Source organism: Salminus brasiliensis, chromosome 14, assembly GCF_030463535.1.
Source record: "Salminus brasiliensis chromosome 14, fSalBra1.hap2, whole genome shotgun sequence".
In the NCBI taxonomy this organism is placed as follows: domain Eukaryota; kingdom Metazoa; phylum Chordata; class Actinopteri; order Characiformes; family Bryconidae; genus Salminus; species Salminus brasiliensis.
In genome coordinates, this window is record NC_132891.1 from 8234044 (window position 1) to 8294991 (window position 60948).

General features: G+C 39.3%; 3 protein-coding genes and 1 long non-coding RNA gene across 4 annotated transcripts; 2 read left to right on the plus strand and 2 right to left on the minus strand.

Annotated features, from left to right (window-relative positions):
* Window positions 1–2575: 2575 nt before the first annotated feature.
* On the plus strand, window positions 2576–4190 carry sst6.1 (somatostatin family member 6.1). The gene is made up of 2 exons (XM_072696948.1): window positions 2576–2866; window positions 3576–4190. The coding sequence occupies exons 1-2, from the start codon at window positions 2765–2767 to the stop codon at window positions 3801–3803; spliced, it is 330 nt and encodes a 109-aa protein (XP_072553049.1). The 5' UTR covers window positions 2576–2764; the 3' UTR covers window positions 3804–4190.
* Window positions 4191–30847: 26657 nt separating this feature from the next.
* On the plus strand, window positions 30848–48260 carry masp2 (MBL associated serine protease 2). Its single transcript, XM_072696788.1, has 11 exons — window positions 30848–30903; window positions 32210–32426; window positions 33479–33656; window positions 35020–35151; window positions 39356–39552; window positions 45177–45324; window positions 45708–45826; window positions 45924–46002; window positions 46791–46913; window positions 47018–47092; window positions 47482–48260. The coding sequence occupies exons 1-11, from the start codon at window positions 30848–30850 to the stop codon at window positions 48258–48260; spliced, it is 2103 nt and encodes a 700-aa protein (XP_072552889.1).
* LOC140577024 (uncharacterized) lies at window positions 47079–48666 on the minus strand. The gene is made up of 2 exons (XR_011981774.1): window positions 48580–48666; window positions 47079–48225 (listed from the first exon to the last, which is right to left on the minus strand). It is a non-coding gene; the product is annotated as an uncharacterized lncRNA (long non-coding RNA).
* A 3096-nt stretch (window positions 48667–51762) lies between these two features.
* On the minus strand, window positions 51763–58528 carry dffa (DNA fragmentation factor, alpha polypeptide). The gene is made up of 6 exons (XM_072656425.1): window positions 58305–58528; window positions 57517–57675; window positions 57287–57435; window positions 55322–55511; window positions 54858–54985; window positions 51763–53219 (listed from the first exon to the last, which is right to left on the minus strand). Exons 1-6 carry the CDS (start codon window positions 58393–58395, stop codon window positions 53031–53033), a joined length of 906 nt encoding a protein of 301 aa, XP_072512526.1. The 5' UTR covers window positions 58396–58528; the 3' UTR covers window positions 51763–53030.
* Window positions 58529–60948: the final 2420 nt, after the last annotated feature.

Genomic DNA, 60948 nt, shown 5'->3' on the forward strand with positions numbered 1-60948 from the left:
ATGATAATAATTATTATATAAATATTAATGATGACAGATTTTGATTAAAAGGTAATGGTGCACATATTTGTCGCTGTACAGCAAAATGTGTCCTCCGCATTTAACCCATCTGTGGTAGTGAACACACACACGGGCAGCCAACTCCAGCACCTGGGGAGCAGAGAGGGTAAAGGGCCTTACTCAAGGGCTCAACAGTGGCAGCTTGCCAAGCCCGGGCATCGAACCCACAACCCTGTTATCGATAACCCAGCGCTCTAACTGCTGAGCCACCACTGCCCCAACAAAGTTAACAAAGTTGTGTTAAAATAAAAAAAAACTGACCTGTTATTAGTGTTGTAATTCTCGATCCGCCCGAAGACCAGGAAAAAGGTGAGGTAAAAGAACTTTAAAATCAAGCCACAAATAATCTACTGTGACTTTCTTTGGTGTCAGTATGACTAATTTACCGTAGTAATGGCAGAATACTAACTAGAGCAGTGGCCGGAGTTGTTGAGTGCTGGCAATTGCTCCTTTTCATGATGACTTACCTGTTTTTTGGTTTGAGGGCAAATTAAAATGTTATGTTTTCACATGTAACAAAGGTTAATGGTTGTGACACGAACCAGAAGCTATGAAAAGTTATGAAAATGAGTTATGAAAATTATTTGAATTATGAGAATTATGAAAAAGCAGCGGAAAAAGGTAGTGCAAGCGGTCAGAAAATGCAGAAACAGGATAACGAGGATCCTGGACATGAACATTAGAAAAAAAAAAAAAACAGGAAAGAGTCGAGAACCATAAAGAACTAACAGAACCAGGCTAATGAAATCAAAGAGAGATCCAACAGAGCAAATCAAGGGTCAACAGCAGAGAACCACTCAGCACGCAACAGCCAGAACTGACAATACCTTGCAGCGAGAGTCCCGCTGATCCTGATAGTTTTGATGTTTAGGCACTGAATTCAAATGATGCTGAATGTAGTTTCCTTTATTGATTATTTTGACTGACAAATACATTAAAATATAAAATATAAAAGTGAGGGAGAGAGAAGGAAATGTGCAGTGCTATTACTGTATCATCTGTGTTTCTTTTAGTTAGTTTTTTTTACCTTTGCAAAACCATCAAAATATCTTCCCAATGACCAATTTTAGGTGCCAGACAGTTCGATCAATCTGTGAGCTCAGCAGAGATTACAAATGGAGGGGTGAACAGCGTTGAAATGATAGTGTTTGCAGGATGTTGTGTGCCTGTGTTTGTCTTTAAACTGAGTAGAATTTCACTAGTACTGAATATAGTGTACATGCATTCAGCCGTCTCCTTACCCGCTTCTTCCTGGTCAGAATAGCGGTGCCCACATAAGATCATCGGAGTGGCTGGAGCGAGGATTGAACCCACAACCCTAGACCACTGGAGAGGTGTGTGACACATGCACTATCTGCGGTGCCACCGTGCCGTACTGTGTGTATCCAATCTTGCCATGTTTCACATTTTTGACATAGTTCAAATGTGACTAATGTTCTTTACACTGACTTCTATTAAAAGTTAAGAAGGGTTTCCTTCTCCTGTAAAGTTATAAACCACTTCAGAGACAGAAGGTGTAATAAAACATTATAAACTACCTTATAGTTCTCTGCTGTAACACCTACTAACACCTGCTGTAACATCACCAATGCTTAATGATGTTAAATCAGGTGAGCTGGTGAAGGAATTGAACACATCCATGGGGGCTTCCAAGAGAAATCTGGAACCGAACTTTGCTCTTCAAATTAGCACACAAGATAATATGAGAAGCCCATTCATTTTTACTGTATTTATCTTTATCTGTATCTGTTTTAATGTGATCTGGAGTTGTTGGAAATATGCTTGGAGGAGGATAGCAGGCCCCCAGCCAGGTCCCCAGCTCTGCCACACCGACTAACAGATGCCTGTGCAGGCAAACATTGCTTATGAGTGAGGAGGGGAGAAAGTGCCATCCACCTACCTGGAGAAAGCACGGCAAATTGTGCTTTCTTGGACTCCGGTCATTAATGGCAAAGTGGCATGGTTCAGGATTTGAACTCATGACCCCAAAGACCATTAGATTGCTGAGCCATTTAACATTGCTTTAAATTTCATGATTAATGAGTCGATAAAAACGTCTAAAACCACTTAAAATAAAACACTTCCATTGACTTCCATTAACAGTTAAGAAGGGTTTAACATTCCCTTGTAAAGTTAACCTTTTAGAGATCCAAGGTTTTGTCCTGGCTGTGACGGATGTGACATACAGTTCAATAAGGCATTTCCGGACCTGAGCATACCTTTAGCACTTTAATATTTTTTGGCGTCACATACTTTTGTCGTTGCTCCTACGGCTGATGTCAGGACCATTTTTAGCCGTCTGACGTGAGCATGGTGGTGCGTGGTCCTCAGCACCAGGGAAATGGCTGGTTTGTTTGGAGGTTAACTACTCAGTGCTTTTGTTAGTCCTTAAGCCTCCTACTCTCCCCTGCTGCCCCCTCCCTCCCATCATCCACCAACCCCTGCGTCAACGGGAGACGGCCAGCCCAGGGTATATAAGAGGCGGCCACCTCAATCCCAAAGCCCAAGACACTTGAGCTGAGAACAGAAGCAGCTTCAGCACCTCCGAACTCTCACTCTGCACACACTCTCAACACCAGCACTACGTGTTTGCTGCTTTGTCACGCTCAGCTTTGTCTTGGCAAACTCTCTCTCTCTCTCTCTCTCTTTCTCTCTCTCTCTCTCTCTTTTTCATCCTCTCTTTTCCTTCACTTGTGTAGCCAGGATGCAGCTTTTGGCCAGCTTAGTGTCTCTGCTGCTGGTGCTGTACAGTGTGAGGGCAGCGGCCGTGCTTCCAGTTGAGGAGAGGAGCCCAACGCACACCAGGGTGAGTCCACTCCACCTGCTGTCCTTTCAGCACTCAACAATAGTGGTGTGTTGAGCTGACTGAGCTGGTTTGACTGTGTTCAGTATTTGCATATGGATGAAATATTTCATGTCAACACTGTTACTGTAAGAAGTAAGTAAACTAAGAAAGACAACTGTGCTGGTACATTTGAATTATGGGGTAATTATATATCATTTTCAGTCAAATCAGTTCTGGAATAACACATTTTGGGAATGTGCTTCATTGGTACGGGATTAGAATGATCACTTCTACTGATTTTAATTAAGTATTTTTCTCTAAATGGATTTTAATAGGGGTTAAATTTCCAATGTCAATACATCTTGTAAATACACACTTTAAAGTGCACATTAAGGTGTTTTATTGTACACATTTAGATGCAGATTTAAAACCAAAGTGTGAGAATTATTCCACAGCATGCTGTGTAATCCAGTCACTAATTAAGCACATTTGCTGTTTGTCTTATTAATTCACTGCAGTTAAAAAGGAAGGTGCTAAAATGGGTTCTTTTAGGGTTCTTTGTAGTTGGAGGGAAATGCCATCACCACGCATTTCTGTAACGCCGATTCTGTAGCCAACAACATCTGCAGAAGGTTCTACACCATCTTCTTAGAGCTGTGCATCCAAGCCAGGAGGCATCTGCAAACCTGCTTCTTGTGTTTGAGAGTGTAACTGCCTTTGCCTTCCTCAGGAGCTGAGCAAAGAACGCAAGGAGCTGATCCTGAAGCTCGTGTCTGGTCTTCTGGACGGAGTGGACAACAGCGTGCTGGCCGGGGATCTGGTCCCCATGGAGGTGGAGGAGCCGCTGGAGTCACGCCTGGAGGAGAGAGCTGTCTACAACCGGTTATCACAGCTGCCCCAGAGAGACCGCAAAGCCCCCTGTAAAAACTTCTTCTGGAAAACCTTCACGTCCTGCTAACAGTGCCGGCCTCCGGACGGGTTCCTCCATCTAAACACCCACCTCCAAAACGACCCCCCAAATGAACTGTGCACACTTTCACTGTAGATACCATCATCACCACCGCCGTGGAAAGAAGGGTCACCGTGGACTTTACTGATGCAGCCAGTTTGTTAAAGATACTGATGATTATATTTATCTATTTATTACCCGACTAATTTAGTAATGTTTATTTATTTATTTGTTTGTTTGTTTGTTTCTGAACATCTCAGACCAATAAAGCATGGTTAAGCAATTTGCTTTTTGATAGGGGATGTCTCATTCTCTGTGGTCAACCCTCGGGACAGAAAAAAAATGCATTCAACTGTTTTATCCCAATGGAGAAATAAACGTATATCCGATCAAAGAGTCAGAGCTGTTGTCTCCTTCCTGTGGTGAGATTGAAGGAATGCCTATTCTGGATTTTACATTTTATAAAACAACCCTAGATTTAGTTTCCTATTACCAGATGATTTGATTCCATATAGTAATTATATATATATATTTTCTCTCGTCCTTATGAACATTACATATAGGCCTAATGTGTTATATTACTATTATATTCTTATATATAAGTGGAATATTCTGAAATATATTTTTCAGTACAATTTTAGTAGCTTCATTCCAGACCCTTTCAAATGGCTGTGCACAAGCTATCTGATGTGGATTGCGCTCAGAGAGAACTCTTGATCCTGGTAGAAAGGGCTGGTCTGGTCCTTTTCTTGCTTATGGTACCTGTTCATCAGATACACTCAGGGGAGTAGAGACAGAAATGTGCCTCTCAATGGCATGAACTAAAAATGTGTTCTCCTTTGTGTAATAACAGCATTTTCACACCTGCAGCTTTTATTCCATCAGTGTATCCAAGGCTCAGTCATTCACAGGCTTCGTTACAGCAACACTGGGCTGATAAGTGGGTTCTCAGCTGTGCTGAAACTTGCCATCATTGAGAATAAACACTGTAATCTACTGCCATTGTTAAACGTGTTCAGGGTGTTATATAAGAAGCAGCAGCTGAGACGAGAAATCCCTTCCAGAAAACACAGACCACACTCTGCTGGGCCGAGCAGCTAGCAGTGGGTGCAGTGGAATCGCCTCTCAGAGTAAACACATAAAAGAGTGGGGTCTGTAAAGTCTGCACCCCTAACGCTGTCTCACATGCTTACGTCTTTTCTTATGCAATGGCATGAAATATAATAGGTGTAGCGACGAGCTGAGCCGAGGCATGGCATTCCTTTGTGGAGCCCAAACCACAGCGAGCCTTCAGACAAATGACTCATCAGTGTGAATTCTAATGTTTTCAGGAACTTCAGTTTGAGAGCAGGTCTGTAATCATGTGTTCAGAAGAGAAATCTCTCACTATTGTGTCTGCAAAGCCCATTAACTAAAATTGAAGGGGCCAAAAAAGGGCTTTTTTGAGTGAAGCTACAGAAGATACAAAGTTGATTCCCTAAAGATTCTTTTAATAGATGGTTCTTTAAATAATCCGGTTTGTAGATGAGATGAGATGAGATGAGAAATGTGAATAACTGTTTAAAGCATAAGAACCTCATATTATAAAGGTTCTACCTGGCTTTCCTAGAACCAAACTTGCAAATAAGTGAACAATTTAAAGCTGTAACATAGAAGAATCACTTTTTGTTCCTTAATGAATCTTTATATGAATCTTGATAGTTCTTTAAATAATCAGGTTTGTAGACAAGATAGTAATGGGAATAACCTTTGAAAGTGTAAGAACATCTACATAATATAAAAACATGCTATTTGAAGTGTACAGTGCAGAAGAATGTCTTTTTTGTTCCCTTACAATGAATCTTGAAATGAATTGTTCTTCAAATAACCTGCTTATATATATATATATATATATATATATATATATATATATATATATATATCAATTTACAATTTGCTGGAACTGTACACCTAAGCCAAGAACCACTTTTGGTTCCTCAAAGCACCTTCCAATGGATGGTTCTTTAGAGATAAGAACCTTTTAAACATTTTAAGAACATCCACAAGTCTCAAACCCCTTAGCTTTGTTAAATGGTTATTATACAGCTTCATATACAGCTCAAGCTAAATCTCTTGTAGATATATATATATAAGCTATATATTATATATATATATATAAGCTATATGTATAGCTTCACTATGGTTAAATAACCAGCACTATGTTTAAGAAACAGAAGTACTTGATTTTCTTTTAAATTCATTTATTTATTTCGTTTTTTTACTGCTGGGGGAACATTCAATTAAAGCTTACAGTTACATTGTCCGTCTTTTAAAAAGACATAAAAGACATGAATGAGTCATATTCTTAAAAACTTCAGGTGTCAAAAATGTCTCTTTAGAGTGATGACATAAAAGAAGCATTTTGGATCCCTGAAGACCCTCATTCTACTGGTTTCTGAGTTTTTCAGAGTAATCATTAAAATAATCATTAAAAGGAGAGGGAAAGGTGGATCTTCTACACTGTCACTGTAAAGAAGTATTCATTCTCTGTATCTGTCTATGTGTGTATGAGTAAATATGTTTGTTTGGAAAGGGACAATAAGCCCCAGATTTTCCCTCCCATCCCATCATCACTTCTTTTTCTTCTGATGGTCGACTGAAACTAAATTCTGTGGCATAGGCCTCTCAAACTTAGAAGCTTCACTCTGTGGAGACAACGCTCTGTGAATTAATGACCACAAACCAGCTGCTCACCTGAAGCTAATAAACCGTCCTGTCTGCGACCCTTTCCACCTGCTGCTCGCTTTTACCTCGCAAGACCATCCTGTCGCCCCCTGCATTCACTCTGGAATCGAGAAAGCGAGCTGCGTTCCTTTTTCTCTGGCTCTCGTGCTTTTATGACTTGGTCATTGACTTTGAATGACTGCCATTATATTATTGCCACTCTCAGATTACTATTATTGACATAAAAAACAGCACAGTGAAATAATAGTATAACACCAAATCAAATAATGACCAACTGTATTAAAAAAGGTAGTAAACTAACACACACACACACACACACACACACAGCTCTGTATAATCTCCATGCAAAGCATTGTCAATCCAATACCATGCTAAAAATTATTGGGACATCTGCTCATTCAGTGTTTCTTCTGAAATCAAGGGCATTAAAAAGAGATCACCCTGCTTTTGTTGGAGTAACTGTCTATACTATACATGAAACAAGGCTTTCAACTAGACTCTGGAGCACTGCTGTGAGGATTTGATTGCATTCAGTAACACGAGCATTAGTGAGGTCAGGGTACTGAATGATTACCACCTCACCACATCCCCAACTCCCCAACTCATCCCAAAAGTATTGGATGGAGCACCATCCGTCATTCCAGAGAACACAGATTCACTGCTTAATGGCTCAATATCACAATGTCCACAAACATTTGGACCTAAGCCAAGCATCAGAACTGCATGCTCTGGAGTGATGAAGCTATAGTCAACACCTAGTTGGGGCTAGCTGAGTTGGAGTCGCGTTTGAGATCCAGAACCAATCATCCAAACACTGTATCACTCCGCTGAACGTCCTTAAACCATTAAGCAGTGTAGGTTGGTTGCTTTGTTGGTTTAATTTGTTGGTCTAAGTAAGGAGCTGCAGGCTGTGCAGTGAGTGAGTGAGGGGAGTTTCTGTGACGCAGGGAAATGCCAACGTTAAAACATATTAAATGAAATGTTCACGGCTTATTTCCCGATAACACACGGCCTTGAGTGTTCTGTTGCTTTTATACAACAGTTCGATAAATAAATAAATGAAGGAATAAATGAACTGAGCTTTAATGTTAGTGTTTCCTTCTGCCAAATTATAGTTCCTCAACAGCAGCGTGTATCTACGTCACAGAAACCCCTCACCCACTCACTGCACAGCCTGCAGATCCTTCCCCAGCTCCTTACATAGACCAGCTTATTAAACTCTTGTTTGTTTGTTGTTTATTTTTGTCTTTTTACTTTTAGTTTTCTTTTTTCGTGGAGCATTTACGAAACTTCTTGGTTCAATGGTGTTCAGCGGAGTGATACAGTGTAAATAATCAAAGAAAATAAAAGAAAATATTTTTATTACCTTCTGACATAATTTCAGTATGGTATAACATTTCATGATAAATGGACCAATAGACACACTCCAAAATTATTTGGTCTTTTTACATTGTTTTCCATTGTTGTTTTGGAGATTTTGAGCAATGCTACACTTTCTCTACCAACACTACCAGACCAACCAGATCTTAACACTTAGATACTTTAGGTAAACTGCGTCAACTGATTGTGTGTTTGGTTAGAAGAACACAGTTGGAAGGACACAGGGTTGGTTGTTATCTTCTCTGTGAACATCAGCCACTGTAAGGATTTGTTTAGTTCTACCAGCAGCTCACCTGATTGGATGGAAATTGAAAATACAAGCCTTCCTCCAGGAGAGCTTCAGAAATGGTTAAACTAACACACTCACAGACCAATCACACAATTTCTCAGCAATAAGAACAGATGCAGGTCAATGTAAATACTGTAAAAATAGAACAAAATAATTTCTCATGTTAAAGAAAGTAGTTGAGATCTAGTGAGCTAGACCAACAAAGCTTGGTTCCAGATTTGTCCTGCCAGCCAGCGTAGCATGGTTGTATTCAATTCCATCACCAGCCCACCTGATTTACCATCATTAAGCACTGATTTACCAAACCAGGTGTAGGATGAAGACTTTAATAATACTAGACTCCCATGAGGAGAGCTTTGGAGATGTTTTATGAACACAGTGATGTAGAACCATGGCTTTTTGTATGAGTGTTATTAGTATTTATTCTAATATTAATGATTTACTGAGTAAATAAAAACTTACTGACCAGTTAAGCTTTTTATTATTTCATTTTCACAGGCACCTAAAATGTTTGCACAGTAATAGATATTTTACATACACTGAATATATGTGTGTATGTTGTCTTCAGTATGTAGGATCTCTGAGACCTTTTTTCTCATAAGTAATGAGGAATTAATGATTATTATTTAATAAACATTCATATGATAGTAGTGAATGTTCAGGAGCAGTCCTGTTTATACCAAAGCAGTACTGTAGATGAGATGTCCTTCAGGCTTTCATACAGCTGTGTGTTTGCTGTAATCATGGCCCTAATTAAGGCATGTATCCTGGTGGTGATGAAAAGATGTGCCATGTGGGAATTTGTCCTCCCACCTGGAATCCACACCGATTAATCTCGTTAATCTGCTATTGTTAGATGATTTCTGAAGGCACGTGTTAAATTGGACCTCTGTCGTCACAAGGACTGTCCACTCTGAGGAGACAGGCAGCAGTCACATAAAGCAATTAATCCTAATCCTAATCAAGGAACAGTCATTAGAAGCATGTTAGAAATATTGTGGTAGTGCATTAAAAACTCATGTGTCCAGAATGACAAGTCAGTGCATGCTAGCGGAGGTGGTCAGTCAGGGTGCGTATAGTATGACACAGACAATATTACCCACCCGTATGGTCTGACGTGATTCTGTCACAAAGATTTCAATGAACACCTTCTTTTTTCTGTCTGTAATCTGGAAGTGCTGTGTGTGGTGAAGAAAATGCTGTCCACTACACAAGTGCCCTGAGCTACAATGAGTGCATACTAAAAGCACATCAAAGCTGCTGCCTGCAACCAAAGCGTTCTGATTGGCTTTCCTTTGATGTGGAGCCGTGCTGCTACCTTAACGTGAATTTGAAATTCATATGTAATGTCTGCCTTATTTAGTTTCGGGAAGTACAGAGTAATGGCTTCCCTCCTGATACAAAGAAAGCTCTGGAATTTCTCTGCCTGGTATTAGAAGCTTATCCGGAACAGTTTTGTGCAAAGTAAATATTCCTAAACCTCTGATTCAGTTGTTTGCATGCATAACGTGATATGAAAGTTGGTGACCTACAAACTTTATTAAGACCTAAAATCAATTCCTCCTAGATCGGTTTTGCTTTAAGTGAGTGAACATCGTTTTCCTCTCTGATGATCTATGAACGACTCTCATTTGCCCGTAATGTATAAATTAGCGAGCACACCAGTCAGTTGTAGCAGAGCGCAAAACAATCATCAAGGGCAAAGGACGCAATTTAACTGAAGGGTGCATGATAACAGGTGAAGGGTGGTAGCATCTGGGAAACCGCTAACTTATCACACATTGAGTGCCCCCCAGCAGCATAACAATGGTGTCCCACTGGCCATTGGTGCCAGAGGGGAACGACAATTCCAGCAAATGACACAAGAGCCAATAATGCTCCACAGTGGAGAAGTTAACCTCTATAATAAACACCTTCCAACACCTAATACAACCCATGCCACACCATCATAATAGAGAACATTAGCGCCACCTGACTAATATTGAGTAGGTCTCCATTGTGCTTCCACAAAAGATCTGTCTCAGTCAATGGGTGGAACCCCACAAGACCTCTGAAGGTATCCTGTGGTATCTGGCACCAAGATGTTAGCAGCAGATCCTTAAAGTCCTGTACGTTGATATGTGGGGCGTCTATAGATTGCATCAGTGAACCTTAGGTGCCGCTTCACAGGTTAATCCTTTTTGGATCACTTTTGGAAGGTACTGACCACTGCATACCAGGAATGCCTACAAGACCTGCCTGATGTTTTGGAGATCCATAAACCACCTTTGTACTTTTACAAAGTATATATAACAAATATATCTTTATTCTCATAAGTTCATAAAGTTACCTATTTATTTGCAGGATACATCAGTAAGGTATGCATTTTTGTGTGTATATAAGCACATTAGATTACATATATAGGCTGTGTGGCACAAATAAACATACAGGTGTACATTTACAATGAAGCTAAACCATGAAAATGTAGTTAGTTCCATTGGTTCTGTTACAGGAAGCTCCGCAAGCAGGCTGTTCAGTCTGCTCCTGCTTAAAGGGAGAGAGTTTCCAACCCTCTTTAAAAGGCTGTCAGAAATAATAAGCATTGTTTAAACAGATCCTCAGGTGTCAAACATTACTTCTGTCTTTTCCTATTTAGATCACATACACACACACACACAGACACACACAGTATGTTCTTCTAGATGAGTAAATGCCAAGCACTCTCTTATTGTGGCCTTGGGTAAGTTTTGAGGCAGTGAAATTCGCACCTCATTTTTGAAACCTTTTCCTTCAAGGAAACGTGTGAAAAGGCAGGGCATGACCAGAGGCGGCTCATTTATTATGATGCTTGTGTTCTCCCCAACTGCAATATCACTGAGTAAGTGAGAGGAAATTACCTCATAGGTGACAAATGGAAGGTGATGGGAAAGGACGTCAAAAGGACACACAGTACATTTTTCAAAGATTGGCCTTCGTTTGGGTCTGATTCGTTGTCAGATGTAATGCGCTTTGAGACAGTGGGGCTGAGGTGTGAATCGAAAGACATGGCCCCCCAGCTTTTGATAGACTTTTTCGATTCATCTTTAGGCAAGAGTGGACTACTGTTTTAGCCCTGAATAAACAACCCATAAACCCACCATGTAGGCAGTGCATCTTAGGGTAACCTAACTGCACGTGGTGAGCACTGACAGTGTAAGTATGGCTCCTACTACCCAGGGGGGCTTTATCCATCATAGTCAGTCTTGCCTTTCTCAGAGCAAACCATGCAAGCCAGAAACCATGTAGGAAGCTTTATTTTCAAGTATATGATTTGGAGCAGTGCCACTTTCTCATCTAAACTTGATCTACACTATATGTCCAAATGTTTGTTTTGTTTGTCTAAAAAATGCATAAATTGCTGACATGGATGAGCAAATGTACAAACATAGCTTTTCTAGTCCCTGTAGAGAATTACTGCCAATCTGGAGCAGATAAACATGAACATATTGGCACCACGCTCAATGGCAGGTGTTGGCCAGAGAGGAAATGGGTAGAAACTGTGGAACTGTGTTCTCTGAAATGATATCGCTCCATCCAATACTTTTGGGATAAGGTGGTGTGGTAATCATGTATCCATACTTCACTAATGCTCTTGTTACTGAATGAAATCAAATCCTCACAGCAATGCTCCAAAATCTAATAGAAAGCCTTCCCAACAAACGCAGAAACTGTTTTTAGTGCCCTTGATTTCAGAAGAAACAATGAATAATCAGGTGTCCCAATACTTTTGTCCATTCAACGTACAATGAGCTTGTACTTATTTGGAATCTAACTTAGATTTAGAGCTGTACAGCCAAGCCAATAACCATTAAGGAACCCTCCCAGAGGCAAGGCACCGTACAAGAACCACACAGATGTGAGTGTAAGAAAGCCTTCGAAAGGTTTTAAGAACCTCAAAATAATGTAAATATTCTGTGAGGAAACCATAAATTGGTGGAGAACCTTTTTGTCAAAGTTAAAAACAAACTTTTTAAAGGTTCTTCATACTCACAAGGGTTCAAGGATATGAAGAACCATGGCAACTTTTATTTCAAAGGGTTCAACTGAGTCTACTGTAACTAAATCTAGCATATGTTGGGCTACTTGGTTAGAAATGGAATATAAACCTCAACCAAATTCTGTCTAATTATCATAACAGCTTTTAGACCCCACAGTAGATCCATGGCACATAGGCTGTGCATCTGAGGTTACTTTCACTGCACTCTGTGAGCACTGACAGTGTAAGTATACTCCTGCCCAGGGGGGCTTTATCTATCATAGTCAGTCTTGCCTGATTTGTTTCAGTGGTGACATTTGGAGATGGGTGGAGTTGGATGCACCACACACACATTTAAGGGGTGAGTAGCTGAGACTTTGGTAAACAACCAGAAATGAAGGAAGGAAGGGGGAGGACAAATGAAATGTCATTAAAGAGGAGGGAACGGGAAAGCTATAAGTGACAAAGAATCCATATTTGGTATATTTGATAAATCTGAGTCACTGGGCAAAAACAGCACGTCCTTACAATCTACAATCCTTACAATTTTAGGAAGCCTTGGCTCACATGCAAGCGTGAGGTGGGCTAACACAGGCCGCTCGTCTTCTCTCAGAGTGATAAGTGGGTACCAAGTGAGTGGGAAGCTGATGGCATGTCAGAGTGACATTAGGAGTCAAAGTAACTCGAGCATGCCGTTCTTTTTGTTATTGCTATTTATGAATTATACATGAATATGATGCACACTATCTGAAGCTGCGGCATGAAAACCTACTGTGAACTACATGATACACAATGTGAGACTGAATGAGAGTCACTATGGACTGTTTCCACTTAAGTGTTCTCTCTGGGTCATAATATTCTCATCTGAAAGTAAAGACACAGTGCTCAGTCTCAAATCGACTTCCACAGAACCTTAAAAGTAAGACGGTTCCTGGATGTGATCTGGCTTCAACATATGATGTAAGGGAAATCTTTAAGTGGTATAAAGCAGGGGTTCTCAATCTTTCAGCAACATCAGCTGAAGCAGCTCAGAGCTGACTACACACTTATATTACAGAACTACGGAGTGCTCCTATATGGAAAATGAGCATAGAAATAAGCGGGTGGTATTAATGTTTTGGCTGTAATGTATTGTATTTTTTTATTCACAGAAATCATTCGGTCCTAGAGGTTCCCCAAAGAAGCAGGAAAGAATGGTTGAGCGAGTTAGCTACCATCTTGAGTCTACTTTTAACTGTTACATGGGGGGATTGAAAGTGTGCCTGGTTCAGACAGGTGTTCTTGGGAGCACTGATTTGGCAAGTGCGACTCGTGAGGACGAGAGGATGTTGTACAGTGATTTGCAATTGGAACAGCAGCGTGGTACGTAATGCATTCTGGGATAATTGGCTGTGCCAAGTCCACACAAGTCGCGCCCTGATGCATCCTCGATAACACAGGCGGAACAAGAACACAGCCGGGGATTCGGACTGTGCTTGGCCAGATGTAGATGGTTTTGAATAAAGCAGTAGTTGGGCTGCAACTGATGACGTTTCACAAGAACACAGGAACACAAGTACAGACAAGAATGCAGATTGTTGTTTAACAAGTATTATATTTTATTCAACAGATCTTAGGTCAATTTCTGTACTTAAGAGGCATAAAATAAAGTAAATAACTAATAATAATAATAATAATTTTTTATATATAATTTCACAGTTACAACCCTCTCACAATGCCACCACAAAACCCTTGGGATTGACAAATCAATTGCTGTTAAACCCTGAAACAGATTATTTACAACAAAAAAACAACAGCACTGTCGATTTCTGTAAGAAATAAAATGTGGTTCTTCTACTGCATCGCAGCAAAGAACCCATTTTAGCACTTTTACCATTAGGAGTTCAGTTGTACTCAAACAACTGATTCAACTGTCAGACTCAATGGTTTTGCACCATGTGTTTGGTCCTTCTGGTTTCTGAGCTGTAAAGCACAACACCGTCTTATCTGCCATATGACCAAACCAAAGAATCACGTCTGTGAGAATCTCTGTGACAGATGGAACAGGTGACCAGTTGTGGAAGTAATAGATACTCATGCAGGCTCTAATGATGCCTGGTCTGTTGGATCGTGATTGTTTTGCTAGTCACTGCTGGCTAAAAGCATATCATTATCCTGCTCGAAGCTCCTCACTGAGCCGATCCCAGAGAAAATTAGATGTCACAGGCATGAAGGAGGGGTGCGGGACGCCTGTAACCATAGAGACCCAGCCCGGTGCAGCGGGGGCCACATCAGGAGGAGGGACAGAGGACTTAAGCTATAAGGGGACATGGGACATACTCTTCCTGTGCCATTACCTCATGACTCCTACAACTGATGTTTCTGAAATCTGGCAGCTGGTTTAACATCTGCACTGAAAAAATCTGGATATATATATACATATACATGTCCAAATGTTTGTGGACACCCCTTCTAATGAATGCATTCAGCTACTTTAAGTTGCACCTGTTGCTGACACAGATATGCAAATGCACACGCACACACAGCTTGTCTAGTCTCTGTACAGAAGTATTGATGGGTATAGAGGGATATAGAGCTCCTCAGCATTGAGCTGTGGAGCAGTGAAACTGTGGTCTCTGGAATGATGGATAATGCTCCATCAAATACTTTTAGGATGAGTTGGGGATTTGGGGATGGTGCTCATCATCCAACATCCTGACCTCACTACCGCATTTCTCACTGAATGCAATCAAATCCTCACAGCAATGCTCCAAAATCTAGTAGAAAGCCCTTTTCCCTAGACAGTAGAGACAGTTACTCCAACAAAAGCAGGTGTCTCAATATTTTTGTCCATATAGTGTATTTGTATATGTCATTGCAATTTACCAGTTGGAATTAGCTTGTATGAATTCAGTTCTCAATAAGTATATTTAAAGTATAATTTCATTTAATAAATTATAAGTTTTTAAAGGTTTTAAAAGTATGATTGTCATTCATTTCAGCTACATTGTACATAATAACAATTTAAAACATTTTATTAAAATATTCATATTTTAAGGACTACATTATATTCAAAGGATCCAGCGACATTCAGAGAGGAAAACTGAGAGGCTATGGAGCCTACAAGCCTTACCGCAGGATGTGATCGGGGTGCTTTTTGAAGACGTTCCCATAGAGAACACTGGCCTGGAGTTAAGCATGTCACAGACTACCAAATGACTCACAGTCTCAGAGGTCTATTAACAGTGAATTGCCATAGCTTACATCCATAAATGAAGTACTAACCAAACAACTCTTTAAATCCAGTGTAAAAGCTTTTTAAGAGCTTCCACTACGCATACAGCAGCCGAACAAGCGCTATAGCTCACTGAGTGTTCAACTCTTTTCCTAGAACAGGATGTTGAGGTTTGTGTGGGAGGTACAAACTTCCGAATTGGAAAATTGTCCAATTGTCATGAGTGTGACCTTTCAGCATGCAGAACAAACATCATTTAAATTAGTAATGCAGTCCGAATTTACATATTTTGACGAAAACGGAGATGTGCGCTACAGTTTCTCATTAGGCCGGGTGAGATTTCAGCTCTGGGAAACTTGTCCAACCTTGCAACAGTTACGCAAGAATATGTGTGTGTGTGTGGAGCATGAAAAGGTCGGTTTAGAAGCTTGCAGTGTGAATGATCAGATTTGTTCCTCCACTCTCAGAACAAAATCTAAAATCCTGAAATGAACCCTAGCGCTGATTGACCCCTCACTCCAAATAGTAGTTATGGTTCTTGTTTGGGTGATTTTCACCTATTCCTCTTTTTGCTAAAGGCTTCTAGTTCTGTGAGATTCTTGGGCCATCTTGCATTCCCTGCTATTCACTGCTAAGTCTGTCCCCCAGTCAGGGTTAAAAGGGTAAAGCCAGGTTCACACAAAACACGACTTTCAGAGTCATCAGATTACTGTATTCTTCACATCTTCACACCAACTTGTCTTGCTGGGAACCTTTTAGTGGTTGTGGTTTGCAAACTACATGACTGATTAGCGACGCCTCCAAATAACACGTTTTGTCACGAAAAGACAAGTGAGAACTGACGCGATGCCCTGCGTGAGATTTTTCCTTCTACCAGTGAAACACTTTATGTGCCACTAGCTGCAACACAAGCTCAAAGTTCCTTCCTATTCATCTTTCCCTTTCCACTCAGCCAGCTAATCACAGTAACTGTGAATGACCTGTGAACTGTAGATGTTTCCTAAGCTGACATCTGTGGTTCTTGGGTCATGAATAGCAAGCTCTATGACTGAACTGACCCATTTAAATTGCCTCAGCAGTGCCACATGATCTTAATGCTGGTTCAAAAGCTCTGCATGATCCACATGAAACATGCTGATGTTGAGAGAGATGCAGAATAGTCTGATAATGAACATAAAGTGGCCTGTTTGTTACTACAACAATGACATAATTACTGTTTAACCAAGCGTGTACATATATATGTCAATGAAACGGAAGATGGGAAGTGCACCACCTTTGTCATCAGACAAATTCAAAGAAATAAAAACATCATTCTCTAAAAGCTTTTCTTTGAAATGCATTTTTTACTTTTCTTGGGCCAGAAACAGTCAAGCTAACAAGCAGAAAGGATGGTGGAGCTGCAGCTCATTAGCTGTGCAATGACTCTGTCATATACCATGCCTAAACCCACCCCCCACCACTCTCTCTCCCTCTCTCTCTGTGGTGCAATTACTGAAAATGAACTAGTGACGGAGGGCCCTGGAATTGAGCATCTTGTATAAACATTAGGATGACCTGTCAGATATGTACTCCAAGAGTCTCGATCACAGCTCGGCCACTTGTGGAGCAAAGTATGAAATTAGTCCAGGTTTACAGGGCCTTTGAACCAGTAATAAATTTGTTGTGAAAGTGGGGGAATTTCGAGCCATTTACTGGTATGAAGTCATCACCCTCATAATGCAAAAACCAATCCACGCTTTGTGATATCATAGGACTTGTTTGAGGGTGTTATAACAATGTTTTTTTAGCCTTATCAATCTACAGTCAGAGGATAGATCTCACAACTGCACTGTGTACTGTAGTATTTATTACTATAAAATTATACACATAGCAGACATAATATTCGGTTAAATGGCTGGAATTTAGCAGGCTGGAACTTGATTAGACACTTTTGGTATCCATCAACAAGATTTCTGGCAGAACTCTTATATTAAAAGAATTATTACTTTTATTGAAAGAATTGGTATAGTTCTATTTAACGGGTTTCTGACACTGCAATATTTTTTTTCTGCAATATTAGAAAATACAGGATTGTGATTAATAGAGCTGTGTATTGGCAAGAACTTGGAGATATGATACTTAGCACAATACAGGGGTCATGAATCAGTATATGGCATTATATTGCGACACCGTAAGCAAGATTAGTTATTGCTATTTTTTTGTAATCTAATTTTTATTATTATTTGAGTAAACACAACATACAATTAACCACTTTCACTGTCAATGCTTTGTTTTTGGGATCAAAATCAATAGAGTATTGCAAAATATTAATAATGATCATAAGCATTTGAATCAATAACAATGCAGTAACAATAGCATTGAGGTCTGGACTTTGGGAAGACCACTCAAAAGGCATAATGTTAGCCACCTTTATCTATTCCACAACCAACTTTCACGTGGGTCACTGTATTGTTGAAACACCCGGTTGTGTCCTGGTTTCAGCAGTCTAGCCTCACGGTTTGAAGTTGAGCCTTTTGGTTGGGCCCCATGGCTCATCAACCCTAAGTGCTGCTGAAATCCACAATATGTCCTTCAAACCGTCTCATCATGCTGCAATTTCCTGCATCCATATCATGTGTGATCCTAATGGAAGCTGCATAAGTCTACCTACCTGTATATGATCATATAACCGTATATGGTGTGGTTTATTACTTGAATCTGAAGAAATACTTTGTTCAATTATTATACATGCTCCAGTTCCTAAAAGCAAATGTAGTAGCTGCAGCTAAAAATAACAGCTTCATTTCTGCTGAATGTGGTGCACCTTTTCTTTTACTTAACATCAGTCACTGTGATGACACAAATTGCAATGCTTAGGGGAGCAGTTTAAGTGTAAAGTTAAGCCAAACTGTCATCCTTTTTTGGCAGCATTATACTTTAAAAGTGTGAATACTATTAAACATGTGCTTTTATTTTATTCGATTAGTTTTGCTGACTTTTTTCCTCCATAATTTTCATATCACCCAGCTCTTCCAGTGCGCTGGCCTGTGGTATCGTTTAGCATGTTTATTCTAACCTTAGATTGATCGGACTTCTGCCTTATAATGAGATATTGACATGTTTATATAACCTCATTCAGGGGTTCAATCTAAATGTCGTATTTTAATAAAACAAATCCTTCACCAAATAACAACCTTACTAACTCTTCTTTCACTGCTAGAAATAAAGGACGGGGCTCTCAGGGCCAAGTCTAAAGTGTGGCTTAGCCCAATATTGGTTAGGCTTGCTATGAATTACAGTATGGATCAGTATCAGCGTTTTCATTGTAGTACAGTTTGTTACACCAAAGGCTAGCTAGGCCTCTAGCCTGCTGATGTAAGATAGCTAGGCCTCTAGCTTGCTAATGTAATAGATTAATCAGTGTAAGAATATAAAAGAATGTAACAAATATAACAAAACTAAAAGATTATAAACCCCACTTACATTTTTATTAAATGCATTAAATTATTAAATATATCTTTTACTGGAAACCTGTTTGTAAACAATCTTAGAAATATTTATTCACACAAATTTCAGCATATTTATGTTTTCTGGTGTGAGAATTAATTTTCATGACTATTCAATCTATCAAAATGCAACATTAGGTTTGTATAGAGCATTAATACAACATTACAACATTAATACTGGATATGAACTGTATGAGTTCAGTATTAAAAACATGTTGCCTGTGATCAGGAAAGTGTGTTCTGATCACAACAATTAAAAAAAGAAAAACTAGAAACCCATAGTATCCTCCTTCATGTCTCTACACTGTGAATTTCCCCACTGCGGGACTATCTTATCTTATCTTATCTTATCTTATCTTATCTTATTTGAGATAAACATGCAGAAGCTCAGAGTGTCTCAGGAGCCTTAGGAGAGTAAACAGCTAATCAAAAACTAATCGCTAAGTTGCCACATACCACTAAAGTAGCACAGTGTGTGTTAATTGTGAGCGGTGCTGGGTCGTTGATGCGTGCCAACAAGCCCAGCAGGAGCAAATGGAGAAATGTTGGGAAGCGTGGCAGGCTGTTGCTGCGTAGCCTTTAAAGCCCGCAGCTAATGCTAGAGGGAATTACTCGTGATAAATCGAGGCTGAGTCCTCCTGCATTGAGCTCCAGCCTCGACGTCACATTGCCATTACTCTTTCAATTTAGTTCTTCATGCATCTTTTTCAAGAATTAAAGTTCCCATATGGCCTTTTCTGCACTCTTGTGGTCCGGCAGGCTTTTGCCAATTGAGTGGGCCTGACACGTAGGTGCTAGCCTATATTGCGGCATGTAGCAGACAATAGCATGGGTGTGAAAGTAATGAGGAGAAATGGTACACAGGTGCTGCACTGAGTGCTGATTTTTATTCAGAATGACGACGGAAAAGCAAATTATGGAATAATGCCAGTCCAGATTATGTCTTACTGAAAACAGGGCACTGCTCCAAGTCCGTATTTGACATGAAATTGTCAACAAAGTACATCACAATAATCCATTGATAATTCATATTAAATAATGACGGGGGGGGGGCTATATCTCTATATATATTTATACATATACATTAAGCATTCACACATCAAAAAATCACACATCAGCACACATTCAGGCCAGTTAGACCCACACATCTTCCAGACATAACCTATTTTAATTTAAGCTTTAATTATGCTTTAATTTAAGCTTTAATTAGGTATTTTAAATGTATAGAAATGTTAAACTATCAGACATTGCTTTAGATGCTCAGCTGAAGCGTTATATATTTCTATTTTAACAGTAACCTTGTTTTTTCTCATAACCAAACTCTCTGAATGTGGGCAATTTATAGCATACAGCTATTTTTATACATATATGCATTATTATACATACATACATACATATAAGCTGTCACCTTAGTTCAGCTGTTGTTGCTTTTTTTAGACAGTTTTGTCAGTTTAACTTACAAAATAACTTAATGTTGTAACAATCAATCAAACTTTCCTCAACTCAAACCAATATTGTGAATCAAATAATGGTTCACTCAAGGTATTTATTTGAGTTGAATAAACCCAGGTGACTTGCTTGTTACCACATGAAGTCATCTTTTATTCACTGGTTTATAACACTGCTTTTGGGAATGCTTGATATTTATGAACTCTTACTTAGGCCTCTGTGTTTAAAACCCTGCACCATTTTCCACAACTGCCATTATTAATATGATGGCATGTTGGATCACAAAATTCTGGTGATGGCTAGTGAATATTAAAATATATATTCCAGAACAACAAAATATTGCAGAGTCAGCCATAAAAAAAAAAACTCTTGACATGACTTGACCTAACTGATGCACATCCTCAAAAATAAATGTGCCTCAAAGGTGATGCCATGGAAGACCCACTTTTGCTTCATTCAGGGGCGTCACTAGACCAAATCTACTGAGGCACGTGCTCTAGTAAAATCGTGTCGTACCCTTTTAAAATCATGGCAGTATTTTATTCTGGATTGCTGAGCAGAACTGCAGAACACGCCACTAAACGCACTACATTTCCCATAATGCCCCAGCTACATTCCAAAGGTTTGAGCAGCTACTGCTTTCAGTCAGAGCCAGTTTTTTTTTAACAGAGTAATGGACATACGTAATAAAAAAAAAAAAAAATCAAAATAAGGTAATAATAGCTCATAGCTTTATATTTTGGTTACATCCATGTATAACCCTATAACCTACCAACATACATATTAGACCACTAAAGCAAAGGCATTCATTAAAATAGCAAAGGCGTCAATGATAGCTTTAGCATAGGCCTTATTTATGTAAAAAGCTTGTAAAGCCTGAAAATAACGTCTATGTCAGTCCAACTAAAGTGTGTTCACTAACTCATCCATCGCAGATTGCAGTTCCGCTGTTGCATGTGGCAATAGTAAATATATAGTTTTATTTTATAAAACTAAAACAGATCACATTTCTAAAAAGCAAATTTTAATGTCCCACATCCCACAATGTTCCACCCTGCAGGACGCGCAATGTCATGTAAGGCAAATTACATCAAAGACGTCATGCTACAGCTTTTTTGCTTCAGTTTAGAAAAAGAAAATATGCACACTTCTTAATTTCCATGGCATATCTACCAGACACACACAAGGTAATGATAGCTCATAGCTTTAATTGTTTAGTTAAAGCTATTTATAACTGTAATTTATAACCTACCAAAAATACATACCAGACCACTAAAGCTACTAAGGCATTAGTGATACCGTTAGCATAGGTCTTATTTATGCTAGCTAGTAAAAGCAGCATTGCTAACACAGGCTAGCAGAAGTGATATAGCCAGTAAATATAGACAGTAAACTGCTCATTTTACAAGCCTGGGCTGTTCATGTAGCTGACATGAACTGATGATGCAAAGATAATCACATGTAGTTTTATGCTGCAGAGGAAATGTATTCAATGTATGTGTGTATCTGTAATATTACTGTGATATAATATAGTAATAACTAGTTTTATTATTATTATTATTATTATTATTGATAGTATTAATGACTAGCAATAGTATCAGACAACTAGTCTAGAAACACCCCTGACTTCATTAAAGAAGCATATTTGGGGGGAAAGTATGACTTTTAAATGTTTTAAAAACTTTCAGAATATTTAAAGATTCTTGTTCCCATAACTTTAACATTCTCACTCAATAAAATACTTCTCTAAAGAACCTTCCACTGAAAGGTTTTGTGAGCAAATGATTCTTTTAATGGCAACACACAAATCCCCCATGATTAAGAGCATATTTTCTAAACATAAAGTAATGCTGTAATGCTGATTCATGAGGTTAGATCATTTCATTACTACAGATTAAGGTTAAAGGCCCATGCTGCCCCAATCAAAGCATTCTAGCTCAAAGAAAGCCTCACACACATACAAACACACACAGACACACAGACACACACACAATAAAATCTAGTATATAAATTCTTCAGGCTATCTCTCATTTATTTGCTCTCTCTGGTCTAAACTGTCCACCCCTGCCCCCTCTGCCTCTCTGATTCCAGCTGTGTTTCACTCTAACCTTTTAGCCACAATGACACGAAAGCGTTAGAGGTTCTATCTCAGAGAACATAATTGCTGTGTGGTGAACACAGAGGAGCGTTTTGACGCACAAGGTCAGGGTATTGATCCCGCTCACCACTGCTGCTTTCTGCTTCTGGCCTTAGGGGCAGTGGACACACCAATGTGTTTAGTGAGAAAAAGGGGAAATCTTTCTTCTGTTTTAGAAAAGTCAGGAGGCTAAAAACACACAAAACTTCAAATCGGTGGTCATTTCTGAGGCTGCCCACCAATGTGGATATCAGCCTTCTAAAACTACTGTTATTTTCATTTCTTATCTTTGACATTGACTTGTGTCATTTGCATTGGTTTATTAGTCAAGTCAAGTCAAGTCAAGTGGGTTTTATTGTCATTTCAACTACATACAGAGTACACAGTGAAACGAAACAACGTTCCTCCAGGACCATGGTGCAACATAGACAGTGCATACAAAACACAAGTGCAACACAAACAAACAAGTGCGGACAGACAACACAACACAGTACAGACCAGAGAATAATAAATAATTGACGGTAGTGTGCAAATTGTGCAATGTGTAATAAATAGAGTCCAGTGAGGTAGTAAAGTTATTAGTGCAAATGCTTGTGCAAAAAATGCTTCCCATGTTATCTGGGGTAAATGGTTGGAGAGAGAGAGAGAGAGAGAGAGAGAGAGAGGGAGAGTGTACATGTACCAGAAAGATATCAGTTCAGAAGTTGAGTTGTGTTGAGGAGTCTGATGGCTTGGGGGAAGAAGCTGTTGCAGAGTCTGGTCGTGTTGGACCGGATGCTGCGGTACCTTCTTCCTGATGACAGGAGGGAGAACAGTCTGTGTGAAGGGTAGGTGGAGTCATCCACAATGCTGGTTGCTTTGCGGATGCAGCGGGTGGTGTAAATGTCCATGACGGAGGGGAGAGAGACTCCGATGATCCTCTCAGCTGTCCTCACAATGCGTTGGAGGGACTTGCGGTCAGAGGCTGTGCAGGTCCCAAACCAGGCAGTGATGCATTAATGAACCAGGCAGTGATTATTAATCAACAACTGCCACCATTCCCTTTTAATGACCATTTCGAACCTCTTTTTATTCCTTTTATTAAACAGGCAGGTTTGCTACTGTAGTTTTTTCAGTGATATACTGTGACTGGACTAGACTGCCAGCTTTAATTCAAGGGGGTTGCATTAACTGATTAGGAATTACAGCCATGTTTACATAGTCCCTCCATTTACCCTTTCCAGACTCCCTAAAAGGTAGCACTGATAAGCCATTTCATGGCCAGTTGGGTTCACTAAATTCTTGACAAATTAAAGACATAAAAAGTCTGGAGTTGACTCCAAATGCTGAATTCTAATTTGATAGCTCTCTATGTGGTTCAAATATGTGCAAATGCAAGTGAAGGAGGCCATCAACAGGCTGAAAAATACAACCTATCACAGCAGAAACTTTGGCCAAAGTTGGATTGGCCAAATTAACAATTTTGTGTGTCCATAAAAAGATGCCAATGGAACTGGGTCACTGGTGTTTATTGCCTAAACTGCTATGGGAATAATAGGCAGAAACATATTAATTTTCTGTTTGCTGTGACATCACAACACTAGTGAATTAAAAATGGGATTGTTAGATGGTACTAGACGGTCCCCCATTGGGGATTTTGGATTTACATAGGGATAAACAGTCTATAAGGGTAGGTCGGTACATCCACAGGAGCAACTCCAGAGGACGAAAAAGAGAAGATAGTATACCACATATTAAAGGAAATAAAAAAAACAAGGTACAGGTACAGATATTTACAGTATTTACAAAGAATTCTGACTCGAGCTACAGTCTAAGCTCTGAATGAAGAAAACAGGCATGGCTGGAACTACAAACTCACACAGTCTGCTAGTAGCTAAGCTGAGGTGGTTACCCCGACCAAATGAGCTCCCTGAGGTTCTGAAACACTAGGCCCTGCCTTGGGCGAAATATATTCCAAGAACCTCAACACTCTCTCTACAGTACTGTACATACATTGTTGCAACATCATCATCATCATAATCATCATCATCATTATTTTCAGCATTATATCAGTATATTTACAGATTGTGATGTTTAACCTTTTCTCTCTCTCTACAGGACCTAAAGTGGAAGAAGTGGAGGTGAAAGCCAATCTTCCCGAAAAGGATAAGGACAGCTCCAGCTCCAGCTCCCACCAGCATTCCCCTAGGACCCCCCTGTTACAGTAAGTACACTGTCACGTGTGCATATTAACAGTCTTTCAAACAGTCTAAGGTTTAGGGAAGGTGATGGGGTAGACTGGTCATCACATCACAGGGCTGTTTATGTAGTGTACTTTAAACACACACTATGTATGGACCATGGACTCAACAGTACATTCAGAAACTTTAACAGTATATACATGTTACATCCAACAAAAAAGATAAACTTTTCCTTTTCTTAATAATTATATAATAACTACCTTTCTCCAAAAAGACTACTGAGACACATTAGAAAGGAGGTAAATTACATAGAATTGCTTTGAACTTTGCTTTCGCTGTTGTTCTTTGTTTTTGCCGTTTATGGCAGCTTTTATTTTTAGCCAGTGTGGGTGGCTGAGCTCGGAAAGCATGACTCCATTGTGTTGGAGAGAGTGGTAAAGAAATTACACTGTTAGCCCAATCATGTTGATTAGCAGCTCCTCAGCAGCCCTGTGATAGAGGCCAGTATTCTGCTATATCCAGACATACATGCATCCATGCATGCATCCAAATGTTGCAATGCAGTACTGCACAATGCTGCAGCTTCATGAGATTTTTGCATCTAGGTTTGTGCTGGAATGCATGTTAGAATCTGATGTGTTTTCTGTTAGTTTGAATCAGCCACGCGTCGTCTTCCCATCACAGTGTCTCTTTCTGACTTGCCTTTTATAAGGATGCACTTCATTACCAATGGTGAACCTGCTCTGGACACAAGGCTAAGCATGAACGTACTGTGTCATTGTACTCAACTCCATTTTGGCTTTTGTGTGAAAATGCATCATTCTGGGTTTTATGGCTTATGAATGTAAATCACTTTGCTTCCAGGCAAGAATTGTTTCTAGGAGTCAATGCAGGTCCTTCACTGCCAGTTTCTGAATAAACACTCCGCAGGGTGCTGCATTTTCATTCACAAGCTGTGAAACCCGCCTGCAGTCCCTGTCGTCAGTTTCGTCTTTCAGCCACAGGGGATGTCCTGTAGACTGGGATTTTGGCACTGCTGGTAGACCCCTATGAGGTGTATGATTGTACGCAAATTCATCTACTTCCTTCACACTGTGGCCTTTGGCACGCCCAAATGCAATCCCTCCTTTGTGCCATTCATTAACATCTGCCTTGTGACCCATTTTCCACACATCTGACAAACCCCTCACTGCATTGCACCACCTCTTCTCAATCTATAGCTACGCTCCAAAGCTTAGACTGCAGCCGAGGTAGGACTGACGCTACCTCAAAGAAGGCTGTTTCAATGTGGGGACACTTCATGGACCACAAAGAGGAAGGACAACTTTGCTGTTCCCCCACTGTGCAGCTTTCCCTTATTTCCCTTAACTTTCCACTGTATTTAAATTGTATCTATTAGTATAAGCAATACAGCCCATGTTTAATTATGACTTATACTAACATCTTCAGAATGTTTTTACAACTAGGTATCCATCATGCTCCAAATGTTTCTTATATATGACTCCAGCTTGAGCTTAACATAGCCGATGCTCTGTTCCTATTCCATTATCTTTCTCATTACTTTCATTTGAACTGATTTACTCTTTACAATATTGAAGGTGGAGAGAGACAAAAAGTGACCCACCAATCAACGATATTAGCACCCTAATGAGGAGCTAAAGGGCTCTTGACAGTTCTTCAGTGAGCTGTTTTGCCAAATCTGTTGCAACCTGTGACTCAAATCTGACACACTGAATGTCACCTTAATTGGTCTGGGTTGTTAGTAGTTAATAACAATCATTTTCTTCTAAAAACTGCAGTCACTGATGAACTCATTTATTCCATCAAGGTGACTGAGGGACATTTTAATGGTGTGTAAGGCTTGTTTTTTTATGCACGCTTGCTTACTGTACTGAACTGTAAAGTGTTCTTCCCCTTAAAAGGAGAGTTTACCCAAATCACATCTGATTGGACTAACAGAAATGCTCTAGTGAAGTCTCTTATTATATTATTTCCTTATAATTACTTCATATTTAATAAGAGAGTTCATTCAAAATCACATTGGCTTTAATGTCCTTAAACATTCATTTTCAAAACACAAGACATGAAAACGGATCTACTCTTCTTTACAAACGTCTACCTGTTCTTATTGTGATCCGGTTGAGTCTCATCGTCATAGTGTTTGTGGTGTCGGGATGGAACGAAACACTGCAGGTGTTTACCATCACTTACATTGGGTGGTCCAACATAAGTGATGCTTGTAGATGCTCACCTGATGCTCGCCTGACATTCAACTAACATTCAACTGAATATGTATTTAATGTAACAAAACTCGAAGTTGAATGTAAATGAGTGCCTGTTGAATGTAACCCCAACCCTAACCTTAACCGTACCTTGCTAGGGGCAGATTTTAGGGTTAGGATTTAGGGTTGATACAAGGGTACGGTTACAAAGTGGAACTGGACCCTCTGTGTAGATATTGTTTTTATAAGACTTCCTTTTTTGTTGGATGCACTATGTTTTTTTTTCCAAGCAAGTGTTTGATCTTTATTCAGAGCACAGCTCAGATCAGTGTGCACAAATTATTGTTTTGTTTAATTCCAAATAATGTGCCTATTTATTCATTTTCTCACAAAGGTCGATTGTGACAAATCCATAAATTGGCTTTGTTAGATCACATCTCCACATATACAATTCATGCAGGCCCAGCTCTGAGACACCATGTTATTAACAGAGACAAGCAGATGAAACAGCAGAAACAGCTGTTTTTTGCATTGGCCAACTTGGCTAATGATGAATGGAAGCTAGTAGCCACCAATTAGCATGACACCATTTGCATGGCTAATTAATGGCCATTCATTTCCATTCATTGTGTGAAACATTCACTGTTTTGCGGAACTATTCGCTGTAAATCCTTCACGTCCTGTTAAACGTGCTGGTGTTAGCATGTGTATGCGACCTCTGGCAGCGTCAGTATGACAGGAGACCTGTACAGACGGGATTGTATTTGACGGGATTGTATTTGTTTCATTGCTGCTGTCAGTCTGAGCGTCAGACAAACATTGCTGGATTAATCAGACAATCTTCAATTCATTCTCACCACAACTCTATCAGATATGCATATTCAGATATGCAGATATTCCTGAACCAAAAGTGATAGAAGTATCCTCAGCTGTCAAAACAGAAACTTTACCCCATTCATGCTGTTTACTTTACTTCGTCATGATCCTCCCATGTCATCCTCTCTTTATTTAAGTGAAGTGAAGTAAATCTAGTCTCCCATTTGTAAACCAAGACAATCAGTGTTGTTTGTCTTCTTCAGATGACTTTTGTGAAAACTCAAATAATATATTCACAATAGTGAATAACTTATTACATTTACATTCATTGCTGATGCTCTCACCCTAAGCGACTTACCAGGTGACTCATATTACAGAGGTGGAGCAATGTAGTGTTAGGAGTATAGCGCAGCATAGCCACCCTGACCAGGAATCGAACCCCAGTCTTCCACATGGTGTGTTAGCTGTTGCGCCACACCAACTACTCCAAAAGAAACTAAAGACTGCCAAAAACATGTCTGGCCTCCAACAAGAAAGACAGGAGAAAAGGTCTTATCTTTAAAACACAATAGAAATGATTTGTAAAATCTATTGTATTCCTGCTAATCGTTTCATCACCATATATTTATATAATGTACAAAAAAATAAAGAAAAGAAAATGGCAATACCCCCTTTTTTCAGACAGTGGCGATATTTAGGCCATTACTGTAAAAACTAACAGTGAATGAATTCTTGGTTAGTAGTAATATGAAAAAAAGATTTATTACTTCACTATAGACTGATATTTTAAATGTCTCATCAGTTAACATTAATACATTTAATACATGACAAATAACTCAAAACACTGTTACGCTGAAGATTTATTAATAATAATAGTTATTAATAGAAGTCTTTCTCATTATATGCTAATGGTCCCTTAATGCTAATGGTTTTGCCCTTTCTTCATCCCTGTAGCTAACAGACTGACATGTCTTATGGAAACAGGTGTTGTTGAATGTTCTGTTGCCATTATGTCTACGTTCCACTGCAGTAAAGCCTTAATGCCTGCTTGTTAACAGTTAATGAAGGTCCTGCAGAGTTAACGTAGGAGGCTGCTCAGCAGTGACTTAGGACATAATATTGGCTCCACTTTATAAATCACTTCAGCTGTGGCCCAACAACCTGTGATCCCTCAAGCAGACAAGACGAGAGGGGTCACTGCATTACAGCAGACCCTCACAATCAGCGAGGGCATTTGCAACTAGAAATTACCATTGTCATTTATGTGGATAATTATTATAATCTCCACGTACGTCAACCATTACCAGTGTAGTGTATCGGAAATAAGGGCCCTATTATAAGCTTGCTTGTGGAACATTTGTCGCATTCACTCGCTCTCCCTCCCTCTACCTCGCTTTGAAAGCATCCACTTTTTTTCATATAAAATAAAGGCTAAAAAAAAAAAAAACATTTCACATCACGCCAAAAGGTAAAAAATGAACGAGGCTCCAGCATTACGAAAGCATAGAATTAATTCCGCACTCAGGATAATTGGCACATGGCACAGCAACAGGCTTTCAACTTTACCTTGTGTTTTTACAATGATGCAATCTGGTCCCATTCATCACAGACCCATAGCTTGATTGCCAGTTGGAGAGGCGCCTCTGGTTGGATCTCTCATTTACCTGCTCACTAGGTGAAAGAAAAATGAGACATGAGCGTTTTTCTTCTTGCATATCAATTTCAAGGTGCTGTAATTGCCACGGCTTCATCAAAAGCGCTCAGGAACAAGGAGGACGTCATTCTAGGCGAAGCATGTTTTTAAACCCTATTATATGCTTTACAGTCTTTAACACAAGCTATAATAGCAGGAGTAGAATTCTCGCAGAGGCACCAATTCAGTGATTTCACACTTGTTTTATATTTCTTACCACATGCATTGGTTACTGGACTGGAGTGTCTGTGCTTTAAAAGGTCATATGCATATCATTCAAGTCTATTTTTCATTCAAGAAAGCAAATCAGGACCCCAGTCGAAAGGTGTTGCCAGAATATCCTGCTGAAACCAGAAGAACTTTCTTTGCCTCATGAGACACAGTCAGAATAGAACAAAAACAAAATAAGCTCTGATGAGCAGATAAGATAGAAAAGTTCTCGAAACTACACTGAGATATTTTAAGAAAAAAAGCCTCGAGTTTATTAGGCATACCCAACTTAAAAAATTCAAGGATGCGCTGGCTAGCATTTTAACTTAATTTTAACTAGAATTAATCACAGAATATTGTTGTGATTAACACCATTAAACTTTTGAATTAACTTTTGAACTTTTGAATTGATTCTATTAAATGACTAATGCTAAGGTTTTGTGCACCAGCCTGCCAATCCAACACTATGAAGATTAGTATATAGTATTTACATTTTTAATATAGCATTAGTGTTTGGTACACAAAGTGTAAAGAACACTAGGGGACAGTGTTGCCAAATTAGCAACTTTGTTGCCAGACGTAGCAAATTTTCAGAAACCTACGGCTACATAAAGCGAGTAGCAACAAATCCAGTGACTTTTTAACACATAGTTTTATGTGTAAATATGCGCTTACTTCTTTAGTATTTTTCTGTTCAGACAGTAAGAAAGGAGCAACAAGATGGAACAGACTGATGCCATCTGACACTAAATATGATACGAGAACATCACAAATCTGAAAATGAGCCCATTACACCATCTAGCAACATTTTAAGCAGGCTTTGTCAACTTTATGAATTGGCTACACTGTCTGAGTTTGCCAGTACCGCCCAAACATGCACTTTTATCTATCTGTCAGTAGTGTCTCTATCCTTCAGACAAAATCAATAAATACAGGCAGCACATCACTACTAGCTGGAAATGCTTGTTTAAGCACTTAAGCTATTTATGATGAATAAACAGCCTGCCAACCATTCCTCTGTATGAGTAACATCTTTTCCCTGTTGTGAAGCAGTGAAACAACCACTGGGATTATCTACTGTAGAATTCACCTCCGTAAATGCACCTTTTACCTGAAGTGTCCTGGATTTGCAAGAGCACTGTCAACAATTGGGAAAGTCCATGACTGTTGGTCAGCAGTATTTGCACGGTCTTGGTTACTGGACTGGTGGTTCAGTAACCTAGAGTACACTATGTGGTCAACAGTTTAGCTCCACTGAATATGAGGAAAAGTTTGTTGTCTTCAGGGAATGATAGACAGCTAAGAAAAATGAAAAGGTAAGCAAACCCACAGCTGGTCTTAGAGATAAGCAGAAATACATTTATTTTAGTTGTTTAAATTAGATTTATTATTGTGTTAATTATCCTAAAATGTGTTATTAATATTATTCTGTATTATAATTACTCAGTAACTTCAGTGCATTTTGTATGTTATCAGTTATGTAGTTCTGAGAGTGAGGAGCTTAAAGTTATGATAACTTGGCTAAGACAGGCTGAAAGTTAAAGGGGAATAAATATGTAGGATATGTTTGGAATGGTAGTAAATGAATTATTTTAGTGTTTTTCATTATGAGAGACATTGACATTTAAGGTGACAGATTTATTAAGAATGACATGATATAATATAAACAGTAAAGACAAGATAGGCTAATCCATTAAGGGTAAGAAATGCTAAACTGATGTTAGCATTTGAGTCTGAGATGACATATTACCACCTTTTCTTTTTTAATACGGATATTAATATTAATATCCAGTCATATATTTGATCCAGCATCTTTTGCTGATATTGGCCTGCTATCAGAACCTTGTATTGTCTTAGATCTCTAATCTAAGGCAAAGGTTTCATTTAAGAGAACTGGAAACATGAACTGACAACAGCAGCAAAGATGATGCATCTCTTTAAACAAGAGAAATAGAGAAATGGTGCCTTTATTATTAATTATAAGTGGTTGTGCTGTTCTCTCCCCTACCTAAAATCTATGATCAGCTCCAAGGTTTTCCCAACATTAAGATGCAAATAATTTTAATGACACAATTTCAGCAAATTTAAAACTTCCCCCCTACAAACAGATTCATCATAATCGGTTCTTATCCCAATCATTGTGGTGTCAAATATGAGCATCCTGTCATCATGAGATGCAGTCATTTGTGTTAACAGAATAGAACAAAAACAAAATGAGCTCTGATGAGCAGATAAGATAGAAAAGTCTGAAACCTAGTTTGTATATATCAATGATAATATATCTACAATCTATTTATATACAATGATAACAAACAAGAATTCTGAGAGTTGTAGATTTAGATATTTAATCTTGACTACCTGCTTTCTGTCCTGTAAAAGGTCAAGCATCCATTGCTTTGTTCACCCCCAAATTATTTGGTAACCGTTTGGCTTACCTTGTGGAAATCCCCAAGGTTCTATTTTAGGGCCTATACAACTTTTGCTACAAATGACAGCTATGTATTTATGAGGATGAAGAACTGAAGCGAGGGCTTTAGACATATGAACATTTCTTTAGACATTTTATTAAAACTTTAAGAAGTGTTCTTATATGTATGTGTCTTATACTGTGTCTGGTTACAGTCTGTCTGTGGCTGTGTTCAGTCTACTCCCATTGGCGTTGAGCCTGGAATTAACAGGACCATTCGGTAGCTTCACTTCACCCAATTTCCCAAATGTGTATCCTAATAAGCAACACATAGTGTGGAACATCACAGGTCCAGTGGGGCACAGGCTTCGGCTCTACTTCACCCATTTCAGCCTGGAACCCTCTCTACACTGTGAATATGACTACTTGCAGGTAAGGCCCAAGAATGCCTCCAGCAGTACTGCACACATAATTGAAAATAAGTGGGATCCAGCCACCAGTCAGGGGTTCCTCCAATACCAGTCTTCTTTGATCCTTATGCCAGAAAGCGCCATTTTGACATGTGGAAGTAAGGCAGTACCGCTGCAGATGCTGCATGTGTAGACAGCCACATATAAACCTAAACCTAAAGCTCCCTCTGTGTTGTTAGGCTATTGGACGTGAATCTTTCGGTTGGGGTAATCTGCAAATTAGGGGATCTTTCAGTCTGGATTACATTTGGCAATTTGTGATCTTTTGGTTATCTCCACTCAATTTTGGACCTTTCAATCTGTGTTATTTCCACTAATCTGGGATCTTTCAGTCTGGGATATTTCCACTAATTCTGGGATTTTTTAGTCTGGGATATTTCCACTAATTCTGGGATCTTTAATCTGGGATATTTCTTTTCACAAATCTGGGATCTTTCAGTCTGGAATATTTTCACTAATTCTGGGATATTGTAATCTGGGTTATTTCCACTAATTCTGGGATCTTTAATCTGGGTTATCTCTACTAAATTTGGGATATTTAATCTGGGATATTTCCACTAATTCTGGGATCTTTAATTTGGGCTATCTCCACTAATCTGGGATCTTTCAGTTGGGTTATCTCCACTAATTCTGGGATCTTTAATCTGGGATATTTCCTCTAATTCTGTCTTATTTACCTCTGCGTGTTACACAGATATTTTATAGTGTATTAATGAGCATATTGAATCCCCGGAAAACTACATTACACAACCTGCTCTGGTAAAACTAACCTGGCTTACACATCATCCTGACAGTGTAAATGTGTAAGTGAAAAATTTTAATGAGAAATCGAATTGTATGGCTGTTATACAGTTAAGATCATGCATATAATCAAGGTTTTTTTTAACATCAAAGAAACATTGTTGGTTTCAGTTTTGTCGGTATACTGTAGCTCACCTCACCATATAACTACAGTCTGCCTTGGATTTTTCTTCACGTGTCACAGGTCATCACTTGTCTTTCTCCCGCTGACAGGTGTTCCCAGAGGGCAATGACACTGTCCGGTTCTGTGGTGAGGCAGAGAAAAATTATGAGGATTCCCCAAAGAAAACCACCCTCTACTCCTCCACGAACACCATGTCTGTCATCTTCAGATCAGATTACTCGAATGAGGGACTATTCACAGGATTTCAGGCTTTTTACTCCACAGAAGGTGATGGTGGCATTATGAAGCACTTACTGTATGTAGCAATGTCTGTTCTCCAGGGTGCTGTTGGTTAATTGTAAATAGGCACCCTGTGTTACCCATAAAATCTTTTTAATTCATTGGTTTGTATTTATAGTGGAAGGAGAAGACATTCTTAGTAACGTTTCATATACGTAAATATAATATCAGCGTGTTCAATTCATTTTAAAGAGACACTTTATTAAAAAATCATTTTATTGAAATAAAATGTGATATGTATGTAATTAATAATTAAGATGTAAATAGTATTAAGTCAGTATTTGGAAACTAAGCTGCAAAATCTCAGTTTATCATAACAGTCTCTATGATGTCACAACACCTTATTTACATAACCCCGCCCATTTAGCCTTTTTTCATACAGCATTTTTCAGAAGTGTTTGAGCTCTGAGAGCTTTCTGAATGTGGCACAATACAGGGCAGCGAATCAGAACACAGATTTTTTGTGTTATATCCATCTTAAAGTCTTACAGTAAGAGAAACAGCATTTTTAATTGTAAGGGATAAACAGAGGTTGGACAATTAAGACCATTTTTGTAGCATAAAGAAATTTAGGAATATTTTTTTGTGTCTATTTGTTATGAAATGTTAAATATAGATAGTTTTTAAAAGTAGTTACAGTATCTTAGCAATGAAATACGTACAGGCACTAAATAAGGACATCACTGAGCAAAAGTCACAGAGCATTATTTACTTAATTTTCATTAACTACTTATTACTTCTATTTTACAAGAAACAATAAAAGTGTATTTAACAGAAAATGATACAAAAGCCAATTACATATGATATTTATATATTTAATATTTGTGTATATTATAAATAAATATATATATATTATATATATATATATATTATAAAACATTTCACCCTTTACCTTTACTGCAGCTTCCATTCAACAAAGTTCAGCCTTAAAAGCTGAAGAACATTAATTCATTCATTCATTCAACATTAATTCATTTCTGGTCATTTCACAATCCAAGCCATCCTAAATATATTCAATGATGTTAAGGTCTGGATTCTGGGTTGGCCAGTCCATTTTACCTTCTTAAAGGTAAATAAAAGGTGTAAGGTGCTATATGGCATGTTGATTTATATATATGAAAAGCACACATCTCACATTGTGGACAAACAGCAATGACTAACTGTTGCAAATAAACCACAACTGATGAGTATTCACAGTCTTTTTTCTAGCTTCAATACCCCATCACTCTGATAACGGCTCTTTGGCATACTCATTTCAGAGACCATAGTGTTTGTGTGTGCGTGAGTGAGTGAGTGAAACTTTGCCAGTGGGAGCTCTACTGCTAATTGCTCGCTTTCTCACTGTGCACAGACATCGACGAGTGCCTGATTACTGTGGATGGAGAGCCTGTGTGTGACCATTATTGCCACAATTACGTGGGGGGCTATTACTGCACTTGCAAACTGGGCTACCAGCTCCATGCCAACAAAAGGGACTGCACGGGTAAGGCTGCCGACAGGAACGCATGAAAACTGCGGCCTTCTGTGACTTCATTCAGTTAGTGTGTACATGTAGTGTATGAGGAACCTCTTTTTAGGAGTGTTATTCATACTGGATATCATCAGAAATGGTATTTAATACAGCTGTAACAAATGATTGCCTTTACATTGGATGAAAACATCATCAAATGTCATTTGTAGCAACAGATCACAACAGTATCCAACAGAAATCTAAGCATTTAGGTACTATAGTAATAAACATCTGAAACCAACCATGTCTTTGACTCATTATCTTTAAGTATCTGTGTTAGAATGGCTTTATTATTGGCTGGCTGTTAAGTGTTGATCCTTTAGACTGGTACACAGTTTCCAGGACGCCACTATTGATTATTCTGAACTTTGAACTTTGCTCATTTTGCAAGAAGCCCCTCAACACTGTTGTTGCCAGGAATGCCGTATGATCACAGAGCTATTCCAGATTTAATTGTCAACAACACAGCGCTCCCTCCTAACTACGCCACTGCATACCGTTAACCCTGTCAGCGGCTGCTTATGATACCACAGTGCAGGGGCATGCTGGTCAAAATTTCTGTTGAATAGTTAAGCAAGATTAGTGCATTATTTTTATTTTGTACAATTTTAGTGAGCAATACACTGGCACTCTCTGGTAACTTGACCAAGGTCACTGGCTTAATTAGCTTGTTAGGGCTATGGCTTGTTTTCAGTCATGTGTAGGTAAGGTCAGGTGATGCAAATTACAAATCTTTATAAACTCTGACTTCTCAAACCTGGTCCCAGCAATCAGCAGCCATGAGCTCGCCTAGCAATCTAAAAGCAAATTGATGTCTACAAAGCAAGAGAAGTGAGTAGGAAAATAGCAAAGACATTTCTGGTAGCCGTTCTCTCAGTTTATAATGTAATTAAGAAATGGCACTGAACAGGAATGGCGGAGGTCATGTTGAGGTCTGGCAGACCAAGAGAACCTTTAGGGAGAATAGCTTGTAGGATTGCTAGAAAGACTAATACCTGTTTGACTGTATAAAAGACCTTCAGGAAGATTTAGCTCTCTTATATATTTAGACTCTGGAGAGGTGGTGCACTGTTCTACTGTGCAGCAACACCTGCACAAATAGGCCCCATTTATTAAAGAGTCATCAGAAGAGTGCCTTTACTGCGCCCCTTAAGAAGTCATTTTTAAAAGAACACCTAAACAAGCCTGATGCATTTTGGGAACAAGTCATATAAACTGATGAGTACGTTGGACCATGTCTGTATTAGTCCATCAAAATATATCTGTTGGGCTGTAATTCCCTCATACCCAATAGAGGTGCACTGAAAAGGACAGCTACACAACATCTGATGAAATAACTTTAATCCTCCCTGCTCTCCATTTCCACCTGAATAGAACCTCTGAGATGTTCTACTAGGAAGCAAAAGTGGTTCCTCCATGGCATCGCTCCAGAGCAACCTTTCGGCACCGTGTATTTTTAAGAGTTGACGTGCTCAGACTGGAGAATAGCTTTGGAGTGACGTGCTTACCCATCTTTTTCTAGCACTGCAGTGCATAAGCAGCGTAAATGGATGCTGAAGGCTGTGTAGGGTGGCGATCGTGATTGTTAGTGTTTCTGGCTCTGCCGCAGCGCTGCCACTGTATGAAGCAGTTGATCTCTGTCAGTCTGAGTGAGACTGGGTTAATTACCGTTGGTTCCTGGGGGAACAGCAGCATGGAGAGCAGTGGAAAATTGATACCTGTTTGCTGCTTTAATAGAGCAGCGATGGTGGGTAATTAATCACAATTACCAGCCCAGACGTGCCTCTTAATTATTGTTCTTTGCCAATAGGGAAGAAAGTGACATCATATCACACAGAGGAACTGTGACGATGACCTGCATCTAAATCTCGCTAATTATATAAATTACCTGACCTCTGCGACCTTCACTAGAGTCTCCATTTTTTCCCACATTTCTCACATCTGATTGGTTTGCCAGTGAATTGTAGCAGTTTGTGAAAACAGACACTGCTCATCATTCTATTGATTAAAGCTTATGCTGTGGTCATATATCTACAATCTGGTTAAAGGAATGAGGGAAAGCCTGTTTTTGCTTTTTTTTTTTTTTTTTTTGCTTTTTGTGAAATATCACAAAGGACGGTCAGGTGGTCTCAATGTGTGTCTTTCATTTATACTAGTGGTCTCCAAGCCAACTCTGGGAGAGTTATCTACCTGGAGACCTTAGATCCAACCTCGGAGCACCCCACTTGATCCAGGAGTGGGCTTTTTGTCTTATTATCAATGCTTTAGCAATAAGTGCCAGATACGTACTGTCTAGATATTTACATTTACATTTACGGCATTTAGCAGACGCTCTTATCCAGAGCAACTTACAAAGTGCTTTGCTATTTACCCAAGAAAAGCCTTAGCTAGTTAGAATAGACTAATACAAAAGATACCTCCAAGCTTAGACATTACTAAACACAATACAATAAGGCGACCATAGAACTATTCGTCCAAGTACTCTCTGAAGAGGTGGGTTTTCAGTCTGCGTTTGAAGACAGCGAGCGACTCGGCCGTTCGGACACCCAGGGGCAGCTCGTTCCACCACTTTGGTGCCAGGACAGAAAAAAGCCTGGACGCTTGTCTTATGAACTGCCTGTGTGCTAGATACCCTCAGTCTTGATGGCAATTGTTGCCTGCTATAACAGATTACACATAGCTAAGCTGACCTATTGAATATTTGTATATACAGACACAATATGCTAAAGTATTGGGACACCTGCTCATTCAGTGTTTCTTCCAAAATCAAAAAATGGTATTTTGTTGAAGTAACGGTCTCTACTGTCCAGGGAAGGCTTTCTACTAGATTTTGGAGCATTGCTGTGAGGATTTGATTGCATTCAACAACAAGAATGTTATTGAGGTCATGATCTTGAATGATTACCATACCACCTCATCCCCACCTCCCCAACTCATCCCAAAAACATGATTACAGAGAGCACAGCTCCATAGGGGGGTTTATACCCCTCTAGTCAATGGCATTAGGCACAGTGCCAATAGGTTCATGTTTATCTGCTCCAGAGAGTCCTATTCTCTTTTACTGGCACTGCTTCTCCTCAGGAACCAGGCAGGCTGTGTGTGTGCACTTCTGTGTCAGCAATGGGTGCAACTTAAAGTAGCTGCATGCATTCATTAGAAAGGCTGTCCACAAACATATTGTGAATGTAGGCTATATACTGCTGAGGTTAAGAAGATCAGCAGTATATAGGCTGAGAAGGCTGGCCCAAATTCCCAAACTCTCAGAGGGCTGAAGATCACGGATTTGTACTGTAATAGAATTATTTCATTTAGAGCACATGTGGTGTTTAAATCCAGGATAAAAAAGAAAATAGACAATCAAGTTAACATATGCCAAGTATATTGGTCTCTTTTGTCATCCATAATTTAGGTATTTCATTCATTAGAGCTCTTATATTATATTATATCTACTATTATATTATTTACCCTTTTTATCTACTTGTGAATTCTAAAATGACTATTTTAAAAATGTTAATTGCGTTTTTCTCATCAATAAACCTGTAAACACAGCTATTAAAAGTGGTAAGAGAAACTAGCTATTGGAACATCTACATCACAGAAAGTTATTACATGAAATGGTTATGGATATTTTGTTTAATGTCTGAGAAGTTCGTTTAGGATAGATTTACAAAAGGTTTTTGCTTAAAATTTATTTTCAAAAGCATTCATAGTACAGAGATACATGCAAGTTAAGCAAATTCTTTTTTTCTATATTTACCACTATTTTACATTTAAATTCAAATGTATAAAAACCCTTTCAAAATAAATATTACATATAACTGGCGGTTTTGGATAGTAAATAAAATATATAACACTGTGTTTACGCTATAGATGTTCCTATCACCACAACACTAACAAAATCCCAGCCTGTACATTCTTTCTCCGCCTAGCAACAGCCTAGCAACAGCCTAGCAACCACCTGGGATACCATAGCAAACATTTACATTTACAGTGTCACCCTAGTGACCACATAGCAACAGCATAGCAATGACCTAGAAGTGGAAACCACTTAAGATGCACAACCCATCTGTATTTTCCTCAGGAAATGCACTTCTTTGTCCCCTTTGTTGTTCTTACTACTTCTACAGCTACTGTGTTTGTATTCCTGTAGTTCTAAAATAGTTTCCCATCTCCACAGTGCAGTGCAGTGGTCAGGTGCTGCAGGGGAGGTCAGGAGAGCTGACCAGCCCTGAGTATCCAGCGGTGTACCCCAGAATGAGCCAGTGTGACTACACCATCAGCCTGCTGGATGGCTTTGAAGTGAGCCTGGACTTTCAGGAGCCATTTGACATAGAGACCCATCCTGAGGTGCCCTGCCCTTATGACATCCTGAAGGTTGGTACTTTGGCTGTCAGCAGGTTTTGCCAGCAATCAAAGCAAGAAAGGGAAGAAGATATCAAGCCTGAAATACCACGTACAGGACCTGCACATTTAGTTTAAACATGCACACACACACACACACACACACACACACACACACACACACACACACACACACACACACACAGCCATTCCTCTACAAAGGGGATTAAATAGCCTGACTGGTGTCCTCTTACTTCCATAAAACCAAGTTGATTAGGTTTTAGATCTTTTTAATATCTTAAGATGCAATTTATGAAATGATAAACAATATAATAAAGTTAATATGAATTTATGTATGAGGTTCTGTAGCTTTCTCAGTCATTTTAGAATCATTTTACAGCTCTATTCATCATTCTGAATCAAATCATTGCAGATATATTATTAAAAGCGCTTTCAACGTCATAACTCAGCTTAACAGGAATCCGGTAATAAGACAAATGATCAGCAAAACATAAAAAAAGGTTTTAAGGTTTCTTTGTCTTGCCCTTGTGTTTTGCCCTGCCATGTGAACATCAGCACATGGCTCTGTTTATGTTTGTGTCTTGTCTCCGCTCTTGCCCCGCCTTGTCATTAGTGTTCCCACCTGTGCCTCCTCTGTGGCCCCACCCTCTTGTTCATCTCAGGTGTTGCCGGTTGGTCTTTGTATAAGTAGTCCCTCTGTTCCAGTGTTGCTTGGTGAGGTCTTGTATGTGTACGTGTCTCATGGCAGGTTGTGGTATGTTAGCCTGGCCTGTTTGGTCCTTTTGCTCATCTCCCGGTGTTTGTTCTGTTCTCCAATTTGTGTCCAGTTTTGCTTTGTTTGGGTTTGTGTTAAAGTTTTTATTTATGTCCGCCTCCAAGCTCCAAATACTGTGACAGTGAGGTGAGAGTGGCAAGGAGAAACTCTCTCTGGTTCCCAGTAAACTTTACTGGGAACTCCAATAAAACTGTTACTGGTGGAGTCCCTACAGGAGTAGCTCATTTCAATAGTCTCCTATGACCAGACTACTATTATCAGGCTTCGCTGAGCAGGGCTTACCTGCAGAGTAGTGTTCTGGTGGGCTAGCTTTGGCCTTACCTTTAGCATTAGCCTTTCTCTTATCTTTTTCACTGATGTCCTACTAGTTATTTAAAACTGCATGTGAGCATTTTTATGCATTGATCTAAAACCAAATAGAGATTATTTTCTTGAAAACATTAGTTTCAGATATACTTGCTGTTTGGCCCTGCGTTTGCTGCACTGGCCCTACCGTTTTTTTGTGTGTGTACTGCACCCTGCATATACGTAGCATTCATTTCTGAGGATGTGCACAACCAGCGTACCTGCAAGGCAGCCATCATGCATACACAAATGTGTACTTCACAGCAAGTTTAGCTCTAGGGGGAAAAAGTAAACCTTAAAACCTTTATTTAGGAACAGGGGCTCAACTACGAGTCACTACTTAATTGTTGTGGAGGCCTGTGAAGAAATACAACAAACAGCCAAACAGAATTACAACCAGGCTTAAAAGTAATTGGACAATTGACAGATAAGCAGTTTTATGGCCTGGGGTGGCCTGTTCCTTCGTTATCATTTAGTGGCTGTTCATGGAAACTATTAATATGCAGTCCAATAAGGTGTCAATGCAAGTAAATGAGGCCATCATTAGGCTGAAAACAAAGAGACCTTTCAGAGTGAGAGCAAGAACAGAAACCTTAGGAATAAAAGAATGCACTGGCGAGTTTGGCAACACTAAAAAACCTGAGAGGCTATGAAAAAATGATCCCCGTCACAAAATCTAGTCAAGTCAAGAACATGCTTGAGGAAGTAAGAGTGTCATTGTCAAAGTCTGCAATCAAGAGACGCCTTCATAAATGTAAATACAGAGGTACTTCAAGATGCAAACCACTGGAAACACTCAGGAACAGAAAGGACAGATTAGACTGATGGAAAACATCTACAAAAGCCTGCCCAGTTCTGGAACAAGATTTTCTTAACAGGTGAAACCAGGACTAACTGGTTTGGAGAAGGAAAGGTTAATGATCAGAAGCAATTCCAAAGCATCTATCAAAAATGATGGAGGCACTATTATGGTATGGGCATGTATGGCTGCCAATGAACCGGATAACTGGTGTTTATTGATAATATGCTCGATGACAGAAGTAGCAGAATTGATTCTGAAGTGTATAGAGCTTTACTCTGTGCTCAGATTTGGATAAATGATGCAGAACTAATAGGATGACGTTTTACTGCAAAAGCAACCAAAGAGCTTCTCAAGGCAAAGAAATTGAATGTTCTTGAACGGCCATGTCAGTCACCTGACCTCAAACTCAACTGAGCATGATCTTCACATAATGAAGACAAAACTGAAGATAGAAAGACAGACAAATAGGCAGCTATTGAAGGTGTCTGCTCATAGGCCATAAGCCAAATCTGCAGATCTATAATCTGCAGATTTGAGAATCATTCAAATATGCTTTCCGACAGGACAGTTATCTCAAGCATACCTCCACCCGGTCCACCAAGACTTGATTTCAGAAGAAGTCCTGGAAGATTCTGGAGTGTTCGTCACAAGCACCTCACTTGAACCCCATAGAAAATCTGTGGTGGGGTTTGAAGAAGGCGGTTGCAGCACACAGACCCAAGAATATTAGTGAACTGGAGGCAATTGTCCATGAGGAATTGGCTACGATTTCCCAGGAACGCCGTCAGAAGCTGGTGTCTGGTGTGCATCACATTTGCAGCAGGTCAAGCTTTTTAAATTGGTCTTGTTTTATTGGTCATTGGTTATATGGTTATTGAGTCTGCACATTGACCAGTAAAACTAATTTGCAGTGGGGGGTAAATAATTTCGATTGCAACTGTAAGTGATACTGTGTTATTTACTGCCCGAATCCATATCACACATCTTTAGACAGCAGCTGCACACACAGTATAATCAGTTGTTTCTGGCTTTTGCAAAAGACTAAAATTAAGACGTATTAATGTATGAACACTTCATCATTCACCAAGTCCAGACCTTCCCAGCTGTAAACAGAGCTATTGAGCAACTGTTTATTGTGACTGATCATTGTTCTGAATGGCTAACCGAACATCATCAAGTGACGCATTTGGTGAGTCAGTCTGCTGATGTATGGCATGACGAATACCTGACTTCACTGATTTCACTGAGAATGATATAACTGTGTATTAAAATATACAATTAATGACCAGAGGTTTAATTTTTATAGCTGTTTCAGCTCTGGTTTTGTAACACTTCACTGACTACTTTTTCTTTTTTAGCCCTTTAGTGCCGGTTTATCATTTAGCTGTTAATATTATATTACACTACTTATACAGAAGCTATAGAAGACTAATGTGTAAAGTATACAGTTTTGAGAAAGAAGAGTTTGACCAATACAAATGGTCTAAAACTACCTGGAAAAAAATCTGATCACTTTAAGTTGAAATTAATGCTTAGAACATCCTTCCTGTTCCTGTACAGTTACCGCTTTGGAAATACAGGCTTTTATTACATCAGTGTTCATACCTAAATGAACTGTCTTTGTGGTTCTAGCATTCTCATACATGCCTCCTCCGCCTACTCCGCCTCCTTCTCCTTCTCTTTAAAACAAACTCAGCTTCATCTGACATGACACTGCCCATTAGAGTACTCCCTAAAACCCACCAATCATCCAGTGGAAGGCCCATGAATACGCAATATATGCTCTCTCATGCCTCCTAAACCTGACTGTCTTTGTTCCTCACACAGGAGGTGTTGACAAGCTCTCCCTTGCATTTACTCACAAGTCAAACTGTCACGTTCCATGCATTTAAAAATAAAGGTTCCTTAATGGTTCTTGGCTTGCATGTGCGGTTCCAGGAAATCTTAAATTAGTATAGAACCTTTACATGATGTGGAGGCTGTTAAAGAGTGATCTTTCCCATTTACCAAAGACAAAAGAAAGAAAACCATCCGCTGAAATGTTTCTTAGAGAAGTGTTTTTCCTAAGACATCATTTAAACACAGTGAAAGATGAAACATGGTGCAGGTTCATGGTTACTCACATTTTAATTGTGTAAATTTTATGTGAAAGACCATAGGTGATAAATATTTTCAGTGGATGGGACGTTTATTCGTATGGCTCAGTATAAATAAGTATAATGTCATTAAACTTATAAAGTACTACTCAACTCAAATTGCATGTGAAAAAAAAAAAACTAATTTATGGACACAAGTAACACACAACAGTTCAGTTCAAAATAACCCAGAACCCCATTTCAGAGGATTTTGGTGGTTTGTTTATGTGTGTAAGACTAATTCAGAAGCTGATTACTTCTTGAGAAAAAAAATATTATTATTGAGACTTGAGACTTTATAATATTATATAATAATAATTATTATTGTTGAGACTTGTGTACCAGTTTTGGAGATTTTTGTTGGAATTTTGTAACTGCACTACTTACTGAATTATCATCATTTAAATACTACAGAAAGTGGGATAACTTAAGATGGTTAGGTCAAACTAACTAAAAAGTGAATCGTTAAGTTGAGATACACACTCATGTTTGGCATTTTGTGAGTAACTTATGAATTTATTCAGTTAAGCTGTACTGAGTTGTTTCAGTGAGATATGATGACCTTTAGGGTGCACCTTATGCTTGGGCTGTGCAACCTTGATGAGTAAAACCCACACCTTTCCCACTGGATTCTGGTACTAGGGATGATTCAACTCACCTTGTAATTGGCAAGTTTGCTAGGTGTGCTAGAGAAGTTAACTTTGTTAACTGTGCTAAATTCTGGGCCCTCTTGCCCTTCACTGCCCAGGTCTTCAAATCTGGACCTTGTTTCCAGTCGTGTATTTTGTTCTTGATGGAAATGAAGGGAAGTGAAGTGAAGTCAATGTAATTGATTGGCCATGTAGTGTCAGACCTACGAAAGGATTACAAAGTCCAAGATTTGAAACTGGATTTGAAGACCTCTGTTTGAGTAATGTCCACCCAAACAGAGTATCTCAGAGTATCAGAGTACCTAAATTAACAACATCCTTAACATTTTCCAAGTGCACTGTTTGTACTCAGTTCAGTGTGTTATTTAAGCTCAAATGATTTGAGTTATTAAACAAACGGGATTCAAGGCAATTGGTTTTCCCAAACCATTTGAGTTAATTTAACTCATCCGGTTCTACAGTGTCTAAAATGCATCTAAACCTAAACTTAACATGTTTTAATTATCAATGTTAACTTATTAACATTAAAAATGGGGAAAATCAGAACTCAATAAAGAATTCTGGGAAGCTTCCATCCTGAATTATTTTGACCAAAAATGTGGTAACAAGCAATTAAACTGTGTTTATTCAAATTAAATAAACAATTTAGATGAACTATTATTTAATGCAAAGTATTTATTTGAGTTAAATAAAGCCAGTTCAATTGCTTGTTACCACATAAAGTCATTTCTTAAAGGTTTTCCTTTTTCCACAGTGAAATTAAGTTTTATTTGAACTTCAAAATGAAAATGAAGAAATGATTGAGCACACTTGATATATTCACTTTTGGATATGCTGTCTTAAACATTTACTTAACGCAGTTAAGGTAAGCCACACAGTGTCCCATTAAGGACTATACCAACATTTGTTGATTTGTCTCCGATATCCAGATCACTGCAGGCTCGAGGGAGTACGGTCCATTCTGTGGAACCAGGCCACCAGCCAGAATAGAAACCGGCACTCACCAAGTGCTTGTGACGTTCCGCTCAGACGGTTCAGGAAAAAACAGAGGCTGGAAGATAAAGTACTCCAGCACAGGTATGGCCTCCCAGCCACTGTGACATTAATGACATCTGAGAGATTAAATGCTTTCATATTCTTCATCATAACTTCATCAGCTCCAGGCAGCTGTGCTCCTGAATTGTACTGACAGTGCGGGTTTGGTGTAAAAAAATTGCTTCTCCGGTGATGAATAGTCTGTCACCCAGTAAACAAAACCCTCTTCACGTCTGCCTTGTGCAGTCAGTATTCAAATTTGATGGTCGTCCACGGAAAGATTTTAGGCGTGATACACTCAAGCACATATCGGCATTACCATGGAGAAAGTTAATGGTCTGGTTTCCTCTGCGCACATCTGAATGTACACTGCCATTACCAGCACTGTGTGATGACTTAACGTTTATTGTTCCTCTCTCTCCCAGCCAAACCTTGCCCGAACCCGGTAGCTCCTCTTCATGGCTACATTCGCCCTCAGCAAGACCAGTACATCTTAACAGACACTTTCAATGTTACGTGTGACCTCGGCTATGAGTTAACTCTGGTAAATGACTTGCATTTCACTTCTGCGTTTTAAAAGTAAATGGGCAAATGGGTGCATTGTGGTCTGCAGGGGCTTAAAGGGACTTTTGTATCTACAGGGGGAGGAAAACCTGCCCACTTATCAAGCCACGTGCCTAAAGAATGGATTCTGGGATGGTCCAATGCCTCTCTGTACGAGTAAGTAACTGGAGTTGAAACAGGCATGAACTGCATGTAACTGTCAATGACGATTTATTAAAGGTGAGAGTAGAGCTGGGCGATATTGAAAAATGATATCACGATAATAAAATATATTTTACAATATACAATATTTATCACAATATATTGTCACATAGACAAAATGCAGCATTACATTTTTCAAAACTGCTATTCTACTCTACTGAATTAAATAAGACTGATTACACTCTTTGTAACGAAGCATGCAGTTATTCAGCAGTTAAAGAGCAGTTATGCTCTTTAAGCACTGATGATATCCACGATACACTTATTAAAGCATATTTTGTACCACAATAACATTTATCAGGATACGATTCAATTTTGTCATATTGCACAGCTCTAGTTGAGCACCTATACACCTTAAATGTTGTCCAAAATGCTTTTGGACCAATCTGAGGTGGACTAAACAACCAGTTTCAAGAAGTCAGATGTCAGATGTGTAATTATTAAAATGTCACAGATCATCTACAGAAAATATATATGCCATTTGTCTGCTAATAGCTTAACATTAAATATGACATAACTCTTCTACAAACCACATGCATTCTTGTGTGTTCTTCATGTTCTCGCCTGACATTCTCATCCACTGCCCATGTCGCATCCCAATACTCAAGAACACATTGACCAAGAATGGTTAAAATTTCCAGATGTGTTTCTTTCTCTACCCTAAAAACACTGTGGATACATTGGTTGAAGACTGAATGAACACGGTGATGGAAGAACACTAACATTTCGATTGTTGTGTGTAGTGGTGGACTGTGGAAACCCTGATCAGATTCACAATGGAAGTGTCCAATTCACCACGACCATGTATACATCTCAGATCCAGTACAGCTGCAACCAGCACTACACCATGAAGACCAACACAACTGGTGAGAGCTTTTCAAATAAACTCCATAACGTAATGCGCATCATAGAACAGATGTTGACTATATTTGTGAATTATCAGTAGTAAAGAATCTCTTCATCTGTTTAGGAGTTTATACCTGTGCTCATGACGGCTACTGGAGAGATGCAATGAATAGACGGAAGCTTCCTGAGTGTACTCCTAGTAAGTCAATTGAAGTGGTCATCTTCTACCACTTTTCTGTTGTTTATTAAGAGTCAGCTGAAGAATACAGCTTTTTAGACATTCCCACTTCACAGAATACATGAGGGCAGTAGTAGAATGTCAATGTGAATTAAATCACAAGGGACAGTTTAGAAACAAATGAATTATCAGAGCAGGTTGTGTTGGGGTAATAAGCAGTGCTGTGGATCTCCATCTACACTAATAAAGATACAAAAAACGATTCTTTGGATTCACTAAAACTACCTTTAAAATGGGTGATTTGTCAAACAAGCATTTTTAACCCTTAACGCTTAAAAAACCTCCACATGTTCTAGGTCAATTCTAAGAGGGTCATAACCTTATTAACTTACTCCTGCTTTCTCCTAAAGTCTGTGGGAAGCCTCACGGGAGATTGGCCAGGGTGATTGGAGGTGAGGATGCAATGAAGAATGAAATCCCCTGGCAAGTGATGGTTCTAAAAGGAGGCCAGTTCCAGGGCAGCGGAGCCTTGCTCAATGATGACTGGGTCCTGACTGCGGCTCATGTCTTGCATGGATACGGCGAAGTGTCCAACCTGAAGGTGAAGATGGGCTTGATCAAATTGAAAGATGATGATGCGCTGCTAGGCTTTCCCAAAGAAGTCTTCATGCACCCACGTTACCATCACGATGAGGTCAACTTCAACAACGATATTGGTCTGATCAAACTGGATCATAAGGTACCCATAAGCCTGGCCGTCATGCCTGTGTGTTTGCCAGGAAAAGATGAGCGATTCCTGCTAAAGGCCAATGACTATGGGACTGTGAGTGGGTGGGGCATTTGGAGGAAGGGTGGTAGATATGCTTCTCGTACTCTGAAGTTTGCAGAAATACCTGTTGTTGATTTTGGAGAATGCAAAGCCAAGTATGACTCTGTAGTGTCTGATAAAGGAAAGCTGGTGGTGACAGAAAATATGGTATGTGCAGGTCTGGCTGAGGGGGGTGTGGATACTTGTAAAGGGGACAGCGGCGGACCGTACGTGTTTTTGGACAACGAAAGCCGTAGTTGGTACATTGGGGGCATCGTCTCTTGGGGTTATTCGTGTGCTGAAGCCGGTCATTATGGGGTTTACACCAAAGTGACCAATTATCTGTCTTGGATAGAAGAGATCATGTCACAAAACAGTTAGTAAATAGAAAAATGTTTAAAAGATTAATATTGAGCTTATTTCAGTTGACAGCATATCAGTTTTGTTGACCTATCCATCCCTGTAGTTTAATGCTGTGATTTCCTGTATCTACTATCAAACAGCGAATTGAACAAGTGAATTAATTAAGTCACCATGAGTCACTTGTTGCATTTGGACTGAACTCAAACACACTGGCCTTAACGCAGAGGTGTTGTTTAAAAGTGAAATGAGCCGTTTGAGTCTCCCAGTCTCTGCATTTTTATTTACAGTCATTTACCTCTTATGAATTATGCATCTGATGCCATATTGCCACCATTACCTTCTATCAGCATGGCCATTCAGGCCTCTTGACTTGGGTGTAATTGCCTCTTCAATGGTTTTCTAGCCCTGTAGAGTCTCAATCGGTTTCACCTCCATTTACACCAGGTCTCATCATCAGGAGTTTAACACTGCATGAGAAAGAGATCTTTTACAGGTTCAGAGCAAATGTCAGAGCATGACAAATCAACAATAAACTGAAAAAGTATGAAAAGCTTGAGTTCTGAACTTTTCTGCTCAGTTTTCAGCAAATATTTAAGCTGTGCTTGACAACATCTAATCAGTTTACACGTTTATGCCTCTTATTAATCAGCACTTTACATTAAAAACAAGGCAAACTGTCTGGGTCTTCCCCATCTTACAGGAGTGAGAGAAGGAAGTCTTCATTTAAGGGGTTAAATAAACAACAAAGCAACAAGAGATTGTGATTCTGCTGGGCTTGATGGAGGTGGGGAGTAGATAACTCACAGTTGATTTGTTTGCCCTTGGCAAAATGAGGAATCAGTGATGTGTAAGCCTATGTGGTCTCAGTGTCCGTGTGCGATGAGTTTGTGGCTATGTTTGGACAGTGACCCAAAGCACTGACATTATACTGACATTCACAGAGAAGGCTAAAAACACCTGTTTGTTAAGATTCTTAAAACGAACCCGTCCTTGTCCCGCAGGGTTTTAGCCGCACAGAGGCTGTGCTTGCTTGCTTGCTTTTCCTTAAGTGGAATGGAAAGTAAAATTAGCAATATGCATTTGACCTTCTTTGACGTAGCTCACACTACTGAAATATGTGTAGTTTCCATTGAACAACGATGGAATGAACAAAGAACAGAATGTTATATTGTACCGAGGGATTGTTAAGAGTAAGGTGGGGCGCAAAGCACTATTAATCATGTTAGCAATAGAATCATCCATCATTCTGACAACGAATCAATCTTTGTGTTTTAGAAAAAGCTCAAAATGGGTTTGACTGAACAAAACTAAAGCATGCAAAACCTTCTAAAGGTCCTATAGCCTTTAAAAAGGTAGATATTATTATTATTATTATTATTTTAATAACGGGCTTAAAATCATATCTAAGCACGGTCCAAATTATTTCACTCTGCAGTCCATATGGTCCATTTAAGAAAGATAGCTTTTTAAAACACCCGGTCTTGAATTCACTGTTTCTGACAAGCCAACACATTTACATATCTCTGCATATTCAGCTTGACCCCGCTCACTTACGTTGATCAGAAAGGAAGGCAAGTTTAAATTAATTACAGTTGTGTTTGGTAAATAAACCCATGCATATCATCTTAAATTTGGCTTAAAAAGGCACTTGCATATAAGATACTACCAACATGTTTTGTGTCAAATTGTACAGAACAGTATCAGCTCTCTCTATAATGAGACTCCATGTGACCTGGAGCACCATGGGAAGAGATACTGAAGTCAGATTCTTAATATTTCTTATAAAAAAAAAGTTAAACCGGATTTCTACACAAAGATATTCATAGAAACATTGAGACACATCTCATCTGACATGCCAGTGACTTCCAAAGGAAAAAAAAAAAAAAAAAATAATAATAATAAATATATATATATAAAACCAAAAACACATAAATGAGCATGGATAGCATAGCAAGACAAGTAACAAGAAACACAGTTATAGTTATAACAGCTCTACTGCAGAACAGAACACTTCATATAAAGGCTTAAAAAAGGACAATAAAGCAGTGACAGGGTTTCTGATATACAGGCTTTAGCACTGAGGTTCAGTCAGCTATTAAAGGCTTCATGACAGGAAGACTTATGCAACCGGAACTACAGACACTATGAGCTCCATTACAAAGACCCTTGTCTGTGACAGTGCATATAGAGCACCCAGCTATTGAATTCTTAATGAATGTAGCACCATGCTGCAGTCAACACACACTGGTGGAGCTCCTTTCCAACTAAGACTGAATATTATAAAGCACAGATCTCCTCCTCGTGCATTTTATTTAAATTAATGTATGAAAATATTGCTAAAACTCTGTTTTTTTATGTTTTCTAAATTATTTGCATGTTATGGATTTACAACTAACACTGAAGCATGAATCAGGTTCAGTGGGTTCCTTGTATGCTGCGTTCGTCAGGTGGAGCATTCCAAATCTGCCTCAACACCAGTCGGAAGTCTCATGCTCATTACATTGTAAGGCGGAACAGCATTGTCCGGAGTGAGCTCAGTGCTTTTAACAAGACTGTTCTGCTGAACAAGCCGAGGTTTCCACGAATAAATTTGTCCATCATTACAGAACATGGAGGTTATTAGCAACCCGGTAGCCGTGTACTATATCTACATATGTGTAAGCCATTCTGAGTCAAGGCACCCTAATGGGCTAAAGCTAGAGCTGGAAAATGGACAACTTATTAACATCAGAAAAGAAATACATCCTCACAGCTGTACATCTGGAGCCCTTGAAAACTTCAAATAAATGAAGCTGCTGAAGAAGAGGATCTCTATCCAGAGGAAAAAGTATCCCATATTTCATGGAAAGAAGAAGAGCGGCTGCATCTAACAAAGTCCTCTGCTGTTTAAAGAAGTTTAAACTGTATATTTAAACATCAGAAACTAGGCCTCTGTTTCCTGCAGGTATAGACGGGTTTCCTGTTTACAGACTTTACTGGGTGCGCGCAGCCAGGGGGCAAAAGCACTCTGGAAACAAAGCCGGTCACTAGACTGTAATCTATGAAGGATTCACACTGTTAATGAAGTCTTGTTGACTCAATAGTAAACTACAGTTTCAGAGCTGGATCTGTTTGCTTGTTTTTCATCTATGATTTTTGTGATCCCATTGGAATATTAAACATTTTCCATTCATCTTCTGTGCGGTTGGTGCAGTTACTCGCTAGCATAAAGTGCTTTCTGCCCCCTGGTTGTGTCTATAGGAAGAATACATTGTCGGTCTGCTCGCTGGAATTCATTGGGAACAAGAATTAAATGGATTTTGTGTGTTAATGGTAGAATGGTACATTCTGCTTTTCTGCATTTCAATGAAAGCCCTTTGAGATGGTGTGATGGCAGTAAGTCTAAACGCAATATGCATTAGGACTATATTCAAAAGGCCAAATTGCAGCTTTTTCAAACTACCCAGATATGTGTGGGCAGAGCCTTACATAGTTACATTTACACACAGTAAACAGCAGTGACGAATTCAACTCAAACAGGTTCAGCAGAAAGACTTTAATTGCAGACAAGTGAAAGAATTCAAATTCCACCATTTAGTTTAAATGAAATCTCTGTTATGGATACACAGCAGATTCAAGCACTCAAAGCATTCCGGCCCCGTTCACCTGATGCACACTTTGTGTTGTGAATTTAAATTCTGAATGGCCAAAATTTCATATTTACCCATCAAGCTACAATTAAATTTAATTTCTATAAGTCTATAAGGTCCCCAAATGATGGTGCTCTTTTAGGACAAAGAAAAAAGAAATGGAACCATATATGAAGATGGAAGCCCACGTTGAGTAAAAGGCATATGACAGCACTTGGTGTTTGCTGAATGGTACTATGGCATCGTACTATGGAGTTGCTTCTCAGCCGACTGGAAACAACCGGGGAAAGAGTGAATGCAGATAAAGAGTCTGAATGTCCTTGAGTGGCCCAGCCAAAGCCCAGGTTTAAACCCCATCAAACCTGGCAGTTCAGACGCTCGGCATCCAATCAGACGGAGCTTGAGAAGATCTGCCATGAAGAATGGGATAAACTCCCCAAATCCAGGTGTGCAAATCTTGTAGAGACATATCCAAGAGGACTTGCGGCTGTAATTGCTGCCACTAGGGCTTCTACGACTGACTAAGGGGTCTGAATACTGTTATGAATAAGAGATTTCGGAGATCCTCAAGAGGTCCTTTTCCGAAGCATGTTTTCATTTTGTTATAATGGGTAATTAATATTGGGGATTGATGGGTAAAAACAGCAGCTGTAATGTGTAATATACATGTTGCATCGAGTAAAGGGGTCTGAATATGATCTGAATACATAAAAAAATCATATAAACAAATAGCTATATACATTTTTATATAAAATTGTCAATGCCATACAAAAGCTGTATAAAATAGCACAGCCTGTTTTTAAAGTACACACACTTTATCTTCTCAGGCATGATTGGTATGTCATAACATATATGGAAAAACATTTATATGGATGTTTAAGCTGTAAACCTCACATTATTGTGCTGTTACTGCTAAAAATTGACCTAATTTAACCAGCAACAGTTCCTACATTGTAGGGAAGCAAAAAGAATAAAATATGGATTTACACAAATATACCATCACGGTCAGAATAAAACCTTGTAATTCAGACTTTTATTTTGAGCTTTAAAGACCATTAGTAACTAAATAATGCAATTAATGAGGTTCAGATGTGATGGCAATGACATACTGAAACATGTAACTGAAATCAGATCTGTACCTCCAGCTGCATGGCTCTGGCTATTTGCGCCGCTTGGCCTGTGTTCCCTCTTTCTTTGGCTGGGAGCGGGCACTGAGAGACTGCAGGGCTTGGATCTGCTGCAGACGTTTATTCAACTCCCCTTCACATGCCTGCACCAACACAACGGTCCTCTCCCTGTTCCAGCCTAGAGCCTCCATCAAAACCTCCACCTCCTCCTGCAGCACCATCTACACAGGTACAGGTTTACAATCAGAAATACATTGGACAAAAATTCTGTCCTAAAAAGAAAGGTTCTATAAAGCATTCATTGGAGGTCTTCAAATCTGGACCTTGAATCCTGTTTCCAGTCCTGGATTCTGTTCTAGCTGGAAAGAAAAAGTTAATGTAATAGATTGGCCACTTAGTGTCACAATAACCAAGGATTACAAAGTCCAGGACTGGAAACTGGATTCAAGGTTCAGACTTCAAGACCCCGGTCATAGAGGAACCCATTATAATAACATTCTATACAAGTCAATGCCACAGCCAGGTACAAATGTCTGAGTCCACATAAAAAAAAACTGTAATCTCTTTCATTTAAACCTAAAAGAAACCCGAATTTCATACGACTCTCAGGTGGATCTGATCTACTCATCAGAGGTTTTTGTATAGTGCACTATTTGGGGTTCCTGTATTTTGTAAGGGTGTCTAAAATGTAGTGCCGAATTTTCAGTGCACTGTAACAATCTCATCCTGCACTGTCATGTGTTGCATCCGAACAATGTCCACTAAACAGACGTGGAATACCCACAATCCACATGCCTTGTGTTTGGTTTGTAGATTTGTGCGCAGCTTCTCTGAGGAACGTTTAGATTGTTTATGCAATGCACTCTGCTGTCACACAGCACAATAGTGCTGTATATAGTAATCTGGATTTTGGCATGTAGGGGATAGGGAATAGAGCACAGTTTCGGACACAGCTTTGGAGTCCATGCAGATGAAGTACATAATATTAATCAAATAAAAGGGTGAAACACTAATTGAAATACTAAAAAAATCAGAAATGTATGTTAAAATGTCAAAGATTCTATTCTCCTTTTTCACTTTTCTTATTCTAAATTCTGCTAATAACATCCACTTAAAGACTTTGTATTAAATTAGAAAAAAAGGAGCTGCAGTTTAAAAATCTCCAAACTGATTCTTACTGATATCCAGTATCCAAGTAACCCTGCCTATATGTATCCATATAGCCAGACACTGAAAGATCTTTTCTATTGGAGTCAGCCTGTGGTCTGTGGTCTGCCCCAATGTCTGTGCTCATTAAATACTCCATCTTCTAATTTTCATGCTTTGACATGGGATTAATTTTGTAAATTAAAGTTAACAATAAATGAGTGACAGCTTGTCTTCATTGAGGTATATCCAGATGGGGTACTCTTGGCTTTACTTTATTTTAGAACATAGAGGTATGGTGCCCTCATGTGGAACAACAATGAAAATGCATTGGGAAAACAACTTGTGTTCATCCTTTGCTTTCTTAAATTTGTAAGCAGCATACATATTGAGGATAATCGAGGAATCGGTGTGGTGCCCAGATCCAGTCCTTATCATCACTTACAACTATACGTATACCACTCTGCAGAGTGCAGTTCCACCTCTCATTTTACCCATGTGATCCTCTTATACAAGGCCTTTAGGAGCATCTGATTACAGCCAGGAATGAAGGATACTAAACTCCTCAGGGTAAATGGTAAATTACCAAGACCAGACTTCAGACATAAATATATATCAACTTTAATACACTATATTAAAAAACAGTGTATTAGCCTATGAGGGGACATGGGCATACTGTTACTCTGTAAGAATATGGTCGATTGTGTAAATACCTGCAGTTCCTCATTGGAGAGTCTTGTTTCAGGGCTTGTTCTGCCCTTAAGAACCAGCAGCACCCTAGAACAAAAGCCTGCGGCCGACTCCACCTCTTTCCCGTCTACTTCATCCAGTGCATTTTCCCCTGCAACACACACAGCATGCGAACTAGCTCTCAAAAGAAAACATTCTGTATTGAAAGTGCAATCAATTCAACTGCAGAGGATAGATTAAATAAGCCACTTTACTCAAAGTCACTTTCCTGTTAAGCTCTTAAATGACAAACAATTCATTTGTTATTGAGCAATATTGGGTTTTCCCCTGCACAAGGGCACCACCTTTTGGCTGCAGGATTTTAATGAACCCCAAAGCAAAGTGATTTATCTTCTCAGACTCCAGTCTCGCTTGGTGGTTCAGTTATTATTATATATTTGTTTTTAAATCTTACTAACAGAAGCTTTTCTGTCAAGAATCTCCTCACCAATTTGCTGCAGTACTTGGCCTTCCTCCTTCTCCACAACCTTCAGATAAAGCTGCAGCAGTTCTTTGGACTGCCTCTCCTCCTCTCTAAGGTCCAGGACCCTCTGTAAGGTGTCCTGCAATTCCTGGCTCTTCTTCTCAGAAAAGCCCAGCACTGGGGCGAGGTCTGCACAAGGGACGTCCACCAGACTCTGTAGTGGGATGACAATTTTTTAAATGTTTACAAAAAGCAGGTGGTAAGATGACTGCCCACCGCCCTGGGTGTGTGTGTGTTCAATGCCACGGATGGGTTAAATGCAGATGTTAAATTCAGCTGTACTGCTGTGTAACGGCTGTAAAATAGACTTAAGATTTTAACACAGATATCAGTACTGGAAAGCTATTTCATTTTTGGATATCCCTGCATTAGTGTTCTTAAAATATACAAAAAAAATAGTGAGTGTAAGAATGCATAGGTCTAGTACAGTTCAGTACAGGTGGGAACATGTTTTTATGACGAATCACAACAGGCACGTGAATTCAACTACAGAGCAAGCTTTCCTCTGTGCATGACAGAGACCACACAATCTGCCTGTTTGGCTTTTAACTCTACTCTAACTCTCTTTAACTATACAGATGCACATATCACTCATGCAGCACAAGCTGCTGCTAATGACAACATAGCACACAGAGAGGGGACCGTACTTCTGATTACTCAGGGAACTACACTGATTGGGGAACCTGGATATTAAGCATTTCTATTTTACATGAAACATAATGGGTAGGTATTATTTTAGCGGGAATATATAATACATAAGAGATAGATCTTCTTAATGAGCAGATAGATTTCTGCACATTAAAACAACTCAAATGAATGAAAACCTGTGTGCATTATTTGATGCTTTTTAGTTGTTGGAGTGTGAAACCAAATTAAACAAATGAAAAAAAAAATAATAATAAATTGCAGAGTGGACTTTAGCGAACAAGCCAGGTGTGAAAATAGATTTCTGATTTCTGTTCTGTTACAAACACTAAAAAATGAACAAAATGCAGCTATTTTACAGTCAAAGCTCAGTATAATCTAAACCCTGCGCACTTCCAGAATAAAAAAAAAACCCCACAATATTTAAAATATATATTGTTATTGATCACTTTTTTTATGTCAATATTTTCCTTAAGCAAATATCCTTCCTATATCATTGTGCAAACCCAGTTTGGATGCTCACCTTCAATTAAATGGTAAAAATGAACAGTAGCTTATTTTTAAGAATTATATGTTTTAAAGATATATTGGATATATTGGATTAAGAAAATATTGGATTGGTATTAGCCAATAAGCCAGACTTAACATTGATATCTGTAAAACAATCTTCTAATCAGAAAATTATGATTAGATTATGTTATGATTAATAATCAAATTTTAGACTAAGCCTTTCTGATAAGTTTGGTCTGTCTTACAAACAGGATTTTATATCTTTTATTTAAATAAACTTCTTTATGTCTTGTTTTGTTTAAAACAATATATTATATCTATATTTAATAGGATTCCACATCATGCAAGTTTTGCAATGTACTTATTTAATAAATAGATATGAAATTAATATACATGTCGTTCCTCCTGGTTGACTAAAGTGGTTCGTCTCTGCAAGTGTTTTCTTTGCCAAGTGTTTTCTTTGCCAATGTTGCCACTAGCTTGCTCAATAGAGGCTCGAACCCCCTGGAGCTCTGTAAAGCTGCTGTGACAATATTTGTGGTGAAAAGTGCTATAGAAATAAATATGAATTGAAATGAACTCCTTCCCAACCTGGCATGTTAGAGAACTGTAAGTGAATGTCGAGATCACAATTCTAAGCCACAAAAGCTGTGATTCCTTTATTTGTCAAGAATCCTGCAGCAGATTTACAGGTAAGCGTGATGAGAAGTATGACCATCTGATATGACCATGAGGAAGTGTACCTCAGAATCTGGAGAGACATGTTTAACTAACCTGTAAATCTGCCTCCGACATAAGAATGATGCTGGCCAGGTCCTGTCTGAGCTGGTCTGCTAACACACACCAGGCGTCCCTGCCACCGTCCACTGCGTCCGTCTCCATATCAAGAGTCTCCGACCTGAGCCATGCTGTGCCTCCGTCAACTACAGAGAACAACACTGCTGATCAGGATCTGAGATGACCTTCAATAACGAGGCAATGCTTACCTTCACAGACGAGCTTACATCTTTTAGCAGGTGTCCACACCTCGTTAGCACCCAACAGCATGAACTTGGTGTTTGAAGGGAGACACAAGAAGTAGATCTCATCTTCCACGATAGTGCCATCATCTTCAAGCACCACGGACACTGAGGAATCAGGTGTGAAGCCCAACGTTTCCCTGCCTGTGTGAAGGGAAACAGATATTAGTATCAGCATTAAAGCATGGGATGGGTTATTAAAGCAGATGCTGGCAGTAAAGTTATTTATACAGTGGGCAAAGCATCTCATTTGACCAGGTGCTTAAACTTAGTGCTTAAAACTGTATAATCTTCCTGTATAACCATAGTTGGTACATAATCATCAGATTAATATACAGAAAGAAGAAGTGTGACTGGGAAAGTGATCCCACAAGATCTAACTACAACACTGTGTGAAGTGCTCAAGCTACTTTTGGGGGGTGTTTGTTGTTGTTGGACTAACTTTCTGTCCTTTCTTAATTAAGTAGCTAGCTAGCATTAGCTGGGGAAAATGTGACTTCAGGAAGTCCCCATTTTAATCAAATCCAGAAATCACGAGTCTTATGACAGACTCCCCTGCAACTTTTAAGTCCACCTTAAATAACGCAGCAGGCGCAGGCGGCGGTTCAGCCTCCAGGTCTCCAGAATGCAGCTAGCTAGCCAACGGTTGCGCAATTTAAGGTGGAACGATGAAATAGAGAGCCAACTTTAGCTAACTTCGCTTATCATTTATGAGCAGTTCAAATACAGGGCTTAAACCGTGGACTGTCTAGCTAGCTATACCGTTTACCCACCCTTTGTTTTGAGCTGATCCAAAGAAGACACTGCCAACCCGAAACATTTCAGTCGGCTGCAGTTACACACTTTACAAGGCTTCGCAGTCATCTTAGCGCCAGTTATCTTCGGCTGCCAGTGCAAAATGTTACAGACGTATTGGGAAATATCACCACCAAACGCCAGCTGCGTTAGTCACACGGCTCGCTGTTTGTTTTCATCTGCAGTTCTCCTTCTTGACGTTTTTCAGCGTATCGCACACAGCGGTGTATATCGCCACCCACAGGCAGAACGGAAAAGTGCCGCCTAGTCTGGGAGTGCTGAGGACTTCCCTCCACCACCAGACTTCCCCATGTTTTCCAGGGATTTTTTTTTTAACTGTTTAGCCAAATCTTCCCTCCCACTGTCCTCTCATTACATATTTTCCACTAAATCTCCCTCATTATTTTTACCTCTCAGTAAATAAATCCTCTCTGATGATTCATATTATAGTTATTATTAACATAATTGAGAAATATCAATAACAATAAGTCTGAACAATATTGTCACTAACAAATATTGAATTGTTCATCCAGTGTTTTTTGTCCCCTTTGCAGCGTAATGTTTTCTGCTGTTCTGCTTTTCTCTTTATTGGTCAACCAGCATCACACCAGCATCAGACCAGGATAAACCAGCTGTTGTGTGTTGAACAGCAGCTCGCAGGTCATCCGCCCGGAACCTGGCACGCAGGGGCCCCTCCAACCCTTCCAGCGAGCCGTCCACAGCCCCGCTCCCTCCTCCTCTTCTCCCCTCCCAGTCAAAACAACCAAATCAAATCACGCCTGTACTGAAATTAGTCTTTAACATGAACATAAGGCTTGTTATCTTACTTTCTCCCAACATCAAAGGAATCTTTCTAGGGATGTTCAGACTGATGCTGAAGTACTGAGACTTCCAGTAAAGTTCATTAGACAGTATAAGCCAGTATCTATTTATCCCTTCTGTTGGTGTTGAAAATGTGAGCTGGGGTTTAAAGTGGAGGAGATCTTCATTGTGTTGTGTTGTAAAGAGGAAACGCCCAATTTACTGGTTAAATGACTCAAAGGACACAAAGTTGAATGACCTAAAGGTTGGGTGAGGGGGGGGGGGTGGAGTAATATAGAAAATATGGCCTGGAGCTTCATATCTTCATGTTTGTGTTAAACATGTGTAAGAAAAGCTGAATGTCTTCTTTACTGTCTTGCTTGCTCTTTCCTTCTGCTGCTTTCTCTCCAGCTCATACTTCTTCCTTGCATCCTTCACTTTTTGCTTTGTCTCTCATTTTCTGCATAAATACATTTGTTCAACTGTCTTCTCCTCTTTCTTTACCTGTTCCAGCTCTTTTTATATATATTTTTTTCACAGTACATTCCTTCGAAGGCCTGCTTTAGCTCATTCTCATCATTCTTCCTCATGTCTACCGTGATTTTCTTAAAGCAGCTCAATAAGCACTGCATCCATAAGCACATATCCATCATCTCTGCATGGAAGGGATTTGAAGAATACAGGATACAGTGAGACATGGTGTAAAAACATTGACATAGAACCTCCATAGACATGCATGGGCAATATAAACCACTACAGTTGTTATAACATACCCCTACATAGCTTATTCCCCAATATTCCCCAATAGCTGTCCTATGGTTCAGTCTAACAGTAAGATCTAATAAGGAAAGGAACATGCTATATGTGTTTTTGTATTTTAAAAAGGAATGGGAATATATTTGTGTAGTACTGATTATAGGCTTATCTGACTCATAATGATACTGAAAGCCTTTTTGGCTTCTTTCATCTATCTACACATTTTCCACCCTTTAATCAGACAAACAACCATGTAAGCGTCTACATGCTGTCATGGATATATGCAGAAGGTTTATCTTCACTAAAGAACCTTTAAAAAACGCTTTTTAAGGAGCGTACTCATTCCTTCCACACACTCTTAACAGGTTCTGTATTTGTGTGTGTTGCTTTACACTAACTAACTCTCACATATTCTTCAATTGTTGTCTCCAACATCTCCTTTTGTCCACCACAGTCCTGCCTATGATCTTCATCCAACACCAGGACCTCCACATCATTCTCCAAGTCATCCTCACCCTACAAGAGATGGGGTTCTCAAAAAACCATAGACTGTTAGAACTGTAGTGGAACATACAGTAAACTACCATTTCTAACACACTCATAGAGAAGCTTCCACATACTGCAGATGCCTCTTCTATGGCTGACTGCAGGACTACCTCTGAACTCTTACCCTCGCTGCTGGCTCTGGCTCAAACCCCGGATTTGCTTCATTACAGTCCAGCCTGTGAGACGCACTTGCCTCTTTAACCTGCATCAGGACTGTGCAAGCTGGCCTGGAATGAGGGTAAATGGGGGTCTTCATGGCAGTGGTCGGATGTCTGAGGGATCTGTCACGCTTTTTGATGGTAGGTGAAAGCAATCGCATGTCTTTCTGCTTTGAAGACTCTGGGTGGAAAGCAGGCATGCAGCATTCTCTCTGTGCTTCTTGGCACTGTTCAAGAACAAAAGTTAATGTTATTAAAGATTCTCGTTGTGCAAATTAATACAGGCAGTCAGTCCTACACTGTTATCAAAGCAGCCAAGTCCAGTCAGAAGCAAACAGCATCGCTAATATAGGAATACATA

Coding starts and splice junctions, on each gene's coding strand:
- sst6.1 (XM_072696948.1), top strand. CDS start 2,765: ATGCAGCTTTTGGCCAGCTTAGTGTCTCTGCTGCTGGTGCTGTACAGT. Junction 2,867..3,575: donor GGAGCCCAACGCACACCAGG/GTGAGTCCACTC, acceptor TGCCTTCCTCAG/GAGCTGAGCAAAGAACGCAA.
- masp2 (XM_072696788.1), top strand. CDS start 30,848: ATGAGGAAAAGTTTGTTGTCTTCAGGGAATGATAGACAGCTAAGAAAA. Junction 33,657..35,019: donor GGCTTTTTACTCCACAGAAG/GTGATGGTGGCA, acceptor CACTGTGCACAG/ACATCGACGAGTGCCTGATT. Junction 47,093..47,481: donor GCTTCCTGAGTGTACTCCTA/GTAAGTCAATTG, acceptor TTTCTCCTAAAG/TCTGTGGGAAGCCTCACGGG.
- dffa (XM_072656425.1), bottom strand. CDS start 58,395: ATGACTGCGAAGCCTTGTAAAGTGTGTAACTGCAGCCGACTGAAATGT. Junction 57,676..58,304: donor GGATCAGCTCAAAACAAAGG/GTGGGTAAACGG, acceptor CCCTTCACACAG/GCAGGGAAACGTTGGGCTTC. Junction 55,512..57,286: donor TGTCGGAGGCAGATTTACAG/GTTAGTTAAACA, acceptor ATCCCACTACAG/AGTCTGGTGGACGTCCCTTG.